This window comes from Aethalodelphis obliquidens, unplaced genomic scaffold (assembly GCF_003676395.1).
Source record: "Aethalodelphis obliquidens isolate GAN/ISIS:26980383/991018 unplaced genomic scaffold, ASM367639v1 scaffold90, whole genome shotgun sequence".
NCBI classification, from domain to species: Eukaryota; Metazoa; Chordata; class Mammalia; order Artiodactyla; family Delphinidae; genus Aethalodelphis; species Aethalodelphis obliquidens.
In genome coordinates this window covers 2,913,073-2,981,958 of record NW_020838034.1, presented here as the reverse complement: position 1 = coordinate 2,981,958, position 68,886 = coordinate 2,913,073, and the positions used below count along the sequence as shown (strand labels likewise).

At 50.4% G+C, this 68,886-nt stretch overlaps 3 protein-coding genes across 7 annotated transcripts in view; 2 read left to right on the top strand and 1 right to left on the bottom strand.

Moving 5' to 3' along the window:
• INSRR (insulin receptor related receptor) overlaps positions 1-5,100 on the top strand; it is a 16,409-nt gene extending 11,309 nt beyond the window's left edge. Inside the window, exons 13-22 of the mRNA XM_027095265.1 lie at positions 150-286; positions 371-533; positions 781-886; positions 1,580-1,632; positions 1,816-2,045; positions 2,521-2,631; positions 2,763-2,922; positions 3,203-3,332; positions 3,465-3,599; positions 3,859-5,100. Coding sequence (XP_026951066.1) covers positions 150-286; positions 371-533; positions 781-886; positions 1,580-1,632; positions 1,816-2,045; positions 2,521-2,631; positions 2,763-2,922; positions 3,203-3,332; positions 3,465-3,599; positions 3,859-4,102 — 1,469 coding nt within the window. The 3' untranslated portion in view covers positions 4,103-5,100. The remainder of the gene's footprint in view (positions 1-149; positions 287-370; positions 534-780; positions 887-1,579; positions 1,633-1,815; positions 2,046-2,520; positions 2,632-2,762; positions 2,923-3,202; positions 3,333-3,464; positions 3,600-3,858) is intronic.
• Positions 5,101-25,947: 20,847 nt separating this feature from the next.
• On the top strand, positions 25,948-38,777 carry SH2D2A (SH2 domain containing 2A). 3 transcript variants are annotated; one of them, XM_027095020.1, is made up of 8 exons: positions 25,948-26,095; positions 26,698-26,858; positions 27,506-27,687; positions 28,418-28,507; positions 28,762-28,930; positions 32,200-32,349; positions 32,559-32,867; positions 38,299-38,777. In XM_027095020.1, the coding sequence occupies exons 1-8, from the start codon at positions 26,062-26,064 to the stop codon at positions 38,452-38,454; spliced, it is 1,251 nt and encodes a 416-aa protein (XP_026950821.1). In that variant the 5' UTR covers positions 25,948-26,061; the 3' UTR covers positions 38,455-38,777. The 3 variants fall into 3 exon arrangements, with proteins under 3 accessions (XP_026950821.1, XP_026950822.1, XP_026950820.1); XM_027095019.1 differs by lacking the exon at positions 38,299-38,777 and adding an exon at positions 34,606-35,725 and having other exon boundaries at positions 25,954-26,095; XM_027095021.1 differs by lacking the exons at positions 32,200-32,349; positions 38,299-38,777 and adding an exon at positions 34,606-35,725 and having other exon boundaries at positions 25,953-26,095.
• Positions 38,778-40,607: 1,830 nt separating this feature from the next.
• On the bottom strand, positions 40,608-64,288 carry PRCC (proline rich mitotic checkpoint control factor). 3 transcript variants are annotated; one of them, XM_027095414.1, is made up of 7 exons: positions 63,533-64,288; positions 52,982-53,029; positions 49,785-50,351; positions 47,461-47,556; positions 45,404-45,547; positions 43,320-43,385; positions 40,608-41,080 (listed from the first exon to the last, which is right to left on the bottom strand). In XM_027095414.1, exons 1-7 carry the CDS (start codon positions 64,001-64,003, stop codon positions 40,994-40,996), a joined length of 1,479 nt encoding a protein of 492 aa, XP_026951215.1. In that variant the 5' UTR covers positions 64,004-64,288; the 3' UTR covers positions 40,608-40,993. The 3 variants fall into 3 exon arrangements, 2 of the variants coding, with proteins under 2 accessions (XP_026951215.1, XP_026951216.1); XR_003430450.1 differs by lacking the exons at positions 40,608-41,080; positions 43,320-43,385 and having other exon boundaries at positions 45,529-45,547; positions 48,742-50,351; positions 63,533-64,256; XM_027095415.1 differs by lacking the exons at positions 40,608-41,080; positions 43,320-43,385; positions 45,404-45,547 and adding an exon at positions 45,554-46,415 and having other exon boundaries at positions 63,533-64,256.
• Between the last annotated feature and the right edge of the window lie 4,598 nt (positions 64,289-68,886).

Genomic DNA, 68,886 nt, shown 5'->3' with positions numbered 1-68,886 from the left:
CGCCAACCTCAGGGCCGCAGTTTGCTCAACCTTTCCAGTCCCCATAATCCCAGCGTTCCCTCAAACCTCCCAGTTTAGCGCCCTTGGGTTTGAACATGAAGGTGAGAGGAAATACTTGTGGCCGGGCTGCCTGATGCCCTCTCCCGCAGGAGAGGCTGATGGCATCCCAGGGAAGGTGGCCTGGGAGGCAGCCAGTAAGAGCAGTGTTCTCCTACGCTGGCTCGAGCCACCAGACCCCAACGGACTCATTCTCAAGTACGAAATCAAGTACCGCCGCTTGGGAGAGGTAGGTACCCCAGGAGACACCCTAACCTAGCCCCAGTTTGTGCCTCCATCCTCTTCCCAGCCAGCTCTTCTGTGTTGCCCTCAGGAGGCCACAGTGCTGTGTGTGTCCCGCCTGCGATATGCCAAGTTTGGGGGCGTCCACCTGGCCCTGCTGCCTCCTGGAAACTACTCGGCCAGAGTTCGGGCAACCTCACTGGCTGGCAATGGCTCCTGGACAGACGGTGTCGCTTTTTACATCCCTGGCCCAGGTGTGCAGAGCCGCTGTCCCAGACCTGTACTCCCAAACGGCCCCCACCTGGGTCCCCGGCCACATCTCCCACTGTGGAAACCACAGGCCCCTCCACCCCCGCCCTCCCCCATCCTCACCACCCACTGTGGAAAGAGAAGTGTCCTCTACCCTCTGACTTCTCCACCTTTTTTTATTATTATTGTTTTTTGCTTTTTTTCTGACTTCTCCATCTTTGACCCAAACCTCTGCCACCTTCTGGCCACCAGAGGAGGAAGACTCCGGGGGGCTGCACGTCCTTCTCACTGTCACCCCCGTGGGCCTCATGCTGCTCAGCATTCTTGCTGCCCTCGGTTTCTTCTACAGCAAGAAGAGGTGATGACGAGTCCCATATTGGTTCCCAACCCCCTTCTTCCCTGAGCCCTCATCGTAAGGTCAGTGCAATCAGAGGGTAGCAGATGAGACAGCAGAAAGGAATTCCTTAGAAGCAGTAACTCTTCCCCTGGGGGCGGCATGGAGGAAAGAGACACACCTTTCAGTTAGGGGGACCAACTTGTCCACGTTTGCCTGGGACTTTCCTGATTTTGGTAGTGAAAGTCCCAAATCCTGGGAAACCCCTCAGTCTGGGCATACTGGGTCTGTTGGTCACCATACTCTTAGCCTGAGAACTAATGAAACTGGTCCTATCATAGCAGGGGGAGAAGCAGGAGACCTCAGGATGTGTCCTGGGATCCTGGGATTCTTGAGGTCAGATCCCCCTAGGGCTGGATATGAGAGGGAACTGAGGGCAGGACTTTGATTAGCTGGGTTCTGAGGACTAGCTGAGCACACAGCAGCTTCTCTACTCTGTCCTCCCTTTTCCCAGCCTGTCAGATCCCAGATCCCAGGACTAGGACCAAGACTAGCTTGGAAAGTGCTTGGTGTTCCCCAGGGGTCACCCTGATCAGAGCTAGGGGTTATGATCAGTAACTTCCTTCCTCCTTGTAATGTCCCTCTTCCTTGTCCTCTGACATTGCTTCTTCCTTCCCGAGGACCCTTCCAGCCTGACCCTCTCACCTCCCATTGCAGAAACAGCACGCTGTATACCTCTGTGAATCCGGAGTACTTCAGTGCCTCTCATAGTAGGTCTGGGGGTGGCTGGACGGGTGGTGTGGGAAAGGGAGACAGGAGGGGAGAAGAGGCAGACTTCCAGACCATCTTGGAGAAGGCAGCCTTGGGACCCGAGCCCTTCAGAAGAGAAGAGAAGTGGGTGGAGGTGTGGCAGAGAGCAGTACCCTCGCCTGGTGACTCCCACTTCCTCTCAGTGTACATCCCTGATGAGTGGGAGGTGCCTCGGGAGCAGATCTCCATAATCCGGGAACTGGGCCAGGGCTCTTTTGGGATGGTATACGAGGGGCTGGCACAAGGACTTGAGGTTGGAGAGGAGCTCACGCCCGTGGCCCTGAAGACGGTGAATGAGCTGGCCAGCCCACGAGAACGCATTGAGTTCCTCAAGGAAGCCTCTGTCATGAAGGCATTCAAGTGTCACCATGTGGTAAGGGAGGGTCAAGGGCATTGTCAGGGTCAAAATTAGGGTGAAGTTCACGTGGTAAGAGGGCAAAGATCAGAGATGATTTCAGGGCACCATCAAGTTCAGGGTTGGGCCTGTGGTTAGGATCCTAATTGGGGTAAAGCTCATGGCTGGGGTTAGAGTCGAAACAGGGTCATCATAGGGCCATGGTAGGATCACGGCTAGGGCTGAAATCAGTCCTGGTGGAAGTCAATACTGAGTGTTCACATCATTATTAGGATCATGGACAGAGTTGGTTCAATCATGAAGATTAGGATGATAGATCGATTAAGGTCATGGGTTAGCGTCAGGGTCATTGTTAGGTCAAGATTAGGGTTATGGTCATGGTTGGGGTTAGGAGGGTTGGTGTCTGGGTCAGCTGTGAGAGCAGAACAAGGTTTTGGCCAGGGAGATCAAGGGAGCTGGGTAGACCTGCAACCAGGCTCTTTATCCATCCCAGGTACGTCTCCTGGGTGTGGTGTCTCAGGGCCAGCCAACTCTGGTCATCATGGAGTTAATGACGCGAGGGGACCTCAAGAGCCATCTTCGATCTTTGCGGCCTGAGGCAGAGGTAGGGACCAGGAAGATCCTGGGTGAGGGGCTGGGGAGTTAGAGAGGACTTGGGCACAGTGGTAGGGGTAATCATGGGGCAGGAGTCCAGCCTCAAGTTCCTACTTCACTAGCCCCCTCTCTTGGCTCTAGAACAACCCTGGGCTCCCTCGGCCGGCACTGGGAGATATGATCCAGATGGCTGGCGAGATCGCGGATGGCATGGCCTACCTCGCTGCCAACAAGTTTGTGCACCGAGACCTGGCGGCCCGCAACTGCATGGTGTCCCAGGACTTCACCGTCAAGATCGGGGGTACAGAGGGGGCCAGGCAGGTGGGGGCAGCCTGGGTAGAGTGACTCCCCCTAAGTGAGACTTGAGGAGACCCAGGCCTGTCCCACAGCTCTGTCCCTGATAGCCCCCCACCCTGGATCTCAGTGTCCTCGTCCGAGGGCAGCAGGATTTGGATGGGATGATCTCTGAACCCTCACATTCCAGGATTCTTGGAGGCGGAGAGGGTTGGGAGAGGTATTCCTGGGGCAGGAGCTGGTGAATGGCTCTGCTGCCCCACACCCCGTCTACCTTCACTTTCCAGACTTCGGGATGACTCGAGATGTGTATGAGACAGACTATTACCGCAAGGGCGGGAAGGGGCTGCTGCCTGTGCGCTGGATGGCCCCTGAGTCCCTCAAAGATGGAATCTTCACCACCCACTCGGATGTCTGGTGGGGCCTGGCTGGAGCAGAGGGCTCAGGGGGTGTGGAGGCAGGGCCTTGGGAGAGGCCTGGGTGCACTCCTTAGGGTGCGCTGAGCTGCATTAAGGGTGCTGGGCTCAGGCCCTCCTCCGCGTCCTCCAGGTCATTTGGCGTGGTGCTCTGGGAGATTGTGACCCTGGCTGAACAACCCTACCAGGGCCTATCCAATGAGCAGGTGCTCAAGTTCGTCATGGATGGCGGGGTCCTAGAGGAGCTGGAGAGCTGTCCCGTTCAGCTGTGAGTCACCCCAGTCTGCCCTGCCTATACCTGTCCCACCCCCGTGAGTCTGGCCCACCTCCTCTGATGCTTTTACTTGCACTGATCCCCAGCTCTGAGCCCTCCAACTCAACATCCCCACTACAACCCCCATTTACTCCCCTGTGACCCTCTCAGACATAATCCCCCATGACCCCCCCTACAATCACACCGATTGACCCTCTCAGTGCAGGAGGCAGGACGTGTGCACCCCTCTGACACTGCCCCCCACCTCCACCAGGCAGGAGCTGATGCACCGCTGCTGGCAGCAGAACCCGCGCCTGCGCCCAACTTTTACCCACATCCTGGACAGCATACAGGAAGAGCTGCGGCCCTCATTCCGCCTCCTTTCCTTCTATTACAGCCCAGAGTGCCGGGGGGCCCGGGCCTCGCTGCTGCCCACAGATGCAGAGCCCGACTCCCCGCCAACCCCTAAAGGGGCTTCCTCAGACTTCAGCCCCCAAAATGGGGGTCCAGGGCACTGAGGGGCACCCCATTCCCTGGCTGGTTGGCCTCCCATGGGCAGAGAGGAAGGGACCTGACCTTTGCAGCTGTGAGATGCTGAGACAGGGCAGGGGGTGGCCGAGGGGGGCACAGAGAGCAGGAGCAGGACAGATCGGGGGTGACGGGGAGAGCAGAGCAGAGTCATGGCAGGACAGATTTTCTCAGGAATCCGATCCTCCATGAGGAAGTAATCAAGGCCACAACAGAAGTGGAGGTTAGACCAAGGACAAGACATCCTGCCCTCTGAGTGAGAGAGCCTACTCAGACTAGGAAGAGAGGCCTGCCCGCCCCAGAGGCAGCGTCTGGGGAGCCCCACCCTCGGCTTTGGAGCTCCTGTGGGGATCTGGGGCCATCAGTGCGTTTGAAACCAGATGAGCAACCAGAATCGGGGCTGGAACCCCCTCTGTCTGTGTTTGGGAGGCTGGGTTTGGGCATCCACGTGACTGCTCCTCTCACCTCCTCCCCTCTGCCCCGTTCCGCAGGGGTTGTGAGGAGAACCCAGGGATCCGGGCAAGTGGGTTCCTAGCCTGGCCTGGAGGCCTGCCCTCACCCCCCTTCCTCTCCTTTGCCATACCCAAAGACCCCAAGCTTGGTGCTCCCCCTTCCTCTTCTCCAGGGTGTTCCCTTGGGGCAGATTCACCCTTCTCCCAGTCCTTTCCCCCTCAATCCCCCTCCTACCCTTGGATTATTAAGGCTTTAATAGCCTTGCTTCCTCCCTGCCCTCACTTCTGCCCCCCACCCCTGCCTCTCATGGGAAGACTGGAGAAGGCACAATAAAGGCCGAGGTCTGTTTATACCCTCGTCCTGGGCAGCCCATTATCTCTCCATCTATATGGTGTTAACACTGGATGAACTTCCTCCCTCCCTCCTTGGGGACTTGAGGTGGTGACCCTGAGGCAGTGATATAGGATAAATACACTGCTGTCAAACACCACCTCCATGAGGACTGAGCAGCCAGGGTTGCCATGGCAGTGAAGCAGGACCATCCTGCTATTATCTGCGGCTCAGGTGGCCAGAAGTGGTTGAGCCCGGCAGGGGAACCTTCGTATCCGGCCTCCCAGCCTCACCAACCCGTCCCCTACACCTCATCCCTCCGTATTTCCACTGGGCAGACATTTCCTGGGGTATCACAGGACAGACTTGAAGTGGGCAGAACTTGGGGTGGGGGAGGGGTACTGATGACATCACCAGTCCGTGCTGGATGCCCCCCAGGCAAGGCAGGGGACACACGTCAGAGCAGAGTCTGTGTCTGGCTCCCTACTGTTATTCCATCCCAGGAGCAGAGATGCCCCGGAGGCAGGTTAAAGGAGCACATGGGAGTCTGTTTCCAGGCTCTTATGCCAGTGCCATCAGGGCATTCGAAGGGGAGGAGCTACAGATGAACGACCTAAAACCTTGGTGAAGGGGGTGGTAGCAGAAGGGGCTGGGCCTGGCTCAAGGCTTTTTCGCATCCTGTATCAGCGTTTCCTGCATCCAGGTCCTCGGGGCCAGAGCTCCCATGCTGCCACACACTGGGGTTCTGCGGAGGTTTATACTTCTAAGCGTGCTTGCTCACTCCAGCACCTGTCCTGAAAACCACAGCTCCTTAAGGCATGAGCGGAGTGTGCATGAGTCTGTGCGAGGCCGTCTCTATGCTAACCACAACTCAGACACTATCCTGTTAGGGTCCAGGTGGGCAGCAAGGACCACGTGTCCCACCGCACGCGCCCCTGCCCTTCCCTGTCCCTGCCTGTCATTGCTGGCTAAGGCAACAGTGACCCCTAATGGTTGCTGGAGGAACCACAGCTTAGGGAAAAAAGTGGGGAAGGTTGTTCTCTCCTCCCTCCCTGAGTTGCTGGTGTCAGGCCACCAGCGACTACAAGGGAGGAGAGACTCCACACATAAGCCCTCGATCTGAGACCCACACACTCGCACAGCAGACAGTCACACCTGCACTTGCACAGGCCCAGAGGGCAGCACTGGGGTCAAGTCCTCTCCCCACCACCCATGTCCCCTAACCTCCACAGGATGGGACATTGCGTGCTCAGGAAGCGCTGGGCACGTGGATGTGGACGGTCTTAAAGAAGGGATTGGGAGTTGAAGAAAAGAGGGCTTCAGAAAAACACTGCCTGTGCTTCACCTCCAAAGATGAGCCGGTGGTGGCTGGCCCAAAAGAACGTTTTGGAGAAAGATGTAGGGATGCTGGAAGACAAACTCTACTGCCATCTATGTCCTAGAAAAAAAGTGGATGTACATTGTAAATCAATTATACTCCAATAAAATTAAAGAAAAAAAAGTTGATGTAATAAGGTAGCAAGAAAGATGGTGGTTAGACTTCAGAAGGGACTTCCCAACTATACAGAGAAGCTTTGTGGAGGGAAGAAGTGTCCTCTCTCAGAGACAGCTAAATACAGACAATAGGTTGGCCCGGGGAAGGAGAGTGATGGACACCTACCACAGAGGCAGAAGGATGAGGGCAGTGCCTAAAATAGTCCAGAAACAACTTTCTTGATTTCCTCCTCCCCCACCACCACCCCGATTCAGACAGAAGTCCAGAAAAAAATAACCTGCAGCTGGCTAGGAAGAGTAGGAAATGGTGTGGAGACAGATTAGCATAAAAGAATTACATGTTTACCATCTACCCCCTTGGAATTGTTCTTGTGCCTTCTCGTCAAGTCCCCCACCTGGGCAAAGGGATGCTGGAGGCTCCAGGTCTCATGTCCCACCCCCTCCCAGCTCAGGAGCAACTGATGCATCTTTGTGGGGAAGAGATTGGAGTCCTCCATAGTGAGAGGCCCAAAGGCCTGGGGCAGGAGGCTTCGAGGTCAAGTGGTCCGGGGTCAGGTGAGCTGTGCCACTGGACCAGGCCTTGGTTGAGGCAGGACAAATAGGGGTGTTCACAGTTCCTCTTCCTCTAGGCTCTGGGTACAGAACAGAAGGCTGCAGCCAGGGTGGTTCCTGGCTATCATCACGTAGGAGGAAGAGCCAGGTACGAAGACAGGAGAGGTCAGCGTGCTGCTCCTGGGTCAGCCCCACAGCCTCATACTCCCTCCGAGTCCCAGGGAGCTTGGATGGCAGGGCACCAGGTCTTAGATGCCCAGGCAGGGGGCAAACCTGGAGTAGAAACTTGGACCTTCCCCTTGGCCTAGTGTCAACAATGCTGTGGAAGCCCCTCCCCTGGTCCAGGAGTTGTTTGTCATCTTCTCCAACCTTAGCTGAGGTGAAGGACAAGGGAGATGTTAGTCACAGCCATTACCCCACAGCAAGGGTCTTCCTCCTTCCAGCAAGAGGCTTCAATGCCCAACTCCTCAGGCCACCAGTGCCCGCCCCCAGGGGCACAAAGGAGAGTTTGGGGGTCCTCTCATCCCTGTGAGGCCGATGGGCAGTGTGCTGGCCCCTCCTACCCTCTCCTGACCTTTGCCCAGGAGTCAGAGGGCCTGAACACCTGGGGCTTCTTCCGGCTGCTTTCCATGAACAGGAGCTCCTCTGGGTCGCTCATCTAAAGGCACGACTAGTGAGTGGACACTAGGGTGACACTATCTGTCCCTGGAGAGAGTGAGGGAAGTGACACTGAATGTGCCAACTCAGGAATCCAGCCTGTTGGGGTTGGGTTGGAGCCAGAAGGGAGGGCATTTGGTGAGCCCCTGGGCACGTAATCAGGAGCTTGAGATCAAGTGCTCAGATACCCCTGATGCCTGGCTGAAGGAAGGGTCTCAAAGGGGCCACACAGCTAAGAGTTTTGATGTCCTCGCTGTGGAAAGGAGGCCTAAGGGCCATGGGGCAGGCGTTCAGGGTGGGTGTGGTGAGGGGTGGAGTGCCCCCTGGGCCCGAATATCTGGATTACCCAAACTCAGGGGCACTTGCCCTTCTCCAAAGCCAGGAGAGGTAGCCCCCTGCCCAGGATGGTAGCTGGCTGAGTAGATACTCCAGCCCAGCTTCCTCATCTGGTCCCTGGGAAGGCAGAACATCTGAAGAGTTTGGCATCTTGGACTGAGCAGGCCAGGAGCTCCTCTTCCCATCTTCCCTTCCACCACAGAGGGGAGATAGGAGAGATGGGGCCGCCGGTCAGGGTGGGGGTGGGCAGAGGGAGGCACTCCCAGGGTAAAGATGTCAACTGAAATCCTAGGACAAAGAAGGAGGGGCACAAGATATTCCCTCCTGTCTCTCTCTCCGGCCCCAGTGGCTGCAGCTCTCAAGCACCAGGGACATTGTCCGATGTCAGGCAGAGGGAAGACAGGAAAGGATGGGGATGCTGGGGAGGTAGTGAGGAGGGAGAAACAGGCAGAGGAAGGGGGTGTGGGAGAGGAGACCCAGAGAGGCAGGGAGACAGGAGTTCAGAACCCCTCTTCACACATGCACTGGAGGCTCTGAGGACACCCCAGCCTGCCCCTTGGCTCTCTGTGGGTCTGGCCCCCACCCATCCCCACTCATGAGCAACAACAGGGAAACTCTGTGCTTGATTGTATCTGGAGATGAAGAGGGGTCACATCCTGAGGGAGCAGAGGGTCACGCAGGTTCCCACCCTCTCAGGTTGTGTCAAGCTGGTCCTCAAGCAGAATTGGACAGGAGAGGGGAAGTGGGCAGAGGTGCAGGGGGAGAGAGGGGAAGGATGGCTAGGGTGGCAGTTGGGACAACATTCTGAGACTATGCAGAAGGATTTTTAAGCAAATGAGACAGAGGCCCCTTCCTCTCTAGGAGGCAGAGAAAGGAGAGCATGTGGACAAAAGGACAGAGGTTGACAGCTGGGTCAGGCAGGAAGAAGTAGAGATGAAGGAGAGGGGTCTAGCCAGCATGCATCTCTCCAAACGGCAATTGGAGTAGAAACTGCTGCTGAAGCAAGAAGAATGGAGGTGGAGCTATATAAAGACTTCCGGGGGGCCTTCCTGGTGGCGCAGTGGTTGAGAGTCCGCCTGCCGATGCAGGGGACACGGGTTCGTGCCCCGGTCCGGGAGGATCCCACATGCTGCGGAGCGGCTGGGCCCGTGAGCTACGGCCGCCGAGCCTGCGCGTCCGGAGCCTGTGCTCCGCGACGGGAAAGGCCACAGCAGTGAGAGGCTCGTGTACCGCAAAAAAAAAAATTGTTTAAGACTTCCGGGGAACAGGGTCGAGGGTCGGGGGTCGGGGGGCAGGCGGCAAAGGAGGCAGGCGCGGCCTCTTTTGGCAGCAGAATTACCTAAGGGAGAGACCTCCATGAGAGAAGGCCAAGGGCTGAAATAAGATAATGGACACCAAGTGCTTGGTAAGCTATAGAGCACTACACAAATTATAGTTGTTGTTATCTAATTGTGATATCATTTAAAAAGATGCTGCAGAAGTACATTTAGTGCCATGGAAAGATGGCCATGATGACCTGCAGAGTGAAAAGAGCAGGTTGCAAATAATATAAATGCCATTTTTTGCATTTACATGTACAAACCCAGAGAAGTTATCTGAAAGTGTAAATATACATCTGGGAGATGGGGTTGTGGAGGATTTATATCTTCTTTTTGCTTATCTGTATTTTCTCTTTATGTTTTTAAAGAACATACATTATTTATGTTGTGAAAAACAAGCAGTTTGCTTTGAAAGGAATGAGACTTCCTCCCAGTTGGTCGAGGTTCTGGGCTCAGAAAGGGTGAGGTCAGAGTCGGCCGGGGCTCTGGCTCTGCCCTCTCTCTGCCTGGTGGGTTACCTTGGGGTCTGACAAATACATATCCTCCATGAACATTTTTTTCCTCTGTGCTCTAGGCTGGGCCAAAGTTGATTTGCGTGAATTTAGAATTGGCAGCATATTTTTGTAACCCCACGATGTTTCTGGCTGGGAAGATATAAAACAGGAGGGAGGTAGAGAAAAGCAGACAGAGATTCCCCAGCAACTCTGAGACCACCCACAGGGAGGCCCACAGCCCTCTGCTTGCAGTGTCCTTGGGACCACCTTCCCCAACCAGCCCTGCAGGATCAGCCTCCACCTATAGTGGCTTCCAGGGCCTGTGGCAACCTAGGTTCCCACCCCTGCTCATTCCTCAGCCTTACCCACGTACCACGCCAACACTCAAACGTGGCTTCCTTTTTTATCCCTTCCCCCACCCTCTGCCTCCCAATCTGAGTGTGGACCACCACACCCTTGGAGGCCACCCCCAACATTCTTCCCCACTGGGCTCCCACCTTGTCTCTTTCCCAGCCTGAAAACACCCTCCTCCCTCCTATGAGCCCCTCCCCCAGAGCTACTTAGAATAGTACCTAATATCGATAATTCCTTATGCTGACAAAGAGCTGTTTCCAAAGTGTATGGCAAATCCACTTAGAGAGGATGGCATCAGTGATCTGAGAGGCCAGATGACTTGCCTACGGTCCCATAGCCAGTTCCTGGAGGTCCAGCCCCTTCTACCACGAACCCAGCCTCAAGGGCTGAGAGTAAACTGATTTGTCCTCTCTGTCCTTCAGTCCCTCCTTTATCTCTAAATTGCATCTTCCCTGGCATGTAAGCCTTCCACTTCTAGCTGCAACTTGCCTTTCCAGCATCATGATCTGCCCCACTCTAAAACAAACCTCATGTTCTAATCAGTCTAGGCTCTTCCCTATCCACCAGCTTGCACCATGCTGCCCATCACATGACCTGTGCTCAATGGGAATTGCCTCCACATCTGCCCCACCCCCTGCCCCATCTTTGGTCTCTGAGGCTGTTTCTGAACTCTGCACCATCACAGGGCACTGAGTACCTGCTGCCTTATATAGCCATGATGTTAGTGTCAGGACCCCCCTTAGGAAAATAGAAACCACGCTAGGTATTTCCACAGAGAGTATTGAATAGAAGGGGTTGGCTTTACTGGTGTGGGAGGGCTGAAAAGCAAAGAGGGAACACTAAGTACCACAGAGAAAACCACAAGAGGAAGCTCCCACCCCTAGGCTGGGAGAACAAGCAGGTAAGGTTGAGGTTGTCAGAGTATAGAACCTCAGGGAAGGGATACCCCAGAGGTGGGATCCAGATCTTGGAGGAGGTAGTGCTGCCCAGCTGGTGCTGGAGCAACGTTGAAAGGAAGCAACCGGAAGAAGCAAGTCCTCCCCTCTCTCCCTGTAGGCAACCTCCCTGTTGGCAGAACTTAATAAGAGCCCACTGGCAAAATACTCTCTGCAAAATATGGTTTGCAGAGTCAGCCCCAGCCTCACAGAGCAGAGTATAGAAGGGAGGGGTTAGAGCTGAGAGACAATAGGTAAGTGACCAGCACCCATGAGGGTCATTATTTATTATGATTATTAGACCTAAAATGTACTGAGCACCTTCTACATATCTACACTTGACATACACTCGAACATAAAGAATAAAGTGGGGACTTCCCTGGTGGTCCAGTGAGTAAGACTCCTCGCTCCCAGTGCAGGGGGCTGGGTTCAATCCCTGGTCCGGGAGCTAGATCCCGCATGCATGCCACAACTAAGAGTCTGCATGTCGCAACGGAGATGTCCGAATGCCGCAACGAAGACGTCCGAATGCCACAACTAAGACCTGGCACAGCCTAAATAAATTTTTTTTTTTTAAAGAATAATCTGGGGCTTCTCTGGTGGTGCAGTGGTTGAGAGTCCACCTGCCGATGCAGGGGACACAGGTTCGTGCCCTGGTCCGGGAAGATCCCACATGCAGCGGAGCGGCTGGGCCCGTGAGCCATGGCCGCTGAGCCTGTGCGTCCGGAGCCTGTGCTCCGCAACGGGAGAGGCCACAACAGTGAGAGGCCCACGTACCGCAAAAAAAAAAAAAAAAGAATAATCTGGTGAGCTTCATTATATCACTGACATTGTACAGATGAGGGAACCGTGCCTTCAGGAAGTGAAATAACTTGCCCAAAGTCCTGCAACTAATATATGGCAAAACTGGGATTGAAAGTCCACGATTTTTCCACTCTATCCTGTTGTCTACGAGGTGCCCCACACCGGGCTAAGAGGGCTCCGGAGAGGGGTGGGCATAAGTCCTTAGGGGCAGGGATGGCAGACTGTACAATGGTCTGGCTGCAGCGCCAAACCTCCTTGAGCATGTTGTATGTGCTAAACCCCTGCTTACAGTAGTTCCTGCCATGGGTGAAGGAGCCACAAGGATGGACAAAAGCCAGGCCCTACCCTTGCAGAGCGCACTGTCTCCTGGGCAAGAAGGCATGCAGACAGATCACTGCAGTGCACCATGGAGCAGTGCAAGAACCAGGGCTCTGAGAGCACTGTAACTGAAACTCAGGTCTCATCACTTCCCTGCTGAAAGCCCCTCAATAGCTCCCCGGTGCCAACCAGCAAAGGCAGAGCTCCCAAGCAGGCTGACCTCAAGCTCTCTGCCCCTCACACCCATGCCACCCCCAGATGGCACTGCAGCTCTAAGCCTCCGCACCTTCACTCATTTTGCTCCTTCAACCCAGAACGTCCTCCACTCTCTCCACCCTCCCCTTCCCGTGCATCCCGAGGATCGTCTGCTCACCCTTTAAACCAGCTCTCTCCACTACCACCTCCTCTCGGAAGACTTCACTGCCCCTTCACAACATTATCCTGGGCAGCATGGACCACTCCTTCCTACACGCCCCCTGAACCACAGGCTTCTAGTTTAGCTCCTGTCACTCTGAATTATCTGGGTTTGTTTACCTATGTATCTTCCCTGCCCTCGAGTCTTATTTATCTTTGTAGCCCTCGAAACTATCACACGCTCCAGTACATAATAGGTTTTTAATAGATGCTCCATGAATTCATGATAACAAACCAGCCAAGGGCAGGGAGTGCAGAGAGGAAAAAAATACTGCCTTTGGAGCCAGACCTGAACTGAATCTTAGTTAAACATACTTACTAGTTTGCTTGAGCAAGTTGTTGGTAATTTAGTGCTCCCGGCCTCTGTCAAACGGAAAGTCCACTGCACTCCTCACAGCACAATGCCTGAGCCCAGACATCTGCAGGGCTACCTGCGTTCTCCTTCAGGTGGTCGTGGGTGAGGGCCAGGCCACATATGAGGGCCTCAGCCCCAAGGGCTGCACCAGGGAGTCTGCAGGCCTGACTGCCATGACTCCTTCCCAGCCACAAAGTCTACACGCTGGACATGCTAGAGGAGAGAGAGTGGGAATCCTAAATCTCCCCAGCCGCCCTACACCTCAAGTTCCACCCCCCAGAGTCTACGAGATCCCAAACTCCCTTGAACATCTTCCTGTGCTGACCCACAATGCCCTTGGTGCCTTTGGTGCCCCCAGCTTCACAGGCACCTCAGCACATCTGGAGCTTCCTCTGGTAGTCTGGAGTCCCTAGAGATCACCAGGATCCTCTACACTTCTCCACCTCTCTCCCTTCCCCAGTACCTCCAAGCAGTCCTGGAACCTGACTCTCAGTCACCAAGAACCCTCTCCGCAGTCTCTCCAGACTCCCAGGGTCCCGCGGTCCTTGCAATCCCTCTCCGCCCCCTCCAGGCGCTGCCAGCTCTAACCCTGCACCATCTGGACGAGCGGCCAGCCAGCTGGCGCAGGGGCTCAAGCTGCTGCAGGATTCCTTCCGCTGCACTCCTGTCACTGCCGCCCAGCCAGCCCTTTCCTTTGCCATGTTGCAATTCACTCTAACAGCAAATTCAGCCTGAGGAAACTTCTGGCAGCACACACATTCCCAAAGTACCCACAGCAGGGGAGAGAGGCAGAAGAGAAGTGGGAACGGCAAACTGATCTGACCCGGCGTGCTCTTCACGTGGCCCCAAGTATTTGCCCAGACTTCCCCTGGGCCTGGGACTACCCCTCTGCCCACAACTTCTTATCAAGGCCCAGCCCAGATGCCCCTACATTGCACTCTCCTCTGAGACTCCTTCTTCCATCACCCCAGCCAGAAGAGAGCTCTCTCCTCTCAAGTCCTGGAGGATGCACATGGCTCTGGGCATGACCGCTTCTCCACTGTGGTCCTAGCTACCTTAGAACTTGAACTCCTTGAGGGAAGAGGACAGGATTGACATTTGGTGTTTGGACTGAATTGTGCCCCCTCAAAATTCATATGTTGAAGCCCTATCCCCAATGTGACTATATTTGAAGATAGGGCCATGAAAGAAGTCATTAAGGTCAAAAGAGGTCGTTAGGGTGAGGCCCTAATCCAATAGGACTAGTGTCCTTATAAGAAGAGGAAGACACACCAGAGATATCCCCCTCTTCCCGACGTAAGCACAGAGGAGAGGCCATGTGAGGACACGGTGAGAAGGCAGCCGCCTGCAAGCCAGGAAGAGAGGCCCCACCAGAAACCAACCCTGCTGGCACCTTGATCTTGGACTTCCAGCCTCCAGAACTATGAGATAATAAATTTCTGTAGTTTATGCCACCCAATCTGTGGGTTTTGTTATGGCAGCTTGAGCATACTAATACATTCAGGAACTCAGGGAAAGCGTTCTGGGAAGGGAACACCAGCAAACAAGCCATCTCACGTGTGCTCTTGAGCCCTTCCCGTTATCAGCCCGGCAGCTCACAGGACAGAGGGGAGGGACCAGACCCAGCTGCTACAAGCCCAGCCAGAGGGAAGACCTGAGGTCTAACCCTCTGCCCCGGCCCTGAGGAGACAGTGGTTAAATGTTCCCATCACATTGCTAGGAACTTATAGGAAAGAAGGGAAAAAAATTCCTGAGCTCCTCCTGCAGATCAGACAGACCCTCTGCTGGACTCAGCACCCATTTGCTGATGGAATCCCACAACTGCCATTCCAGAGAGGTGTTCTCCCACGTTCCAGACCAGGCAACCAAAGCTTGGAGAGATCAAGCAACTTGCCCAGGTTGACCTTGGCACAAGGGTGGAGGGGGATGAAAATACAAATAAGGGTGAGAGATAGTCACAGCCTCAAGGTGCTAGAGCTCTTCCAAGCGCACCTACCTGACAACATGCTGAGGCACACGCAAGATTTCGGCAGCAGGCCCGGAACCCGGTCTGCATTTATGGACGGGATCCGCTGTACCTGGGTCTAAGAGAGTTCATTCCTTGCCAGGGCTGCTGGCCTGGGCCCAGGCCTCCAGACAAAGAGAGTGAGTAATTCCATTTTAAAGGTGAAAAGTACTTCCGTTGTAATTATCACACAGTGTATCAAAGCAGTGGGCATGGTTTCCAGAAGCAGGGGGGTGGTGTGGGGGGAGGTGGGGTGTGGTGGTTGCTGTGCACACAGAGCAGCCAGAGCAGAGTCGTGGCATTTGGTTGAGCTGCACCAAGCCTGCCACCTCCCCGCCCACACCCCCAACTTGGTGATCAATTAAACGGCACGTTTGGAGAAGATGGCAATCAGGTGTTTGACTACTGATAATCAGACTTGAGGCTCTCCTGTTCGATTCTTCTGTCTCTTGAAAAGGAGACAACGGGGCTTCCCTGGTGGCGCAGTGGTTGAGAGTCCTCCTGCCGATGCAGGGGACGCGGTTTCATGCCCCGGCCCGGGAGGATCCCACATGCCGCGGAGCGGCTGGGCCCGTGAGCCATGGCTGCTGAGCCTGCGCGTCCGGAGCCTGTGCTCCGCAACGGGAGAGGCCACGGCAGTGAGAGGCTTGCGTACCGCAAAAAAAAAAAAAAAAGAAAAGAAAAGGAGACAATTGATGGGAGGGGAGGGTGGCGGGTAGATACTTAATACCAAGCAGTTCTCATCCTCATGGTGTCCTCCTACTCAGTGGGGTGGAGAGAGAGAGTCTATCCCCAGGGTCCTCCCTGTCCAAAAGGCAGAATCCCAAGATGGGGGTGACCAGGATTCTGGAATTCTCTGCAGAATCTGGGATGGGTAGACAGACTTCTGGGCTGGAGAGACCATTGCAGCACCTCCACACCCCTCCTTTCTGCCTCCTTTCTTTGTTTCCATCTTCCCCAACACCTTTCAGGCCCGCTCTGCCCTGCCCCAGGCCTGGGCCAGCCCTCCCTACTTCCCAAGGAAAGACTATTACGGGAGGTTGTAACTGAGCCAGTGCTGGCGTGGCTGCTGTGGCTGGCGTGGCTGGCGTGGGAAAGGCCTGCGAGGGAGACACACTGGCCCCAGCTGCGGGCGGCTCTCAGGAAAGGTCAGCAGCCCACAGGCAGGCAGCTGCTTTGGGTGCCTGGCCCTGTGACTGTCACAGTGCTCTGGGTCTTTGTACCCTTGTTCCCCCTGTTTGGGACACTTTCCCCAGACCTTGAAGGGCTGGCTCCTTCTCACCTGGTCAGTGGCTTACAGCGTCTGTCACCTCCTCAGGAGCGGCTTCCCAAAGCAGCATCTACTCTACGTCTAACATCCTGCAGGATCATCTTATTACTCGTATCACGATCTGAAATTATCTTTCTGATTTGTTACCCGCTTCTTTTCCTCTCCCCTCACCAGAAGGCAGGCTCCCAGAGGGCAAGGGCCATGCACATCTTTGCTGCTGCATTCCCAATGCCTAGGCTGCCTGACACATCCTGGGAGGGTTCAACTCTGTTGAACTGGCCAACTGGATGGATCTCCATTTCTATTTTTCTTTTTTGCGGTACGTGGGCCTCTCACTGTTGTGGCCTCTCCCGTTGCGGAGCACAGGCTCCGGACGCGCAGGCTCAGCGGCCATGGCTCACGGGCCCAGCTGCTCCGCGGCATGTGGGATCCTCCCGGACCGGGGCACGAACCCACGTCCCCTGCATCGGCAGGCCGACTCTCAACCACTGTGCCACCAGGGAAGCCCCAACTTGAGGTTTCTTAATGAACATGAGTTTAAGTTTCCAGAATAACTTAGTCAATTGTCTCAAAAACTAAAAGCCACCTCTGAGGTCTAACCAGTCAACTAACCAACCAAACATATCCCCTTAACTTTTTTTTTAAGCAAATGTCTTTTATTAAAAATTTTTTTAGAGGTAACAAATTTTATCTCTCTATATAATATGTATGTGTGAATAATTTTTTTTTTTTTTTTTTTTTTTTTTCGCAGGGCTCTCACTTTTTTGGCCTCTCCCGTTGTGAAGCACAGGCTCCGGACACGCAGGCTCAGCGGCCATGGCTCACGGGCCCAGCCGCTCCGCGGCACGTGGGATCCTCCCGGACCAGGGCATGAACCCGTGTCCCCTGCATCGGCAGGCGGACTCTCAACCACTGCGCCACCAAGGAAGCCCCTCCATTTCTTATTATTGCTCTATTGATATAATAAGTAAAATAATGATACAGAAACACAGCAGACTTTTCCAGTTGACGAAGCATTGCATGAGTCACAGCATATTTTCTACATACAACAGCTTAGTCTGGGTTATCCCCATTTTACATGTGAGGCAACTGAGGCTCCGGGGGTCTGCAGGATTTGCCCCAGGTCACAGGGCCGGTAGGCGGTAGAGCAGGAGCTCAAACAGACCCAACTTCTATTCTCTTTCCACAGCCCTAGAGTCTTCTCTTCCTCTGACATTCTCATCCATGCAGGTGCCCACAGCAGGCACAAGTGTGCATAGGGAAGAAGAAGTCTGCACCGTGACAGAGGCTGTCCTGCAACTGTGTACAAGGAGACATATGGAACCGCAGGACAGTGGCCTGTGGAGGGGACTGTTGCACAGCATAAGGAGATGAGGAGGCGCCAACATGGAGCCACCTCTGCCTGTAGGGGCTTTTTTTTAAATTGAAGTAGAGTTGATTTACAATGTTGTGTTAGCTTCTGGTGTACAGCAAAGTGATTCATTAATATATATATATATATATATACACATATATATTCATTATATATATACACATATATACACATATATATTCATTATACATATATACACATATATATTCATTATATATACACACATATTCATTATACATATATATACACATATATATTCATTATACATATATATACATAAATATATGCACATATATATTCATTATACATATATATACACATGTATGGTCATTATACATATATATACACATATATATTCATAAGAATATATATACACATATATATTCTTTTTCATATTATTTTCCATTATAGTTTATTACAGTATATTGAATACAGTTCTCTGTGCTATATTGTAGGACCTTGTTATTTATCTATTTTATATATAGTAGTGTGTATATGTTAATCCTAAACCCCTAATTTATCCCTCCCCCACCCTTTCCCCTTTGGTAACCATAAGTTTGTTTTCTATGTCTATGAGTCTGTTTCTGTATTGTCAATATGTTCATTTGTATAATATTTTATTTTATTTTTTATAAATTTATTTATTTTTGGCTGCATTGGGTCTTCGTTGTAGTGCGCGGACTTTCTCTAGTTGCAGCGAGCAGGGGCTACCCTTCATTGTGGTGCGCGGGCTTCTCATTGCTGTGGCTTCTCTTATTGCGGCACGTGGGCTCTAGGCGCCCGGGCTTCGGTAATTGTGGCATGTGGGCTCAGTAGTTGTGACACACAGGCTTAGTTGCTACGTGGCATGTGGGATCTTCCCAGACCAGGGCTTGAACCTGTGTCCCCTGCATTGGCAGGTGGATTCTTAACCACTACGCCACCAGGGAAGCCCCTGTATCATATTTTAGATTTCACATATAAGTGATATCATATGGTATTTGTCTTTGTCTTTCTGACTTACTTCAATTAGTATCTCTAGGTCCATCCATGTTGCTGCAAATGGCATTCTTTCATTCTTTTTATGGCTGAGTAATATTCCATTGTATATAGGGCATTCTTTCATTCTTTTTATGGCTATTATTCCATTGTATATATGTACCACATCTTTATCTATTCATCCGTCAATGGACATTTAGGTTGCTTCCATGTCTTGGCTATTGTAAATAATGCTACCATGAACATTGGGGTGCATGTATCTTTTCACATTCTTCAGGTATATACCCAGGAGTGGAATTGCTGGATCATATGGTAACTCAATTTTTAGTTTTTTAAGGAACCTCCATACTGTTTTCCATAGTGGCTGCACCAATATACATTCCCACCAACAGTATAGGACGCTTCTCTTTCCTCCACACCTCTTCCAGCATTTGTTATTTGTAGACTTTTTTTTAAATTTTATTTATTTTATTTATTTATTCTTGGCTGTGTTGGGTGTTCGTTGCTGCACGCGGGCTTTCTCTAGTTGTGGAGAGCGGGGGCTACTCTTTGTTGCAGTGCGCAGGCTTCTCATTGCAGTAGCTTCTCTTGTTGTGGAGCACGGGCTGTAGGCGCGTGGGCTTCCATAGTTGCAGCACATGGGCTCAGCAGTTGTGGCGCACGGGCTTAGTTGCTCCGTGGCATGTGGGATCTTCCCAGACCAGGGCTCGAACCCGTGTCCCCTGCATTGGCAGGCGAATTCTCAACCACTGCGCCACCAGGGAAGTCCATTTGTAGACTTTTTAATGATGGCCATTCTGAGCGGTGTAAGGTGGTACCTCACTGAAGTTTTGATTTGTATTTCTCTAATAATTAGCAATGTTGAGCATCTTTTCATGTGCAGAAGGGCTGTTTTTAATTCTCTAAAAGCTTTATTTTCTCCGTTTAAAAATGTTCTCAACATGTTAATATATGTTGACTATCTCTGACATGCCAGCATTTTTCCAGGCACTGGGAATTCAACATAAATAAAAGATTTTCACCTTGGAGTGGAAAAGAATGAAAAGAAACTCAGAAACCTATCTCTTCTGCCATTGATTCATTGCTTCCTTTTTTTATTTTTTTTTCCCCCTTTCCTCCTACTCAGTTACATGGCGATCTTTCTTGTGGCTCTAGTTGTATAAGAGATCTTCTGCCAGCTTTCAGCTGGTATTCTGTTCCACATGAAGATGTAGTTTGGATGTGTTTGTAGGGGGAGGTGAGTTCCATGTCCTCTACTTGACCGTCTTGATCTTCTCTATCTGATTCATTGTTGACTCGAGGAAATCGGATGCTCTTTGAGCTCTTTTACTATTAAAAAGTAAGAAATTGATCTAATTTATCAGTGTTAATACTAATATTACATTTGCAAAAGGCCTTATAATTTTCCAAAAAATTGTAAATATAGTTATTATGTATATTACTTTATAGAGGAAGTTTTTTTCATACCTTCATAAGAACAAGGAACAACTTTACTAGGCCTGGCTCATTAAAAATTCATGTACTAATTCTATAACAAAGCTATGATCTAGGGCTTCCCTAGTGGCGCAGTGGTTGAGAGTCCGCCTGCCGATGAAGGGGATACGGGTTTGTGCCCCAGTCCGGGAAGATCCCGCATGCTGTGGAGCCGCTAGGACCGTGAGCCATGGCCGCTGAGCCTGCACATCCGGAGCCTGTGCTCCGCAAAGGGACAGGCCACAACAGTGAGAGGCCCGCGTACCGCGAAAAAAAAAAAAAAAAGCTATGATTTAGAAACGCAGCCAGACACATGCAGACCCACGGGGAAAAGGGTCTGTTGAGGGGAGGGCTAAGGGTGAACATTTCAGTTCACAGTCCCTCACTTATAGCGTGCTTCTTTTGTTACCTACTGGTTTTCAATAAGAAGTAAGAGGCACTAAAAGGTTAACATGCCGTGGGCACTTCTCTTCACCCAGATGTGAACTCTAAAGGAACAGGTTGTTGAGTTTTTATTTACTTTTGCATGCCTAGCCCCTAGCATGTTTGGTATTCTGTAGGCAGAGAATACTTGTTGACTAAATAGATAGAGCAAGAGTAACTATAAAGTAATGCCTTTGGTCCTGTAAATGCCTAGAGCTGTTCAGAGAAAAGGCATTATGTGAAATCTGAAATATCACTGCTCCTTTCCATAGCGTTGTGGGAGTGTGTCATGATCGCTTGTGATATCAGCAAAGCACATTCTGCTGGATGAAAATCTACATTCAAAGATACTATGGCTTTGCAAATGAGTCCATGTTGTGAGTTGAAATTGCAGCAAAGCACAGGTTACCAAAAGGGTACAGTTATGACCTGTGGTTAGAAAAGTTTCCTGGACTCTGATTTTTTACAGTTTGAACATTTTGGTCTTCACAGGCAAATTCCTTAGAGGGCTTTTTGTTCTAGTGATAGTTAAAGTCTTGGAAAGTCTGCACCTTTTCTGCTCTTCTCAGGTATCTTTAACATGAAATCATTCAGTGGGAAAGCAGTGAAGCAGGGCCCACCCATCCGTATGGGGTTATGTCCCTAACTTCTTGCCATCTGTATTGGCTAGTAGTTAATCAGATCTGAAGCCAGACCACCTGGTTCTAATGCCCACTTCCTGACCGTGTGACCTTGGGCAAGTCCCTTGACCTTCTTAAGTCTAGATTCCCCGTCTGTGAAGTGGGGATGATAATCAGAGCATCTCCTTCATGGGTCTGTATAAGGGTATAAGAGTCCATGCCTGTAATGCACTTAGCACGGTGCTTGCTAATGGCAAACACTCAAGACTTGGTGGCTCTAATCTCCCTCCCCACCCCCATACCTAGAGGTCCCAAGTTGGAAGCCCCAGGTTAAGACTAATGTTCTCATTGTGTGACTGAAGCTAAGTCTCTTGACCTTGATCTCAGCTTTCTCACCTGTAAAATGATGCCAGGTAGCCCTCAAATAAGGCAAAGCCTGCCCTTGACAGTTATTTATCAAGTAATAACTGATTATACAAGGTAATGGTGGGCCGTTGGTAAAGTCTGAACACAGGGTAGGATGGTACACACACACACACACACACACACACACACACACACACACACACACCAGTTTTGTTCCCTGAATGCAAATGGTAGGAACGAAAAAGTAAAGAAAGATATTTGTGTATATTATCCTTGTTATGCTAGACACAGATCTCCTCAGATTCCCTCCATTGCCGCCTCCTTTCCAAAAGCCCTGGTCTGGAACTTGCTATAAAGGACAAGAGGTTGCTCCTTATACTTTCCAGCACTAAGACAGAGACACAGCATTTATTTGGACTCTAGATTTGGAGGCTAGGTGTGCTGCACTTGAGAATATCACCTCAAGCTAGTTGTGAGGTGATTCAGAAGGCTGGCAGTTTTAAGTGAGTCCCAGAGCAAGACAGTCCCTGCAGCAGGTCCAGGCTGCAAACAAGCTGCCCCGCCTCTCGGGCCTTGTGAGCCAGCACGTTCAGTGGTGCTGGAAATCCCTGTTGTGACGGATAAGGATGCTGTGTGGAGTCTGGCAAGCTCTGATGGGGAACTGCAGCACATACCCTGGGATTCTGGAACAAGGTTATGCCCCCTCTGACAAAGAATTACATCTGAAAAACAGCTCCTGGTTCGATAGTGGGCCCTAATAGAGACTAAGTGCCTGACCAATGGGCGCCAAGTGACCATTCAACATGAGCTGCCCATCATAAAACTGAATGTTATCTGATCCACGAGTCCTAAAGTTGGACAGGCAAAGCAAGTAATTTCATTCTGTGGTGGGCGTGATACATCTGTACCAGTCTTGAACTGATGCAGAATTCAAAAGTAAATTGCATGAGCAGGTGGCCCAGACTGCCAGTCTCCTGCCTCTATTGCTACTGCTTCTTCTTCAACCACATTTGTAACCTCATAGGGATTCCCTATAACCAACTGATAGATGTGCCAGGATGACATGTTGGCACTAGCAGCAGTATGGTCTCACTCAGAGTGTCCCTGAAAGACAGTGCTAAAGGGAAATCCTCCCAGAGCTGCAGCATACGTCCGTCATCCTCTTTGCACATAGGGAAAGATGGTCCAGAGTAAGGATGGGCATGGACTACTAGGGAGTGGCAAACAGCTTGGCCAGTTGGTCAGAGAATGTCTGGGACATCTCTTAGTACTTCCTTGCCTGGCGATGACTGTTAATGGGTAGCTACAACCACCAACAGGGGCAGGGCAACTAGGGGTCTATACCTTGGGGGAATGAAGTTCTGGATCGCCCCACCAGAAAAACAACCCAGACCAGATGAAATGCTGACTAAAGGTGGGGGCATCTAGAATGAGTGGCGGAGGAGGGGGATGATGACTATCAATCAGAGCCTCTGGATCAGTTACAACTACAAGGATTGTAGCTTTTCTCACTTATCCTCTCACCTCAGTCTTTGAGAAAGACACCCTTGACCTCCACCTTGAAGGGGGTTGTGTGACTGAGTGTAGCTCCCTTCTTGGAGAGTAAGGATGTTTCTGTTTGGACAGAACAAATGTAAGCCCTGTCTTGTAGTATAAGATCTGTGTATGATGGGAAGGCACAAGGGGTAGACTGTGTTGGACACAAAACTTGTACACCTCCTTACATTCTTTTCATTGACTCCTTGGCTGGCTGCCTCCCAAACCACTTCCACTTTTTTCAGAGCCCTTTTTCGGGACCTGAGCTGGCTAGAGTCCACGCTGAATCCTAGGAATGCACAGTCTTCACACCTCACCTGTTGAACCTATCTCTCTGAGTCACCTCTCCATTTCTGATTAATATCAGACACCACACCAAGGACCATGAGCTCTGGCTTCCTGAGCGGATACCAAGGTACAGGGGATGCAATCTCTAAGTCGGTTCCTGTGGGACCATCTTGATCAATGGGAAGTGGGAAGTACGAGGGAGCTGGGAAGATAAGTTCTTCCTCCTTTCTCCCCTCTGTGGGTTATTCCAAGTTGTGGTTTCAGCTTGCACCCTGTCTGGAGAAAGTCCTCAAGTGAAAATGCCTGTCAAGAAACTGGATGTTTCTCTTTTCAGCTCATTTTGAAGTGATAACCAATGCAGTAATATTATTCTACTTTTTTTTTTGCTTCACTTCTCTTCTCCTTATCCTCACCACCCTGAGCTTGTACCTCCCAAATAAAGTGTCAAACTTTGAGTCTTGCATTGAGCTCTACTAAGAGACTTGCTAAGCTTGTTTGTCCTCAAGACTAAATCCTGAGCTGGGATGCTTCCTCACTACAGGAGACATGATTGGGTTCATCAGCGTAGCCGTTGCTCCTCCCCATCTGGGCATGTGGAAGAATACGCATCCCTGGGAGTTCGCTGGTGGCCTAGTGATTAGGATTCTTGGCTTTCACTGCTGCGGCTTGGGTTCAATCCCTGGTCAGGGAACTGAGATCCTGCAAGCCACCTGCTTTGGCTAATAATGTGTTAGCGGAAGGAGCATGTTTCACTCCCAGAGATGGGGAGAGCATTTAGGAAAGAGTGGCTAACTCTCCATACTCCTCTTCCCGTGCCACAGTGACTGTGGGAGGGTGTGTAGCTATGGAAGCACCGTAATGTTTAGGCAACCTGGGAGGCTGAGCCACCACCTGGGCAACAGCTGCCCTGAAGAGATGCCCAGCTCTTCAGTGTAACTTGCATAGGTAAGAAACGAACTTTTGTTGTGTTAAGCTGCTGAGATTTTGGTGTTCTTTGTCACCTCAGCATAACCTAGCCTATACTAACTGATGTTCCACTTCCAAACCATATGAAGGAGAGGTGTTCAAGAGAATCACACACCATCATGGGAGGAGGGCTTCAAGAAGAGGACAGGGGCATCTTGCTCCCTAGTTGACGTCTGCTGAGTCCACTCTGCTTTCGGTGCAGAGTGTAGTGAGGGAGATCATTCATCATGCCTTAGTCTCGATCCCATCCCTGGGGGCTGGGATCAAGGCTAAGGCAACAGTTTTTAAGGAAGGGAAGAGGGCTCAGGCAGCTCAGGGGGAGGCAAGGCTTTGGGGTATGGGTGTGGCTGGGCCAGCCGTGACTCCTGGGGGAAGTCTTTCCCTCTCAGAGCTGCTGGGGAAGTAGCTCTCCAGGCTGTCGGGACTCCAAAGTCCTTCCTGGGTGCAAGGCAGTGTGTACTCTGGCCCTGGCCCCTCCAGCTGCATAATTCACTGCTGGCAGCCCCCAAGCCAGCTTCCGCTCCAGTCATTTCCTTTTTCCATGCAGTTGCACACGCTCATTCCTCTTCTGGAAACACCTTTCCCCACCTTCCTCAACCCTGCTCATCCTCCACAGCTCAGCTCAATCCCCTCTTCTGACATCCCAACCCCCTGTACACGCAGGCATGCACCACACACATGGCTAGATTAGGAGCCTCTGAGGTGGGCTCCCGTAGCACCAGCCCACACCACTAACTCACCACAACCTTCTATAAGTACCTGTTGGCAAGTCGTTTCCCCCTCTTGACATCTTGAGACAAGATCCTTTTTCTCTCTGGGCTCTCAGCACCAAGAACAGTGCCTGGCACATAGCCATGGACTGTTGGCCTAAATCACAGTGAAATTTGTAAAAGAAGATCTAGTTTCTAGTCCCAGCTCTGCCGTGAACATCTGAGACACTGACAGACCTGGACCAAGGCACTCAACTTCTCTAAGCTTCAGTTTACCCGTCTGGAAAATGGGGATAATGTTCCCTGACTCCTTCTCATTTGTGAGGATCACACAAGAGAGAAATGGGATTGGTCCTCTAGGGTGGCAGCAGATGTAAGCACACTGCAGGTTTAGGACATCAGCTCTGAAGTTATTAATAACAGCTGCTAATAACGACCTGCTTACTTGAAGGAAATTTCCCCTCCCTTTCTGTGGGATGGCCTGGTTTTGTCCTAACCCAGCTGCATTCTCTGCTTGACGATGAAGCCAGGTTCCCTCTTCCCTATCCCCCTTGTCTCACAGGTTTCATATGACCTCAGAAAATCCTTCAAAAGTCTGACCCACATTCTTTCTGTTGCAGCTCTGCCCCCCCTCCTCGTGTGTCCTAAGAGCACAGTCCTGTCTGTGAATCTCCGATGACCCCGAAGCCCCATCACCTTATAAGGCTTATCCTTCTGAGGTTGATGTCCCCACTGCCACTGCTCAGACAGAGGGAGAGAGATGGAGAGAGAGACAAAGAGAGAGGGAGAGAAAGGGAAGCCCCAGTCTGGAGTGAGGGCGTGGAGAGAGAATCACCGGAGAGATGGAGATAAGACAGCACCAAGGACTCCCCAACACCCAGACACACAATGACACAAATACTCACCACACCACCACCACCTTCAGCTGCCTGGCTTCCGGGGGAGGGACAATTGTCTTACGGCTTTCCATGACGTGAGTCCTCCGCGAGGGCTAGGGCTGTGGGTGAGGCGACATTTCCTGCCCCCGGGGGCTGGGGTGAAAGGAGAGATGAGTCGCTGAGTGTGCACACCTTTTGAGAGCCCAGACACACACCCTGCTCCAGGGGCTCCTTTCCTAGGCTGCCCCCATGGAGTTCCCCCTGGCCCAGATATGCCCTCAAGGTAAGTGTGAAGTTGGGGAATGTGGGTGGGAGGGAACATCAAGACCCCCATGATGCCTGCTCTCCTCCCTCTGGGCCTGAGCTCCCACTTCAGGGGTGACGGGCCTCACCTCAAGCCAGAGCTGGCGGGCAGGCGGCCCACAACCCCTGCTCCCCTTCGGGGGCTCCAGGTCCACGCATCCCTGAGGATAAGGGTGAAAGGGTCTTCTGAGGGCTTCTTCGAGTGGAGAGAGGAGGCAGCAGGAGGATGAAGGGGGCTGGGAGGTCGAGGATCCTGGGCCAGCAGAGGGACCTGCCCTGAAGAGATCTGCCTCCTTTCCCGGATTTCAGGACTTCCGGACCAGCCGAAGGCCAGCTGGCTTACCAGCGCTCCTTCCTGGGGCCAAGTTTCCCTGAGAAGCCCCTCTGCGCCTCCTTGGCCCCTTACTCCTCCTCCCTGAGAAATCGTGTCTGCCATCCCTCCTGCATTTCTCCTGCTGTCACAACTGTCCCTGTCCTCCAGGTCCCCAGGGAGAGGCCTATGGGGCGCCTCTGAGCCTGGGGGAGGGGTAGGCGGCAGAGGGAGAGGCAGGCCCTCACTGAGAAACTTCTCTGTGCTAACAGGGAGTCAAGAAGCCCCCACCATAACCTTCAGCACCTTCCAGCCCATAGACTTGAACCGCAGGAGCTGCCAGAGCCTGGGCTTGCTGCCGGGACCCAGACTCCAGGCCCTGAAGGCCCAGGAAGCCCAGCCCAGCCCCAGGGCCTCCGCTGTGCACCCTGCGGTGAGTGGGAACCTGGGGGGTGTTGCTCCCTCCTCTGCTCCCACCGTCCCACGGGTGAGGGCTTGCAGGGGGACAGAGGCCAAGGCAGGAATGAGCTGGAGGCTGCCGACAAAGCCAGCGGCCCAGAGGGAGGGTCTGCATCTCTGTCCGTGGCCTTCATTTGCCCAGTGCATCCTCATCTCAGGCCTTCTCACTCACCCAGTCATTAGGAAATCCTCCCTGTGAACCAGCTCAGTCCCTCTTACTGTAGGGTGAGCCCTCCCTCATTCTGGCCTCTGGCGTTCCCTTCATCCCTCAGGCCAGGGAATGCCTTTCTGTCCATCTGGAAGGCCTCACTCCCATTTAAGCACAGTTTAACAGTTCACTGCTACTGGATCAAAGGCCCACGGACCCAGACGGAAGTGGAAGGAAATTCCCTGGAAACAAAAACAGTTTGACCTAAAGAAGAGATTTAAGTTACACTTTGGGAGGGACTTTCTGAGCAATTATACCCTAAAACAGGCAACAGGGATGGGGGACGGGGAGCTTCCTCCACATGTCCAGGAGGGGCTAGGTATGAGGATGAGAAGGGAGTAGCTGGCTTGAAGTCAGAAGAAGGACCACTAATCATGGCTACTTCCCCCTCCTTGAACTCTTCCCCTATCCAGGCACCTCCCCAGGCCCCAGGGGCTGTCTGCAGCCCAAAGGATATTGGGAAGGAAGAGGTGCCTAGGGAAGGAGGCATGTCCCTGCAGGCTGAGACTCAGGCTTGGTTCCAGAACACCCAGGCCCATGAGCTCCTGCAGCATGGGGCAGCCCCTGCTTGGTTCCACGGCTTCATCACCCGGAGGTGAGTCACAGAGGAAGAAATAGGCCCAGAGAAGGGCAGGAGCCAGTCCCGGGTCCTGCGGTCAGTCAGGAGTAGATTGAGGCTACAGGCCAGGCTATGACACCTGGAGGTTCCAAGGCTCCTCGTTAAGGCAGCTCTCCTGGGGGAGATCATTGGAGAGGCTCTAGCCCAAACCCCCTACTCCGTGCCTCAGTTTCTCCCTTCTAGGCTCAACTTTCCTCCTGTCTCTAAGGCTTCTAGTGCTCAAGTTTCCACCTCTGCCTCAGTCTCTCTCCCTCCATCTTTATTTACCTCTGGCTCTCTCCAGCCCTCTCCTCTTTCTTCCCTCCCTTGCAGTTCCTCCCTCTTCCTCCACTTCTCAGCTTCACTTCTCCCGTATCTCTCTGTTCACATCCTCTGTTCAGCTTGTGACTTCTGAAGTCCAGGAGTCTATTACCATCCCTCTTGCTGCGGCCACTGTACTGACCCCCTTAGTCCCCCACCCCAGGCTGCTTTTCCAGCCAGGATGAGGCCAGGAGGAGGATGCAGGGCTGGGAGGTCTCCTGACCATCTACGCCCAGTCCCTGCAGCAGGAGCGCAGTGCCCACATCCTCTCTCTCCCACCTCCACCCTTCTCTAGCCACTTAAGCCCTCTTGGTAGGGGGTAGGGGTCCCCCCATGAGAGCCAGGGAGACAGGGGGTGAAGCTGGAAGAGTCTGAGCATCTTCCGTGTCTTCTCCATCACCCACAGAGAGGCTGAGAGGCTGCTAGAGAGCAAGCCTCAGGGATGCTACTTGGTGCGTTTCAGTGAGAGCGCCGTGACCTTTGTGCTGACTTACAGGTGAGGGGCGGAGCGCTGCGCTGGGCGACAGGGAGGCGGGGCTTCGGGCTAATCAGAGGGAGGGGCTTGATACTGACGGACGTGTGAGGGGAAGAACTTCATGCTGACTCCCAGCAGGGGTGGAGGAGGTCTATGCTCAGCCCCCAGCCTACTAAGGGTGGGAGACCCGGGCGCGGGGCGGGTAGGGGTCACTCCTCGTGCTGGTGCCCTGGCCAGGAAGAGGGAGCAGGTCTGATCCTGACTAGTGCCTCCAGGAGCCGGACTTGCTGCCGCCACTTCCTGCTGGCCCAACTCGGGGACGGGCGCCACGTGGTGCTGGGCGAGGACAGCGCCCACGCGCGGCTGCAGGACCTGCTGCGGCACTACCAAGCGTGCCCGCTGAGCCCCTACGGGGAGACGCTCACCGAGCCCCTCGCCCGCCAGGTACGCAGCCCCCATCCCCGGCCCTGACACTGACCCTGACCCTGGGAACCCAGGCCAGCGCCCCTCCCCACGCAGAGCCCAGGCCGCAGGACCTCGACATCAGGCACTTTCCCATTCCCACCGACGACCCAGCCAAACCTCCCTTGCCCACACATCTCCACGCAGATGCCCTTCCAGAAAGATGCGTGTGCTGGAGGAGGGGTCCTTGAGAGACCAGCCCAGCCACACAAAGGCTGGGAGTGGCCAGCTAGGCAGACGGGTCATTTGGTGGTGGTGGGGGGGGGGGGTTGTTTTTTGTTTTTTTGTTTTTTGCCTCGAAGCTTGTGGGATCTTAGTTCCCTGATCAGGCATTGAACTCGGCAGTGAAAGTGCCCAGTTCTAACCACTGGACGTCCAGGGAATTACTGGGTCATTTGTTCTTTAAATTAAGAGATATTTACTGAGACAAGACATATGGGTGTCAAACCCACAAAGCTACTTACCAGCGGCAAAGACATATAATAGGAATCAAGTGTGAGGGTGTGATGAGAGAGGAAATACAGAGTGGGGTGCCATTGAGCTCACGTGGTGGGGAGCCGTGTCAGAGAGTGCCTCCCTGAGGAAGTTCAGGCAGTTCTGAGGGACCGCTCTGTGCCAGGCATTGGTCCGGGCACTGGAAAAATTGCAGTAAACAAAACTGACCCAAATACCCCTACCTCCATGGAGCTTCCATTCTAGTGACAGGAGACAGACAAGAATGCGTAATACAGATAACAAACAGAGAATACAGAAACAAGGAGTGACAGGGTTGGGGCTATTTTACATAGGAACATCAGGGAAGGCTATTCTGGTAAGGGGACATTTGAACAAAGGTCTGAATAAAGTAAGGGAGAAAGTCATGCAGATAACTAGAGGAAAAACATTCTAGGTGGATAGCACAGCAGGTGCAAAGGCCCTGAGGCAGAAGGATCCTTGATGTGTGTGAATAAGAATAAGAGCAGTAAGGAAGCTAGCATGGGTAGAGAGGTAGGAAATGAGACCACAGGGGTGAAGGAAAGGGGCCCAGTAAATTCTTGTATGATTTGGAATTTTATTCTGAGTGAGATGGGATGGCACTGGACAGTTACAAGCTAAAGAGTGACATGACCTGGCAAGTTTGAGAGGGACATGGGTGACCAGATGGAGACCACTACAATACGTCAGGAGAGAAGACGGCAGCCTGGACCCGGTTGGTAGAGGTGAAGGGGTGAGGAGGTGGAACACTGGGTCTGTTTGGAAAGTGGAGCTGACAGGGTTTTTGCAGGATTGGGTGAGGAGTGTGAAAAGATGGAGTTGTCATTGACTGAGATGAGGAAGGCTACAGGAGGAGCAAGTCTGCGGGAGGCAGGGGAGATGGCGAGTTCAGTTTTGACACTTGCGGTCTGAGACATCCATTCAATATGCAAATGGAGATGTCAAGTACGCAGTTGGAATACAGGGATCTGGAGTTTAGGACAGAAGTCTAGGTTGGAGATCAACATTTGGGAGCCATCAGCATGTAGACGGATTGATTCTAAAAGCTTCAGGAGGGATGAAATCTCAGGAATGAGTGTAGATGGAAAAGAATACCAAGTCTCCAGCATTGAGAGCTTGCAGAAATAAGGGGGAAACTACAAAGAAAACTGAGAAGGAGCAGTCAGAGAGAGAGGGGAGAAGAACCAGGAGTGTGATGCTCTAGACGCGAAGCAAAGAAAACGCATCAGGGAAGAGCAGGTCCCAGTGCATCCAGAATTAACCACTGGATTTGGCCAACAGAAGGTCACTGGTGACCTGGGCAAGAATAGTTTCCTGGAGCTTGATTGGAGTCAGTTCAAAGAACTTGCCTTGGGCTTCCCTGGTGGCTCAGTGGTTGAGAGTCCGCCTGCCGATGCAGGGGACACGGGTTCGTGCCCCAGTCCAGGAAGATCCCACATGCCGCGGAGCAGCTGGGCCCGTGAGCCATGGCCGCTGAGCCTGCGCATCCGGAGCCTGTGCTCCGCAACGGGAGAGGCCACAACAGTGAGAGGCCCGCGTACTGCAAAAAAAAAAAAAAAGAATTTGCCTTGAGGGACTGTGCCTAGGGGTAACTCTTGTGCAGAATTTTGTGAGGAATAAGTGGAGACCTGAAGATTCCCAAGCAGTTGGAACAGGGTGTAGGGAAGTCTGGTGGGGAGGGGAGCCAGCTGGAGCTGCGAGAGCCAAAGGCAGAGCTGTCAGAGACCAAGCTCCATGACCGGCCCTCAGAGGGTCTTGTCACTCACATTTTCTGGAGTTTGGGCTTTATCCTGGAGCAACAGGCAGCCATGGAAGGATTGCTAGGGGAACTTCTGCAGGCTTACTCTGCTCACGGAGTGGAGAATGGGTTAGCAGGGCAAGATGATGCAGGAGGAGGACTTAGGAGGCCTGAACTGGAGTGGTAGCTGTGGGCGTGGAGAAGGTGTGCAGATGTAAAGATATTTAGGCAGTGGAAGGAGCAGGGTTTGTGCTCCGTTAGATGTGGGGAGGAAGGGAGGGAAGTGTCCAGGTTGACTCCTAAGGTGCTGCTGTTTCGGCAACAGGGTAGAGGTGCTATTTTTTATTCATAAAGGGAATGCTAAGAACTCTTAGGGGGTTGAGGCAAGGAAAAAGAATTCTGACTTGAATCCATGAACTGCCTATACACCTTCAGATGGAGACATACACTTGGTGGATTGCAAGCATAAGAAAAGGCCTATGGCCTGAGCCTTCCAAAAGTAGTGGGCATGTGGAGAACATTCAAGAACCCAGGGATAAATGCTGAGCAAAAAGCCTACCTAACATGGGAAGGAACCCTATAAGGCTCATCTCCTCATCCCTGAGGCAGTGTCTCTGTCCCGAGAATGTCTAGCTTAGAGCTCCATAAAGTAGAGTCGCCTGGCACCTGCAGAAATAAACACAGGCACAGAAGTCTTGGAGATCTATCCCCATGCCGAAAAATTTTAGGGTAAAGACTTCTAAAGCCTTGTTGCAGTTTTACAACCACAGGTACAAATGGCGACTGGCCTGGCCCTATGTTCCAGATGAAGTTAAGTTTAATGCTAAATATGGCCTGTGACCAGAGCGACTGTCCCGCCTCCTGGTCTCCTTGCCGCCTCTTCCTCACCCAGAAACCCAGCGCCACCCGAATTTCTGTGTCGCACCTCCACCCCCGACATTATCCGTATGGACGAGATTATTTTGCGCCCCCCTGCATCACTTGCCAACTCCCATCCGCCCCTCGTGCACCAAGTCCCTGAGGCCTTCTTTCCCCGCAGACTCCTGAGCCCGCAGGACTGTCCCTAAGGACTGAAGAATCAGACTCTGGAAGCAAAAGCCAGGTCTCACAACCTCAGTATACCTCAATCCTCAAAAAGGAGCAAAGCGCAGCCCCCATGCAGAAAGATGGGGCGGCGGGGCCAAAGCAGGTACTGGGCGGGAGGGGCTGAGAGAGGTGGTGGGGCCTGAGGGAGTGGAGGAGCCAGGAGACGAAAAGAGGGAAGGCCCTGCGGTCAGGGGCGGGGCCAGCGGGGAGGGGGCGGGGCCTGCAGGGAGCGGAGGCTCGGGCTGAGCTGCAGCTTTGGCCCTGCCTGTGTTGCTCTGACCCACTCTCCTCCCCGCCTGCCTTCTCTCTTAGACGTCCCAGCCGCCCAAGCCCAAGCCTCCCACCCCCGCCAAGCCTCAGCTGCCTCCCGAAGTCTACACAAGCCCCGCTCCGAGACCCCGCCCAACCCCGCCCCCCAAGCCCTCCAACCCCATCTACCACGAACCTGATGAACCCATAGACTTCTATGCCATGGGCCGTGGCAGCCCCGGGGAAGGCCCCAGCAACATTTATGCCGAGGTGGAGGTGAAGGTGCCTGATTCAGGGTGTGAGGGCCCGCCGTGCATCCTCAGGCACGAAGTCCTACGGAAGTGCCAGTCCAGGCCTGTCCCAGGAAGCCAGGTAAATAATGGGGGTGCAAGGAGGATTTCCTGAAAGCAGATTGCGGAGGGTGGAGAAGGTGTTCAGACAGGATGCCTGGGTCAGGGTGAATGCAGGTCAGAGGTCTGAGGTGAGATGGGAAGGACAGAGGGTCCAGGCTGCCAGCAACCCTCTTCCAGGCCCAGAGTTGCTCCCTCTCCTCTGCCTGGAGTTACTGGGACCTGTCTCCCCTTTGTCAAGTCCCCACTCCCTCCACTTCTCAGAGAAAATAGAGGCCCCGTCAGCCTTCCCCCAACTGAGCCTGTGTCCCTCTCACCTGGCTTGTCCTCTTCAGACCCACCTGAGATTGACCCCACCCTGGGCTGGCAATCTCCTCCCAAGTCTGAACTTGGGCCTCTCACTCTGGCTGCCTCCCCTCAGCCTTCAGGGACCTCCTAAAGAAGAGCACCTGGAGTCCCTTGTGTCACCTCAGATGAGCTCAGGGGAGGGGGTACCTGCACGTCCCCTCCTTCTGCACACTCCTCCTCTCCTCCATCCTCCCACCTGCCCAGTCTTCTCACTGATCAGTTCAAGTCAGTATCTTGTTTCGTGGGATGTGTTAGACCCACCAGCTGCTCCCACGCAATCCCTCTGCCTCTGCCCGCCTCCTCAGGCCCTTCCCCACCCTCCCCCCCACTTCTGGCACCTCAGGCTCCTGCTCAGCCCTTGTGCCTGCTCACACTTATCCACACCCCTGCCACCTGCTACCATCCTAGAGCTGAGGTCACCAGTCCATGTCTCTACGCAAACTTCTCTCCGGGCTTCTGCTCAGCTCCCCAGCATCCCACAGCTTCTTGGACTCAGCACAGCCCACACTGTTCTTACCCTACTCCCTGGATTGCTCCCTCCATTGTTCCCTCTCTGATCGGGTACCTCTCCAGTCACCCAACTATTCAAGATCGTAGGGCTCCCTTGACGTCTCCCCTCTCTTCACCCTCACTCCCCTATAAGCCACTGATTCCTGCTGAGTCTCTTCCTAAATATATTTTTCCTTTCCCCAGTTTCAGCCCCCATCATCTCTCATCAGGACTTATCCAAGGGCTTCTTAACTGGCCTCCTAACCACCAGTCTTGACACTTCTGACCCACTCTGCCCCAAGAAAGTCAGAATGGTCTTTCTAAAACAGCTACCTGGCCCATGAGGCCCTCTATACTTGTGTGGGCTGGGGAACCACCTCCTCAGTCTTACCATCAGCTGCTCCCACCCTCCCAGAACTGGTCACATTCCTCCAAACACACCAAGTGGTTTCAAACCTCCCAAGGTTTTGCACATGCCAGTCCCTCTGCCTATAGCTACTTCCTGCAAGTGCACCCTCCGGCTGCCCAGCAACCTTCTAATCATCCTTCAAGATCAGCTTGCCCTTCTCCTCCTCTGCAAAGACTTCCCTGACCTCACCGCAGAGGCCGTCCACACAGAGGCTTTATACACACCTGCCATGCCACTGATCATTGACACCCATCTCCCCTCTCCCCCAGCAGAGTGTGAGCTCCCTGAGGGCAGGGGCTGGGACTTGTTCATCTCTGTTTCCAGAGCACCCAGCACAGTGCCTGGCAAAGAGCAAGTGCTCAGGAAATGTTTGTTGAATGAATGAGAGAGGTTTAGACCTCCTCTCTGCAGGCCAATGTCTGTTAAGATCAGACATCTTGGCCCTTGAGGCTGCAGGTAAGCCTAGGAGGCAGAAGGAAGAGGGTGTGACCTGGGACCATCCTTCTCTCTACAGAATCCAGGTGGCCAACAACTGCATTCTGAGAACTCTGTGGCTGAACAAGGCCCTGCTGTGCCCCACAAGCCCCTACCCCGCTGGGGGCACACCCTCCCCCACAACCTTTCTAGACAGGTGCTTCAGAACAGAGGTCAGGCGTGGCTCCCCCTGGGGCCTCCTCAGTAGCTGCTGAGTCTGAGCTGGGGTGGGGCGGGGGTGGGGGATAACTTGGAACAGCGGGTCCAGAGACCTTCACACACACCCAGGCGCCCTTCTCACAAAATGTGGATGGAACAAACTGTAGATGATCAAAGCTGGAAAGGACCTCAGCCATCATCCATTGCAAAGATGGCAAAAAGGTGTCACCTCGCATGCCAACTCCAATCCATTCATTGTGGCTGCCTAGAGCGCTGCAATGGAAAGGATGTTGAGGTCATATCTGAACTCAGCAGAAAAGAACTCTGTGATTGATTAGTGATGTCTGCCACGGGTGAGAGAAGGAAGAGGAGCAGCATCTCCTTTGCTCTTACTGATCAAGTTCGACTCCCTCACTGTGCAGATAAGGAAACAAAACCAGAGCGGGATAGTGGCTTAGTCAAGGTCAAGGACTAGAACCCCAGCTTCCTGTTTAGTGCTCTGTTCCATACCCCACATCCACTAACTCTTTACCACGGGAAATGTCAAGAGATTTCCTCAGGAAATCTGGCTGCTTTCCAGAGTTCTGCCTCATGGGGGCCCGGGTGCTTGTTCCCCTCCTCCAGATCCCAGCTTACCCCTGTTCCCCTAACTGGTCTGAGGCCCCACAAAGAAGCCTGGAGGTCAGAGGAGCAAATGTGGAGTCGGCTTCCTTTTAGGGACACACTCACTGGTTCCCTCCCAAGAGTCTCTAAGAACCCAATGGCTCAGTGCTTGCCTCTAAGGAAGTGGGCTAGGAGGGCCCTGCTGCAGCCCGCTGCCCTGGTTTCTCCTCCTGGAGTCTGATTTCCTTGGCCCTCTGAGCCTTTGATTCTGGGCCCTGGTCCAATGCTGCTGTTGTCTGAGGAACAGTTTGGCGAGAACAGATGTTAGAACTTGTTTGTTGATTCTTGTCTGGCTAATAAATCATCACCAACCACCTCCCCCAACAGGGATTCAAGTACTCCAGGCTCCTTCTGTCTCTCCTTCTGACTCTCTCTCTCATATTGTGGAAGGCAAGTGGTTGAACGACCATTGCAATGGTGGGAGAAGGGTCGGGGGTTGAGAGACTCCTGGGCAAGGGTCACAGATCTATGGGCTGGGGGCAGGGAGACAGCAAAGCAAGGGACACAGACCTCTCTCTGAAAAGTATTCTCTCCCTAACTGGGGTGAGCTGGGCAGCTAGCCAGGGGCAGAGGAGTGGCTACATCACCTGCGGGTTGCCAGGAAAGAAAGGGGCAGGGAGGGGAGTGGTTGAAAGGTAGCCCCTGCACCTCCTTCCCCAACCCCCTGCCAAACACAGGACTGGGAGGGAGAGGGGGCATTGTTAGCCTATGTGTGTGAGCCCCTTAGGAGGATGGGGAGCCCCCCTGCAGCAGCTCCCAGCCTCTTGGGCTTAGGCCTCCCCTGTTCCTCTTATGAGGCTTCCTCCTGTCTGCCCAGACCCACTTCAGGGCCATCCTCCTGCCTCTGTGGCCAAGCTCTGCATTCTAAGCTTCAACCACCTAGAAGAATCTGCCTTGGCTCTTATTTTTTTATCAGACTGGAGGCTCCCTGAGGCAGGGCTGTGTCTGCGCCTGGATGGTCCTGAGGGCTCAGAATAGACTGCCCCCAGGAGCCACTCAGGGGGCTTCTGGGTACTCCTGTGGTCCCAGCCTGTTCTATGAGAGTTCAGTCAAGACAATCAGAGCCCATCGAGGTCTCTCTTCCTGCCAAGGGGCTCTGGGTACTTGCCTGAATCACAGAAGCCCCCCAGACCCCCTCCCTGAAGACATATTCCCTAGGCCTAGATGCTGCCACCACCATGCCACCCCCAGCCTGGTGCAGGGCCAGCTCCAGTGACTAGTGAATTCCCCTCCTTTCCACTCAGTGCTAATCAGCTCAAGGAGAAATATGGTTGCTGAGTCAACAGAGTGGGGTTCCACTTCCTTCTGTCTGTAGGTCTAAACTCCCTCCTGAGCAAGAGACGGGGGAGGGGAGGGGAGCAGATGGCTTTGGGAGGGGAGGCTGAAAGCGCAAGAAAGGTCTTAGATTAGACTCAGGGAGTCACCTCATGGCTGGTTCCTCGTGGCAGGGGAGGAGGCAGGAAAAGGAGAGGCTTGCTGTATAGCAAGGGCTGGAAATCAGAGTCAGAAGATGGGATTTCCTTAGACTTCGGGATAGAACAGGATGGCGGGTTCGGGGAGGGGACAGAAATGCCTAGGGACCCACTTGGTGTTTCTGAAGGAGCAAAGCCTGCTAGAAAGGGGTGAGCAGGACCCAGGGAATCTCCCCCTCCCTCTTCAGCTCCTCACAGCTAGGGGTGGACTCCCCAAAGTGGGTGGGAGGATCCAGATGATGGCATTGTCAGGAGCCCTGGGTTCCTGTCACGGCTGTTTGCTAACAAGCTGCCCAGCCTTTAACAGGGGAACTTGTTTCTGCACCACTGTTCCCTACACTGCTTTGAAATGGAGAGAATGCCTTATTTGCCCACAGGGCTGCTGTCCAGAGCAGATGAGACCAGGCAGCGAGGGGCTTGGCCGAGCAGGACTGGGAAAGGAAGGGACTTCCAGACCCCTTGTGACTGACTTCTTGGTTCAACCAAATCGGAAACTGAGGTCTAGAGAGGGGAGGTGACAGGGTACTGGAGATAGGACCAGATCTTGTCATCCCAGTCCAATGTTCCCCCTTATACTGTGAGGTCCCTCCCAGGCCAAAGGATAAGGCCCCGGTCCTCCTGAGGGCTCCAGCTGCAGGCCCAGCCCTGACGACCAAGGTAGTGGAACCTCCCTTCTCCCCACCATAGCCATAGGCACCCCTGCACCATCCTGCTGATTTCACTCCCACGGGGGCCTGGGGCTGCAGTGAGACCTCAGGATAGAGAAGTTGAGTAACTAGTACAGGAAAGGGAGCCTGGCGATTGTGCTGAGCAGGTTCCTCAGCCCCAGCAGAGACCCCTCGGGCGGGGAGGGGGAGGGCATTTCCCAGCTGACTCAATCTCCCATGGTTATTCCATCCCTCCAGCTTCCTCTAGGGAGGGCTCTCTCTGGCTCAGCCCCCTGTCAGAAAGAAAAGTCTCCTACCCCGAGCCCCAGATCCCCTTCAGAGCCTGCAGCAGGCCTTGCTGCAAGTGGAGGTTCCAGCTTTTTCCTCCAGTTCCAGCCCCTTTAGCACCATGGCCGACCCTGAAGTCTTTTTTTTCCTGCTCCTGTCTCCCTTAAGCTGTCCCCTTTATCCTATCAGCTCCCTCAGCTAATGCAGTAGACAGTCTCAGTAAAGTACCCTGTAACTCTGGCTCAGGGGACCAGGGCAGGGGCAGGGGGCTGAGAAGCTATTAAACCCCAACCTCAGCTGTCCCGAGTCTATAGCACATCATTCCCCATGGACCCACTTAAGGAGGACTGGGGGCCAGTCATCACTGAGGCCCCATCCCCAACTACCTCTACTGGCCTTAGAACATGTGTCCCCACCGGAAACAAAGCTGAGCAGAGGGAGAGGGGGCAAAAGAAGGTTGGGAGCAGACAGCAAAGCCTTCCAGCACCCTTGCCACCTCCCCAGGCCCCACAGAACTTCAACCATCCCCTCAACAGACTGCGGCTTCTTGGACAGCAAGCTCGGCACCCAGCTGGGGCGAAGACCTGGCCAGGTCCCTGCCCAAGGGTCAGAGCTGAAACCCCCTTTGTGACAGCTGTGCCATCTCTGGGCAGTTCCTAAGTCTGCGTCCTAAGCCTGTTCCTGTGGACCTCACCTTCCTCAGCTCCTCTGCCCTGGGCAATGCAGCACTGAACACTTGGGCTTTGCCCCAGCACCTCCAACACCTTCTAGGGCCATTGGGAGCCACTTCTGACCAAGGCCTTCACCTCCCGCCCCCACCAACCCCGCCCCTTGGCTGCTACTGCCATGCCAATTTGAGCCAAGTTATCATTCCTTATTCCTCCTTCCCTCTCCCTCATCCCTGTCTTCTCTTTCCTGTTTATTTATCAGAACTTGAGGTTATTACCTCAGGAAGCCCTCCCAAATAAAGTCTGTCCATTTTCTAACTTGTATTTCTCTTGGTAACCAAGAAATTCTAACCACCAAATAATAATGTCATCTTTAGTAGGAGTAAAAAGTGGCTTTAAAAAAATGGCTTAGGGCTTCCCTGGTGGCGCAATGGTTGAGTCCGCCTGTCGATGCAGGGGACACGGGTTCGTGCCCCGGTCCGGGCAGATCCCACATGCCGTGGAGTGGCTGGGCCCGTGAGCCATGGCCGCTGAGCCTGTGCATCGGAGCCTGTGCTCCGCAACGGGAGAGGCCACGACAGTGAGGCCCGCATACTGCAAAAAAAATAAAAAGGCTTAATACTACCTCCAGAGAACCAAAGGAGGTGGCAGGCAAGAGGAAGCTGAAAGATATCTGGCTTAACTATCCGTTCCCAGAAGACACCAGGACAACCCCTGACCACCACGCCTTGCCTCCCAACCCAAAGCACTTCCAGCTCCAACATGATGCAGCCCCTAAAATGAGAAAGTTGAACTGCTGAATCCCAGGAGTGTGGCAACTCAGGAGGGCAGGGCTGCGTCTATAGCGTACTGAATACAGAAACAGCACTTGACGCCATGGGACCTCAGACTTTGGGGCCCTGCTGAGCCTACCTCACCACCTCACTTCACTATGACACCCCAGAGGGGCGACCTCAGCCCTCAGTGCCTCTGTGGATGGTGGGAGTGGTGGTACGGGCTAATGCTCCTTGCTGAAGGCTGGCTGGATGCACTGACTTGGACAACTACAGCCCAAGTGTCCCTGTGGGATGCAGGAGCCCTGTCTGGCTCCAACCTGAAGTAGGTCAGATTTCAGATAAGCGGGTGGTTTTCCTGTAAGTGATGAAACCCTCCTCTGTACTTAATGAGAAACAGACTCCTCAAGTTACCCCAGCCGACAAGAGCAGAAGCATGATGAGATTCCTCACTTCTTCTAGTCTCCAAGTCCCCACCACACACTTCTTCAAACTGCCCCTCTGGCCTTAGCCTTCCTGTCACCAGGACTGTCAAACACCAATTCCCCCTAGTGTTTTCCCCATTCAGAACCTGCAACGACTAGAGTCAGGCATCTTTGTCCAGTTAACACTGCTCTGCCTAGCACCTAAGGCTTTTCTTCTTGCAGGAGTTTAACAGTCCCTTCCTGCAGGAAGCCACTGCAGTCTAGCCCTACTGGAGTCCCAGTATCCTCAGCAACAGGTTTCAGTAGTGTCTACAGTAGGATTTGCATGCTGCTTGGTGAACGATACCCGGTATCTTCCATCTCTACTTGAACCTTGCTCCGAGGAGGAATCATGCCACCTATCTTGTGGCTCCTGGGCACCACAGTGCCCTACAGCTAACTCAAGTCACAGACCCTGCCACCTCCCTTTCCCATCCATCCACCCACCCAACCTGCCCCTCCCTCTCAAGCAAAAAGCTAGGAGTCCAGAAATCTCCAAGATCTATCTAGCCCCCAAGCTCTATGCAAAGCTTCCAAACCAGCCCAGGTCGATGACAACCAGTATAAATCTGACTCATCTTGAGGGACAGGCATTTCACCACTTTTTCATGTCCAACAACTCTTTCATGTCACAGAAACAATCTCCTTGACTTCCCCCAGTCTTCAGGGATACCCGAGATCAGCAACACTTTCCATATTTGGGATCACAGGCCCCTGTCCCATACAAAATTGTTGGTACAATTCCTAGAGTCTTCAATGGCCATGACCCCAGTTTAGATGGTGAGTACTCAGAAAAGATGCAAAGTAATCATAAGGCAGCTCACGATAGTTTGGAGGTTGCTTTACACAAAGTAAATATTGAGCTCCAAAGACAGGATAACAAATGAGAAGGGAAAAAGAGACCTCACTTAAAAGTAGGAAAGGGTCAGGGCAGGCAGCATCTGTCAGACTGAATGTTTTATTTCAACAGACATCCCTGGTTTAAAAAAAAAAAAAAAAGATGGAGGGGTTCAACATTTCGTCACACCCAACAGAGAGCAAAACTCCCATCCAAGAACTCAGAACCCCTTCTGAGGCATCACTTGAGTCTCTGCTAGCTCCAAGACAGAAAGGAGCTGAATTTTCTAACTTTTGTTAAGAAAAATCTATCAAATATGTTCATTCTCGCAGAGGCGAGGGCTGGGTCCTCAGGGAAGGAGATCCTGGGCTTGGAACAGCTGGGGTCCCAGAGACGAAGCTGGGGGCCCGGCCAGCTGGGCAGCAGGAGATCCAGGGGGCAGTCAGGTCCACAGCCCTAGAATCCATATTTGGCTTGGGTCTGCCGGCGGCTGAGCTTGTTCTCCGACCAGGTGTTCTTCAGTTCCAGCTCCCGCTCCTTAGCCTATGCGAGGAAGAAGGGGCAGGGGAGAGTCACACTAAGGTTCTGAGAAATATTTTTCTTTTGCCTCTGTGCACTTCCCAATTTAAGTCTTTCTCCCGGGCTTCCCTGGTGGCGCAGTGGTTGAGAATCTTCCTGCTAATGCAGGGGACACAGGTTCAAGCCCTGGTCTGCGAGGATCCCACATGCCGCGGAGCAACTAGGCCCATGAGCCACAACTACTGAGGCTGCGCGTCTGGAGCCTGTGCTCTGCAACAAGAGAGGCCGCAATAGTGAGAGGCCCACACACCGCGATGAAGAGTGGCCCCCGCTTGCCACAACTAGAGAAAGCCCTCGCAAAGAAACGAAGACCCAACACAGCCAAAATAAATTAAAAAAAAAAAATTAATAAACTCCTACCCCCAACATCTTTTTTTTCACTTATTTCATTTAATAATATTGGTATGTATATTTAGAATAGTGTTACATAAAATATTTTAAAAAATAAAAAATAGAGCCTTTCTCCCATCAAAACAATTAGGTGGAAAAAGCAAATCCCTTGAAAGATTTAATTTTCCCTTATTCAAGCAGAAGGGGAAGACCCTGAGAAAGCAAAGAAAAACCATCTCTTTGGGGAGCTAATAGGGTTTAAGCAGAATAAAGACTCAAGAATCCTGGTCCTTCATCAGCTAGAATTAAAACTGAGATGCTCAAGTGGGAAATGGACAAATGAGAAACTGAATCTGGCATCTGAAAGAAAGACAACTGGCTACCTTGGATACCTAACTAGCCAAGTGGGAGAGGACAGCCTCAAAGACTTGGACAGGTCAAAACAGGACACCAACCAATAATAACTTAGTCTGGAGCCACAGTTTGCTGTTGTGTTGAATACAGTGTATATGGTACCCCAGAAATTCACACCACTTTCAAGTATAAACTGAAGCTGTGAAAAATTGACTGGAAGGAACTAGAATTAATGCTTTCTCCTTCTGACTACAACAACTCCTGGCTCTACATTGCATTCTGGGAAGGTACAAGCGCCACCCTAGAAATGGGGCTCCTCAACCCCACTCCCACAAGCTAGCTGATACCTGCTCATTTCCCCTGGAATGGGGTGGGGTGCTAAGGGTTTGGGTTTAAAAAAAGACCCTACAGGGGAGCAGCTAGCAAAAACAAATAATTAAAAAATAAATTTAAAACAATTTTGAAAGACCCTACCCTCAAATTCTTTCCCTACAAACAATAAGACAGGGTAAGGGTACAAAGGAGTCTCTGAAAAGGAATGTGAAAATATGATAAGAACAACGAAAGCAAGTTTTGCCACGGAAATCACCAACCAGCATATACACTCCCCAGGGAAATGGCCAGGAAAGAGTCTTATTCCTGTCTGTACCCTTGACAGCATTTAGTACAGTAGGTCTCGAAAAGATATTCAGTGATTCAGTGAATATTTGAAAGCTGCCAGGTCCTATCAAATAAATACCAAGACATATTCTAATTCCAGAAGATATTCTGGATTATCTGTAATTTTGAATTATTTGCACTGATGTTTCCTGCCACAGAAATGGAGAACATAAATAAAACCAACTTCCTCACGAGGTGGATGTTTTGCTAAATGTTGGTGAACCAATTTTTCTTTAAAGTTTTTTTTTAATTTTTAAAATTTATTTATTGGCTGCATTGGGTTTTCATTGCGGTGGGCGGGCTTCTCACTGCAGTGGCTTCTCTTGTTGCAGAGTGCGGGCTCTAGGCGCACGGGCTTCGGTAGCTGTGGCATGTTGGCTCAGAAGTTGTGGCTCGCGGGCTCTAGAGTGCAGGCTCAGTAGTTGTGGCGCACGGGCTTAGTTGCTCCGCAGCATGTGGGATCTTCCCAGACCAGGGCTCGAACCCGTGTCCCCTGCATTGGCAGGTGGATTCTTAACCGCTGCACAACCAGGTAAGTCCCTAAAGTTTTTAAAATTATCAGATAAACTTGCTATTTGAAAGAACCCTGTGATAAACCATTTCACTCCCCTCTTACCTTTATGCTCTGAATATCTGAATTTTCACTTACAGAGTTTATTCCAAGCACCTGTACTTGAGTCTTATCTAAAGTGAGACTGATGCAGAGTAGGAGAATTCTGAAGGACACATCCCCACCTAGTGGCCATATGGAGAACTGGGGAGGGTGCCTGCTGGAAGCTTCTTAGCCTAGATCTCAGCCTTCAAATCCCCAGGTTTACAGGGATCCTGCCTAGCAGGCCAGGGCCCTCAGCCCTCTCACCTGATGAATCAGATACGTGATCTGGTGTTTCCGCCGCTGCTGGCCTGTTGGCTGCTCACCTTTCTTCTGCAAGGGAAGAAAACAATCATTAACCCACTGAAAGAAAAGTGGAACTTTCTCACGTGCCCCAATGAGGCAAGGTTGGGCATTAAGAAACCAACTATACACAGCCCAAATCCTAGGGGGAAAAAGTCAGCTTGGAGCTGTTTTTATGTCTGTATACTTACAGTTATTTTTATTAAAGCCATTATGCAAAACTCCCAAGCTCAGACTACTTGCCTAAAATAGCCAGCTAACATCCCCATTAGACTGGAAATCCTATGGGGTCAGGACTGTCTACTACACGTCTTTGGTAAGTAACCCCACCCCGCCCCCAGCACCAAGCATGGTGTTCTGCCCACAGTGGGCACTTGATACCAGCTTTACTGCCTGCAGTCAGTCTAAAACAGCTGAAGTGCCAGGGTCCAGGAGACCTTCCTCCCTCCTTTCCTCCTGCCCTCCAGACTCTCTCACCACCCACTCTGCCCATCTCCCCTTTAGGCCCTCTTCATCTCTGTTCACCTCTCCCCAGTCAGGCCAGATGTCTAGCCTATCTCCTACCTACTGCTTACCAAGCTCTCTCCCATCAATCACCTCTGGCTGAAACCCCAGTCCCTCATTCTAGTAACTGCCAACAAACAACTTCCCTGGAATTAGATTTTCGCCATCACCCCACCTCTCTCCAGTCTTCCAGCCTCCACCCGTAACTGCACTGAACCCCTAACCAAACTTTGATGCAAATGATTTACTGTCAGAGTCTATATTGGTCTGGGCTTTCATTCTGCGGTTTTTCTGTCCTCTGCCAGTCTTGTCTCAGACTAGAAGCTTCCTAATCAGCCCCACCCAACTCCCAAAACTCCTCTCTGGAGTCTCCTCAGCACTTATGTAATCAATTTGCACCATAATCATTTACACTCAAGTGTCCTTAAATCTCTTTTTCTCAACTACACTGTAAACCCCTCAAGGACAGGAACTGTATCTTTCCTTTTTTTTCAATCTGGCTCAATACAATGAGATGATGGAAAAAAACCTTAGACCTGGGAAAACAGCAAACTCCAATTCCTTGATGCTATTTAATATCATTTAATATGACAGTTAAAGATGACAAACATAAAACATCCAGCTCCATTCCTGGCCCACAGTGAGCACTGACAACAGTAGCTATTACTATGTGATGATGCTTCTCGACCCACAGTTAGTAGAGCATGCTCTCCTAAGTGGTTTTTCCAGTAAACAATGATGGATCTATGCTGATCTAACCACAATCCTTTGCTCTGTCCTGTATGGCCGCCAACATTCAGTTGAAACAAATGGCTGGGGCTCAGATGGCCATCTGTGGCCACAGAACAAAGCAAAGAAAATGGATAGAGAAGGGAATAAAATGCCCGACCTTGGCCTTACTGGTGCTCGGCTAGAATCCAGGGTTCCCCACATTTTCCCCCCTGTGGCAGGCTCATAAATGTCCACATTTGCTGTACTCAGCTACTAGGTGAAGAGATGTTCATCATACTGACTGAAGAAAACTAGCAGAGAGAAGGTAGGAGTGTGGTGTGGGAAATGTGAGGAATAAAGCATCTGAAAAGACTACAGCTGGCTACAATAAATAATGGAAAGAAAGGAGAGAGAAGGACATGTACACTCAGCACCTAGGACCCCAGGGCTTCTGAGGCTCTGCTGTGCCCACACCTCACAGATGTCTGTGCCGGGTCCCAACTTAACAGAATGGAGAGAGGGATATGACTGCAGAGAGAAGGAAGAGCAGCTATGGATCCCGTCCAGCCAGGGAAGGAGCCACACATATCAGAGATCTTCCCAACTGCAGGTTAGGAAACTGTTTCAACCATCCAATCTCAGTAACCAGACTCCACCACCCAGATGGAGAGCAAAGTGCTGCAAATTCTGAAAGGCGGGAGCTCTATCTGGGAGGCTTGGTGTACACTCCAGTACCAAGGGGAACAGGTGTTTGCTAAAGGTGCTGGGACAGTAACAATGGGGTTTGGGGGTCAGATTTTGCTTTGGCCACCCACTAGACCTTTCCCACTTACTTTGCTGAATGACTTCATGGTTTTCTCTTCTGTCAATGACTTGGTCATCCACTGCTGGGCCCCACTGAGCTGGTCATCACCTTTGATCTCCACAAAGTTGATCTCCTCCCTCCCTCGGTTCCTTTTGCCCTGCAGCCGCTTAAACTGGAAAAGGGGGAAAAAATTCAGGAGTGGGGGGTCTGGGTAGGGGGTCAGGAGATGTCACCAAGGATCCAGAGTTTATGGAATGGTTTTGGGCCTCCCCAATTCCATTGCACCCTTAATTCTCTCTATGCAGTATGTCCTTTCACTGTGCCACCTACCAAGTGGCCTTGAAGCCAGGTGAAAGGCTACTTCTCAGAGGTTCTCCTGGCCTCAGGGAAAGGAAGGCCAAAATGTATTCCCAAACATAAGTGAGTGCAGAGAATCACTGATATGAATTTGTATTCAAATTATTTATAAATTGTATCTGCCTAAAAGGACTGCATACTATTTTCAAATTAAGGGTACAAAAAAAAAATTTTAGGATTTCTCTTCTAAAAATTGGTTCTTTTAACATGTCTGTTCCTTTGCATTGGTTCAGTATCACCAAATCAGCAGACCGCACAACAGACCAGACATGAGAGAAGGAGAACATAGAGATGGGGAGAGAGGAAGCCTCAAAAAAAGACCTGGCAAATTTTCTAGGAGACAGCTACTCCTTCCTCCTCAAAAAAAAAAAAACAAAAAAACATCACACCACAAGTCACCAGGAGATATGCCTAGAAGGAGTGTGAGCAAAGGGGAATTAAATTCAATAACACTCGGAAACCTGCAATGAAACCCAGGTTGTGGTCTGAGCATTAGCAAGGCCTCCTGGGGTCACTCTACCCATAAGAAGCTGACTTTTGCCACTGGATGAGCTCTCTGCTGCCTCCTAGGCTTAAAACAAAAAGGGCCTAACTACTGAACTTGTCAAGGAGGATATACACAGGGAGGTGGATGAACACAGTATTAACCACAGGCAGAAGTTTGCAAAGGGATGCACATCTTTCTGTGAAAAGGTGAGAAGAAAATTATTTTTATAAGAACTTGCATGCAAAGAGGTAGAATCCCCAATTTCTCCAACCCACTCCTAATAGGCTGTGACCTCCCTACAGATGGAATACTTTATCTCCTGAACATGACCAGATGGCCGCAGGACATGGGGTTTTCATCTTCCCTTGTGCTGAGTTGGGGAAAAGCTCAGCAGCAGGGAACACAGTGATGTGAAACACAGGGTTATTTACTGTGGCTGCCGTTCCCTCCCCAAATCCACTCGCCTTGTCTCCGTTAGTATGAATGAACCCAACACTTCGGCTAGGCACATTACCACCCAGCGAAAAGACTCCATTTCCTTGCAACTAGATATGGCCATGTGACCAGGTTCTAGGCAGACAGAAGGGGAAGTGTTCTTAGGAACTTTCAGGAAGTCTCCTAAAAGGGGAGGTGACTTTCTTTCTCCACTCTGCTGCCTGGTATGCAGTAATGATGGCAGTGGACTTAGCTACATTCTTAATTTTTTTTTTTTTTTTTTTTTGCGGTACGCGGGCCTCTCACTGCTGTGGCCTCTTCCCGTTGCGGAGCACAGGCTCCGGACACACAGGCTCAGCGGCCATGGCTCACGGGCCTAGCCTCTCCACGGCATGTGGGATCCTCCTGGACCGGGGCACGAACCCGTGTCCCCTGCATCGGCAGGCGGACTCCCAATCACGGCGCCACCCGGGAAGCCCCATTCTTATTCTTATCACTAACCCTAAGAATAAAGGCCACAACCTAGGGATGGGCAAAGTAATGATCAGAAGGGGACTGGACCCCTGACAGCTTTGTGGAGCTGCCATACCAGCCTTCGCCTGCCTACCTCTAGCCTTCTTTTATGAAGAAAAAAGTTAACTTCCCTTACATAAGCCAGTATTACTTGAAGTTTCTCAATTATATGTTGCCAAACCTAATCCTAAGTGAATGTAGTTTAAAAAAAAAAGAAAGAATTTCCTTTAGCTTCAGATTTGAAACCTGGTGACCAGGGGTTAAAGATGGTCACTTGTGCTTTGTTAACTTACTGCTTCGTCATCGATGAAGGAGGCATCTGGGGCAATTTCCTGTGGGGGGACCAGAGTTGGGTCCTGTGCGGGATAGTAGCCACCACTGTAATAATCCTGCAGTCAAGGAGGGAAAAAAACACACCAACTGAGGGCACAGTGGAGAGGGGACAAAGAAAACCCTCATCAAAGAGGCAGTGGTGACACCCACACCCACACTACAGACCCTCAAATGGACCAGTAAAAGCACAGATCCTAAGGACCTACCCTATAACTCAAGAACCAGACTTTCTTCTCATCGGCACCATTCAGACGGATATTTTTTAGAGAAGAGAGGTAAGAAATAAAGACGTTCTCTCTGGCTTCAATTTACCCCCTGCTCCCCTGGCCACTTCCCAAGAGTGGTTCCCACTCCTGACCTCTACTGCGCCTCAGCCCTGCTCCTGCTCGTGAGACCCCAGCAGAATCTGGTGTGAGCAGAGGTGAGAGGTGTGAGGCATGCCATTCATGCTCCTCGTCCTATCTAGCACCCTGGACACAGGAGATCACCTGTAACAGGCAGGGAGGTTGCAGATCTCGGATAAAAATCAACCCCTACAAGGGTGGTATGGAATTTACAAAGCTGGGAACAAACCAGGTTTGCATTACCAGATTTTTAGTTCAGGAATTGATGATTTCCCTTTAGAGGTGAGCTGTCCAGATGTTGTTATGGACCCTAGAGGAAGAGGGGTGAAGGCAAAGGCAAGGCCCCTACTGTGGCCGAGTCAGGCAGCCACAGGGCTGAGAAACTGTTTCCTCCCTGCCTGCACATTTTCCTAATTCTTCCACCTTTGCCCAGAACTCCAAGAAATGCTCCTCTAAAAACATTCACTTTATAGTGAGCTATAACGGTTTAATTCTGAATAAAAATAATACATAAAAACCCAGAGTAATTAATTTTCATTAAAAGTATTGATAATAACATACACTTAAATTGCAGGGCCCCCTAGTGTATTTAAAGTGCTTTAATTTGCACAGATTACCTCAATACTGTTCGTAACTGCATACAGAATTCCAACTGATACTCATTTGCTGGATGTAAACTAGTGGTTTCTTAAGATTTTTTTTTTCTTTTCTCCTGCTAAAGAGATCAAAACACTCATGTTCCTCCTTCCTTCTAACAACCTTGAGGGGAGATGCATTGTCCCTGATCAGCCTACAGGATACAACAAGGTTTAACGGCAAATAGTTCTCAAGGTCTTTGATCAGAACAGAGTGCCTTCAAAGCCCACTGCCTAGACTGTAGATAAGATTAACACCGACCATTCAGAGAATCACAGTGGCTGAAGAAGACTGAAGTCTTGAAACCATCGCATGCTGGCAGGAAAACTTCCTACAGCTGCCCAGCCACAGGACCGGCCAGAGGCCTCTGTTCCACCTCCACCACTGCCGTGAGTCCCCGAACTCCTGGGAGCTCTCTCCATCTCAGGAAGCTCTGACCACTGGAAAAGTCTTTCTTAAACCTATTTACAACCTGGCCTCATATATTCTCACTCTCTGAGGCCACATAGAACAATTTAAACAGCTCTTCCAAATAACATTTGAATAAAAAGTTATCATAACCATTTACTGAGCATTTGCTATGTTCCAGGCAGCACGCTAAACCAATGTAATTCTACCTAACAACCCTGAAGTTGCTAGTATTCTTCCCATTTTAGAGCTGAGAAATCTGAGACTCAGAGAGGCAGTTAAGTAATAGACTCACATAGTTTGAGATTCAAACTCCAAACCACCCTCAAACCCCATTCTCTATCTCTGCCCAAACTATGGTCCTCCAGCATCTTCTTTCCAGGGACTTGCCTCAGTCCCTTCAACTTCCTGTGACTCAGTCGAGGCCTCTCACCATTCTCCTTATTCCCTTTTGCATTCGACTCTCCAGATTCCCTCCTGTCCTCCACAGTCCCTCCTCTCCCTTGCAGTCCTCAGCACTCCCCGCCTCCAGAACTCTTCTTGGACTCACTGCTGTTCACTTATCCTCCTCACCCACATCTGCAGAAGCTACCTGGGATCTCTAAGACTAGAGATTGCTCCTCTTCCACTTTCTCCCTATACCTTTCATCAGCTCCTACAATGACATTTTGTTTTCAGAATAAACGGGTCAATTATGTGTTTCGACCTATCAGACTACAAGACTTAGCATAAAGGTAGTATGTTTTGAGGCCTGACAGGTACAGGAAAACCAAGGCACCAGAAGATTCATTAATTCAGCCAAAGTGATGCCACAGAGGCCGTATCACTGGCTCAAAGCTCTCCCTGACGGCCGTACTCCAACATTCCCTGGCCTGCCCTCCATGCCTCTTACCCACCTGATAGTAAGCACCAGCGGCATTGGCATCGCCATACGTGGAAAACTGATTGTAGCTGTAGTCATCCCCAGGCTTAGGCATCCAAGGGGCCCCACTTGAGCCTGCTGCCATCTTGAACTCTAAGGGGGCATTGGCTGCATCGTCCTGGAAGGCCGGCTCTGGTTCCGTGCCTGGAGGCAACTCTTCAGGGACAGTGGGAATGGGGTAAGGGTATGGCTCAACTCCAGGCGGCTCGGCCTTCTCAGGGAGGGAGAAAAAGTTCTCAGGGGCTACTTCCTCATCACTATCGTCCTCTTCCTGCGTGATCTGCTTCGTCACCTGCAGGGCAGCACTCTTGGCAGCAGCCTTGATAGCAGAGGGCGATGGAGTGGTGGTTGTGGTGCCCACAACAGGGGCGAGAGAAGAGGGCTTGGTCTTAGAAGCTTGTCTGGAGGGCTTAGTGTCAGAGGAGCCATCCGAGGGTTTCCGGGAGAAGGCATGGGGCAGGAGCAACCTGTTAGTCTCTTTCACAGTCAGGTTTTTAGGTTGGGGAAGCAAGGCGGACAAACCAGTCCCCTCACTGGATCCCTGGTGAGCCCAGGTTTGGGTAAGGAGGGAAGAAAGATGACAAGTGAGATGTTATGATACATACTACTGACATTAAGAACAAGCATTACAGATATGTGCTCTAGCCTAAAATCTTACCAGCCCTGTTTCCGTCTAACCTCGGACCACTAACGTCATCCAAACTGGACTTGACTCCTCCTACCTCAGGCCATTCTGCTGTCCGCTTCTCCCAAGGTAAGATGTCACCCCTGTTTTCCTCATCCATCTCAACCCAGCTCCACTTCCCTCTGCCACAAAGCCTTCCCTGACTCTGATTTTTTTGCAAATATGATAAATACATTTGGCAAATACATCATCCCTCTTCGCAAAAAGCCCAGGGCTCTCTCCAGCTGATCACTGAACCTCTATGTCCTAACGGTTCCTCTTAACATGGGACTACTCCCTGCTTCCTTTGGATTGCCACTCAAAGTCAAGAGCGAGCCTATGTCCAAAAAAGATATTCATACATACCGCCAGAAGTTCCCTCCCCGACCCAAGAAAAGCCCTACAGACAGGGTATATTCAGCTTGCTTACGCCAGAGTCATGCATTTAACTTATCAATTTGTAAGCTAATTGGCTCAGCCTATCCAGTGTTCCTCAGCCCAACCAGAGTTGCTATTATTCATAAGAATCTCTGGGATTCTGCTTTCCATGTGCTACAGGTCCAGCTTGGCCTAACTGCAGGGCTGAGGGAGGTGTCAGTCTGAAAAAGGAGAATGGAACAAGGTCATTGTGTCACCGTCCTGGAGTACCCATCTACCTCAGCTCTCTCAGCCAAGAAATGCCCAGAATGAGTAAAATAAGACTTCTGAGTCAAGCAGGCCAGGCAGAACTGTTCATCCAGAAAATGGGCTCTTCTCCCTGCTGTCTGTGTTCACAGATTTGGGTCATTTCAGCCTGGTAGACCCCAGAGGCTCAGGTTCATAAAAAGCAGACTGAGGTGGCAGGTGGAGCACATCCTCAGGCTACCTTCAAAGTATCTGACTTCTCAGATACATCTGGGATCATGGCTACATCCCTGGGCAGTGCTGGGTCCATACTCTGCCTTAATAGCTCAGAGTTTCTCTATGCACTCATCTCTTCCTACCATCTGGAAGACTGCTTTTTACTCCTGGGGTGCCTTCTGAGCCAGTGTCCTCTCATCTCTTCAGTTGCCAGTCCACGTCCTCCAGGAAGCCATTCTGATAACAGAGAACAACTGGCTTCATTCAGTCTCAGCAAGTCAGTATCTTCCATGATTCCTCCTCCATCACCCACTACAAATATGGACACAACATCACTCTCACTAGTTATCTTTCTAACTTTCACATGACTTTGTCCTTCTAACACCTCCCAGCCACGGAAGTGACACCTTAACAGAGTCAGGGGAAGGAGCAACTTCAGCATCATATACCTAAATCATGAGACAGCAACCTTATAAAGGCAGAACTGTTTTTGTTTTTTTAGCTGTTTTGGGTCTTCGTTGCTGCACGCCGGCTTTCTCTAGTTGCGACAAACAGGGGCTACTCTTCGTTGTGGTGCACAGGTTTCTCATTGCGGTGGCTTCTCTTGTTGCGGAGCACGGGCTCTAGGCGCGCAGGCCTCAGTAGTTGTGGCTCACAGGCCCCAGGAGTTGTGGCTCTCAGGCCCCAGGAGTTGTGGCTCACAGGCCCTAGAGTGCAGGCTCAGTAGTTGCGGTGCACGGGCTTAGCTGCTCCGCGGCATGTGGGATCTTCCAGGACCAGGGATCGAACCCGTGTCCCCTGCACTGGCAGGCAGATTCTTAACCACTACACCGCCCCCAGGGAAGTCTCAAGGCAGAACTGCTTTTGCTCTTCCTGAGGCATATAATCAACATGAGGTCAGAGAGTGTATAAATCACCGAGTGTGGAGCTGAACAGGAAGAAACTTCTGGGAGCCAGAATAAAGGCACGGGGACAAGGGGAAACAGGAAACAGCAGCAAGATCATCTCCCGACACTGTCTGGTTAAGGACTTCTGGTCTTGATGACAGAGCAGCAGCCAAATGCAGCAGGTAAGAGCTTGGACTCTACAGTCAGACTGCCTCAGTCTGAACCCCAGCTCTGTCCCCACTAGTTGTCTGACCTCGGGCAAGTTCCTTAAGCTCTCGTTTTCCTTGTATGTAACACGGGGATGATAATAACGCTATGACTTAGGCACTATTAGGAGGATTAAATCAGTTAAACACTGGTACGGCACTTAGTGCCTGGTAAGTGCTATTTAAGTGTTTCTTTTCCAGGTTAAAAATGAGACAGGGAGAAGATGGATAATTTTAAAGTTCAGATGTTCCATAACAACATTTTGACCAATCCATTTACTCTACCGTTCCTAAATAATCCTTTTACCTGAAATGTAATGAATCAAATTGAGTTCCAATTCATCTCCCTACCACGCCTGTCCTCTAGGAGAGACGCCAGTGCGCTGAAGCCAGGGAACAGCCAGGAGAGGGTAGAGAAGCACGAGGTCTGATGTTATCAGGAAAACAAAACTACACCCAAACAGGCAGTCGTCCAATACTTGCATTTGCTCTACGCCTGACCTGGAAATTTCCCATCTTTCAGGAAGCAATATGGGAAGAGAAGAAATGGCTTCTATTACATCACAAAGCTTACCTGAAGGACAGTTTTCTTCTTTGTGGGTTCATCTTCCTCGGAATCTGACTAAGAGAAAAAGAAATGGAATAAGGCCTCACTGTTTAAGGACAGTGGAGAAGCACCCACATTAAATGAAGCACAAATAAAGGACTGGACAACAGGGGTCATCATCCTGTCCGAGCCCCTCCTCTGTAAGCGAGATGCACCCCCCAGAACCAGCCAAAAAGCAGAGCTTCCTTCCTGCTCTCAAACGGCTTCAGAAAACAAGGTATGCGTTGACCACCCCTGGTTACTCATTCCCATACCTCCAGACCTGTTGCACAGCCTTCTTAGCATCCATTTCTAGTCCTTTAAATTAAGACTACTTCCTCCCATTCAGTCTTTGGTGGAAAGAAAAAGCTACACCCATTCTTCTTCCTATAAAACTGTCCACTAGAAGATGAATGGGATTTGGCCCACAATCTCACCCAATCTCAGTTTCACTTCTAAAACCACTTATATAGACTACATAACCACAGGGCTGGGGAACTCCAGTGGGATTAAGTGGTATGTTAACTACTCTTCTATGAGGTATTAAAGGTCAAAGCCATTGGAGAAATCCATTCCCTCTCGAAGTATGATCTATTGTCTGCCAGACAGAGTTGTTTGTGTCCAGGAAGAAGGCGAGCAAATGATGACTGTGAGAATTTGGAGCAAGAAGGGAGCTCATCTGTGTTACTCCTCTGACTCATCAGGATTGTTTCTAATACAAGCTCTCACACTAAAAATGTCTAAACTTTTAGCTCAATACCAGTTCCTCAGCATCTCCAACTATCAGAAAGATGCAAGGCATATGAAGAGCAAGCTTTCACATTTTATTTTAAAAAATTAATATCCAAACTGAGAACCTTAAAAGTTTTCCATTTGTTCTTAGCACCTTGGTTTGGGGCATCTGTAAACAAAGGTGATTAGGCAAGAATCTAAGATCCTATTCATCTCCAAGATTCTAAAGAACTCAAATCCTCTGCCTGTCTTTCTCAACTGACCCTCATATCTCACAAGTTCCTTTTGGGGTTTTTTGGGGGGGTTTTTTTGTTTTTTTATATTTTATTTTTATTTATTTATTTTTTTGGCCACACCGCATGGCATGCGGGATCTTAGTTTCCCCACCAGGGATCGAACCTACGCCCTCTGCAGTGGAAGCACAGAGTCTTAACCACTGGACCGCAGGGAAGTCCACAGGTTCCTTTTTGGATTTGTGTGCTACAAGGACTTTTTGATCATCATTACTCAGAACCTACTGTATGCAAGACACTGTGCCAGGCACCGTAGACAGAGTTTCCCAGCTGGTGTCCTATGGCTGGGTTATAGGTACTATGATGATACTGACCCACTCAGCCCACAGGGCATCAGGCAGGGCTTGGAGCAGGTAGAGTCCTGGCCCACTGCTTTCCAGAGGCACAGCCTGTACCACTTCCCCCACTGTGCTTCAAAGATTTTCTTGTGTGCCATGACATGAAAAAAGTCCCTGCCCTCAAGAAACTTACAGTCCAGTTAAGAAGAATGACAAGTACCCAAATAACTGTAATAAAGGCAGTAAAAAGATAAGGGCATCAAGTGTGGTTCCAACATCCCCTCAAAGAATTGGCTGATCCTCCATTTGTGCTTTCTTTCACGTAAGTCCCCCACCTTATTACTCCCTCTCCCTTACCTGAGTCACTGACACCTCTCACTCTCCTGTCAGTCTGCACTCTGTACTTCCTGACTCGAAACTCCTGAAGTCTTTCTGAAGAAGCTCACCCTGCTCTTTTTCACTCTGTGTCCCTAAGTTATTCATTTGTCTGAGGTGGCATCATGCTAACAATGATTCATTTGTGCTTGCTGTGTAAATGTTACATTTTTCACGTGCGTATTCTTCCCTTTACTCTGACAGCCAAGGCCCTATCTTACAGTTCGATATTACCTCACAGTAGTCAGTACACAATGATTTTAATTACTAACTGCTGCCAATTGTAGTATTAAAAAAACCTGTTAAGAGAAATCTGTCTTAGACTTCCCTGGTGGCACAATGGTTAAGAGTCTGCCTGCCAATGCAAGGGACATGGGTTCGAGCCCTGGTCCAGGAAGATCCCACATGCCGCAGAGCAACTAAACGCGTGCACCACAACTACTGAGCCTGCGCTCTACAGCCCGCAAGCCACAACTACTGAGCCCGTGTGCCACAACTACTGAAGCTCACGCACCTAGAGACCATGCTCCTCAACAAAGAGAAGCCACCGCAATGAGAAGCCCACGCACCGCAACGAAGAGTAGCTCCCACTCGCCGCAACTAGAGAAAGCCCGTGTGCAGCAATGAAGACCCAACACAGCCAAAGACAAATAAACAAAACAGGGCTTCCCTGGTGGCGCAGCGGTTGAGAGTCCGCCTGCCAATGCAGGGGACACAGGTTTGTGCCCTGGCCTGAGAAGATCCCACATGCCGCGGAGCGGCTGGGCCCGTGAGCCATGGCCACTGAGCCTGCGCGTCCAGAGCCTGTGCTCCGCAACGGGAGAGGCCACAGCAGTGAGAGGCCCGCGTACCACACACACAAAAAATAATTAATTAAATAATAATAATAAACAAAATAAATAAATATATATTTTTTAAAAAAAGAGAAATCTGTCTTAGTGCTTAAATATGGGGGTAAGAGAAAGGGCAGTAAAGGGCAGGACAGTCATTTGCTGAGTAGCTACTATGTGGCAGGCAATTTATTCACAAGTTTTTATTCAATCCTGAATAAAATTTCAAGGTAGGCATTATTATCTCAACTTTACAGGTAAAGAAAATAAGGCTCAGAGAGGTTAAATAATTGCCAGTACACGGCAGAACCGGGACCTGAATCAGTTTAGGCTCCCATGCTTTTGCAGCAACACCTGTCACGTTTTTGCAGCTGAGCTGTGCGTGTCCAGACCTGAGATCCACACTGATCAGATCCCACATGATACAGCCGAGAGCACAAGGCACAACATCAGAAATACAGGTTTATAGCTAGTGGGAAGCAGCCACATGGCACAGGGATATCGGCTCGTTGCTCTGTGACCGCCTGGAGGGGTGGGATAGGGAGGGTGGGAGGGAGGGAGACCAAGAGGCAAGAGATATGGGAACATATGTATATGTATAACTGATTCACTTTGTTATAAAGCAAAAAGTAACACACCATTGTAAAGCAATTATAGCCCAATAAAGATGTTAAAAAAAAAAAAAGAAATACAGGTTTGAATCTCAGCTTTGCCACTCATTGGCTGGGAGGATCCCCAAAGAGCCATTTAACTCCCCAAGCCTCAGTTAGCAATAATACTTATCCATGTCACAACATTGTTCTAAAGACTGCATGAGCTACTATCCATGAAAATGTATATAAACTAAAATTCTTAACAGAGTTCAAGGATTACTATTCTCTCTGGTCTGCCAAGATGTCAAACACAACCGAAGAATAAGGCTTAAGCCCCAAACACCCAAGCATTTCTGACCTTTTCTCTCTGTTCCAAACTCCCACTGCCTCAGGGGCTACTGACCATTTCCCTTGTCTTCTGACCGTGAAGACTTTTCTCCTTTCCAGCAGACCACACAGAGCCACCTCACTATGGGGTATACAAGGTTTTCATGAAGTCCCCAGGCACATTTAAACTTTAACATCTAAGGCAATACGTCCGATGGAAACAATCTGAAAATAAAATTTTATCAAGTTTAAGATGATTACGTTTATAAAATTGTACAAGCATACTTTTATTTTTCAGATCCTGTGACAAACAGAAAGTGGCTACTTTGAAAGTGTAGGCAAACTGTCCCACGGCTAATAGAACTGAAGGCCAGATCAGCTGTGGGAAGAAAATTCAATTTTTCCTTAAATGTCAGATTGTTTCCATTACACTGTCAACCTAAGTTGTTTTATTTTTTCCAACCTAAGTTTAAAAGCACGTGTGCGCACACACGCACACGCACACATACACACACAAACTGTACAAAGACTTTAGGAACACCTTATTAATTCTGGATTTAGAGAACTGCTATGGCTACTCACAATCATCCTTCTTTGAACGTTTTGTACTAACCTAATGAACTCCATTATAAACCATCTCAAGACGGGCACAAAATATGACAGACTCCCTAAAACAGAACACTAAGACCCTCAAAAACATGTGCTGAGCCCCTAAACACTTCTTAAGTCATGACTATTCATCTTTGAGCGAGGGGTAGAAATAAATCTTTACCTCTTAAAGCTGGCAAACAGGACTCCGAGACATTCAGTAATCTACCCAGGGCCACAGAGGAAGTCCAGGGCCATTGGGAGGGTGAGGAAATAGAATGAGAACCACCTCTTGCCCCCTGAACTAACTTTAGTCAACTAAAGAGGTTGGAAACACAGGACTCACTGGTTCACTATGAAAAGAGGCCTAGATGCCACTCAAAATACTTCTGGGCATGTGGGGGCCTGAATGAAAACTAACAGGAAGCGAAAGGAAAGCTCAGCAAGGAATTATCCAAATACCTCAAACAAAAAAATAAACTTCAGTTCAGAGTACCGAAAAGGAGGAGATAAATAAGCCAAAAGCTAAGAGATGTGCCACATATCCTCCAGTCACAGGGTAGGGGTTGGAGTCGGGGGGATACAGCTGTCTTGGAGCAGTTAAAAGAAAAATTAATTCAGCTTCTATCAGGAACCAGCTAGAAGCAATGGGCTTAGCCTAAATACAGTATTTAACTAAGACACAAGAACTTCCTTGATGGTGAGAGGCACATGAGTATACTGGGTTTTTCCCCCTTATCATGGTAAAACATATATAACATAAAATTTATCATTTTAACCATTTGTAAATGTACAATTCAGTGGCAGTAAGTACATTCACAATATTGTATAACCATCACCACTATTTCCAGAGCTTTTTCATCATCCCAAATAGAAACTCTGTACCTACTGAACAATAATTCCCTATTGCCCAGCCCCCAGTAACCTCTACTCTACTTTCTATCTCTGGATTTGCCTACTCTAGGTACCTCATATAAATGGAATCATACAATAGGTGTCCTTCTGTGTCCAGCTTATTTTACTTAGCATGATGTCTGCAAAGTCCATCCATGTTGTAGCATGTACCAGACTGCATTCCTTTTTAAGGCTGAATAATATTCCATTGCATGTATATACCACACTTTTGTTTATCCACTCATCTGTTGATAAGTTGGGCTGTTGCGCTGTTGCCACCTTTTGGCTACTGGCTACTGTGAGTAGTGCTGCTGTGAACACTGGCATACAAGTATCTGTGTGAGTCCGTTTTCAATTCTTTTCACCTAGGAGTGAAAATGCTGGATCACATGCTAATTCTAATAAACTTTTTGAGGACCTGCCAAACTGTTTTCCACAGGAGTATATTAAATGGAGGCTGTGGAGTCAATTCCTAGAGAATGCTAAAGACCAGCAAATGGTGATCTGAGTGGGTCTGTTTCATTAGACCCAGAAAGAAGGGTGATGCTAGAGATACGGGAGCACCCAGGGCTGGAAGAAGTACGCTGGGCCAGAACAGGCATTCCCGGGTTTTAGAGACACAAACCGGTTGTGTCTCTTAAGAAGAAAGTATTGTATTTCTTCTTGGCCTCATTAGAGCCTGAGCCTCAATGGCCACCACTGTCCTCTCTGTTCCAGCTGCCAAGAGTGACAAGACACACACACCCAGAGACTGCTGAGCAAGAACGGAAACAGACATTTTCCATTAAGCCAGGCCCAGTGGGATCTGCTAATCTATCAGAGCCTCATTCCCTGTGGCAGCCTCCCTCTTATCTTTCCAGGCTCTGGTTCTGACAGACTCCCTCTCCAAAAAAGCAATCACTAGTTGCCAGGGCCAGGAGCCAAGAAGAAAATCAGGGCCCAAGCACAGCCTCTCCTACCCCCAGGCTCCAAACTCTAATCACTTCTACACTCCTCTCTGCTATTATCCCAATTAGCTAGATTCATCAACTTCTCTACCCTTTGGTCTCAAATATGTTCTTACATCTGCCCTTCAGTTAGGACATCATTTTCTCTCCCACTTTTGCACTGCTCATCGTATCACTTTCATAGTTCCGGTTGCTCAAGGTGGTTCTATCTTTTTGGTAGGCACTATGATAGAAAGGAACAGAACACACCCTGGGTACAAATACGACTTCTGCTACTCCCAAACTGTGTGATTTTAGCTCTGCTCTCTAAATTCCTATCTCCTCACCTGTAAATTAGGGGTAACACTTAGCTTACAGAGTCGCTGAAGTGCCCAGCACCGTGTCGGACACTATGCAAGTGCCCCACCGGTGTTAGGGCGCTCCTCCTTCCCTTTCTATCTAGGGCTAAATCTTAGCTAAATCCACCGCAGTCTACTCTTATATTACTTGGCTAACAGAAATGAGCAAAATTAGTGAACTTGCAATCTCACAGCTTCAAATCTTCCACTACCTGGGTAAACAATCTAAAAGGACGGGTAATACTGATCCAGATAACCCTAAAATTTCTATTTGTGTTGTAATGCACACTATATGACAGAAAACTCTTACAGCAAACTTATTCTTCTAATTTTGTTTTTTTTGGTATCCTAATTTTAGAAGTCTGCATCCCCTAAGCCCACAAAATCAACAATAAACCACTGTTCAGAAAAAGAACAGTAAAAAGGGAAAAGGAAAGGATGGTTCTCCATTTTATGGGTCATTCCTAATTCCTCACAGAAGTCAAAAGCTGACTGAATTTGATTTTGCAGTGCACCTGGAGAGAGAAATTTGGTACCACCCTGTCCCCGGACTGCAGCTGACTGATGAGCTCACCCAAACCAATCATATCCTCTCCCCTGGAAAACCAGAACTGGGACTGAGATTGTAGGTCAATCTGAGCCAATCACTAAAAGGAAGAAACTAAAAACCAAGGAGGTATGGGTGGCCATCTTTCACCTGCAACAAAAGTTGAGAAGTGGAAACTGGTCTGCAGACAAGGAAGAATGAAGCAAATGTGCAGAGAAGCTGTGTGGGTCTCCGACAGATCTCCAATTCCTGATTCCAGGCCCTTTCCAAGGTACCTCAGTATACTTATGACGCATTTCCATTTAAGCCAGCTAGGAGCGGTTTCTGATACTTGTAACCAATTAAATCTAATCCCCAATCTGCTCAGCCTCTGTATTCCCTAAATGCACCACTACCCTCCCAGCTGCCTGAGCCAAAAGGCAAGGGATCAGCCGGGAATCCTCTCCTTCACCCATGACACCCAATCAATTCCCTAGTCTTAAAACGTCTACCTCAGAAAAAGACCTGGAGCCTCCAGCTCTCTCCAGCCCCCGCTACTCCCTTATCCAGGCCGCCATCATCTTTCACACTCTCTGCCAGTCTTGCTCCCTCCAGATCTTTCAGCACCCTGCGATCAGAGAATTCCTGCTCAGACTTCAAGGGCTCTTCAGTACCCTAGAATTATGTACAAAGGCCTTGGCATGGTTTCCAAGGCCCATTATCATCTAGCCTCAGCCTCTTTCTCTCTAGCTTCATCTCTCATCACTGCCCCGCCCACCCATGCGCTCCAGCCATGGTGCCTTACAAAAGGTTCCCCCAAAGCGTTTTCATTCTCTCACCTCTGGGCTTTTGTACATTCTGTTCCCCTGCCTGATGTTCTCCTCTCCATCGCCCCTTTCTCTGGCTACCTTCTGCTCATCTGTCTTATCTCTGAAGTTTAGACATCGACTCCTCCTGGAAGCCTCCCCAACCTGTGAACTGGGTTAGTGCCCCAGAGGAGTGCTCCCATGGCACCAGCTCTATCATGGTTCTTCTCTGACTTGACCTAAAATCTATTTCCTTGTCTGTTTCCCCCACATTGACCATAAACTCCTTTTGTGACAGGATCTATCATGTTCACTACTGTACTCTTAGCTCCTGGCACAGAGAAGCAGCTCCATACTGAACGAACAAATGAATGAAAATTCAGAGTAATTATTTCTACTTCAGCACCAAACCCTAAAGGGAAATTATTTAAGGAAACCTAATTCATTCACTCAAATGTTTACTGAGAGCCCAATAAGCACAAGACACAGAGCTTGGAACCACAGGGCCTTAGAACCACAACTATTTCAAAGGCGAAAGTCACCCTCACCTAATCACCTTGGAACTCTCTTAGGCTACACTTCCCAGGAACTATATGTTCAGAAAACAAAAATACTAACTTGAACAGAACAAAAATGGGAAACTGAACCAGCTAAGGGCTAGGATTTGGCTTTATTTTAATTATCCACATCAGGATTCACCTCAGGAATTTAGTAAATTATACTCACAAAGGAGGGACAATTAGAAGTCCTCAGAGTTTTCTGCCACTTCAGCCAGCCTAAATGGAAGATTCTACAGCCTCTACCAGCACCTTTTTTTTTTTTTTTTTTTTTTTTTGCGGTACGCAAGCCTCTCACCGTTGTGGCCTCTGTGGTTGCGGAGCACAGGCTCCGGACGCGCAGGCTCAGCGGCCATGGCTCACGGGCCCAACCGCCCCGCAGTATCTTCCCTGAATGGGGCACGAACCTGTGTCCCCTGCATCGGCAGGCGGACTCTCAACCACTGCGCCACCAGGGAAGCCCCCAGCAACTTTTCTTAATGCTACCTTTGCAGACCTAAAAATGAGCCTTTCCACCGTCACTGTGGAGGGTGGAGGGAGGCAGGTTTAAAGTGCCATCTTCCACCAGATGTAACAATTAGGCTGCGAGAAAAGTTGGTGGGAAAATTGTGAAAAGAAAACACCCCAAACAACAAACCTATTTTCCTCTGTCCTACTCAGGGACTTTCCTTTGTTCCAGGTTAAATCAAGACCAAACTAAGTTTCAGTGGAGCAATACAAGCCTTTCTGGGAACCTAAACTTAGAAATGACAAACTCAGGTGAGAAAGAAGGGGGAAACGATATGGAAAAAAGTTTGGAACAGGGCCTCTCTGGTGGCGCAGTGGTTGAGAGTCCACCTGCCGATGCAGGGGACATGGGTTCGTGCCCCCGTCCGGGAAGATCCCACATGCCGCGGAGCGGCTGGGCCCGTGAGCCATGGCCGCTGAGCCTGTGCGTCCGGAGCCGGTGCTCTGCAACGGGAGAGGCCACAACAGTGAGAGGCCCGCGTACAGAAAGAGAAAAAAAAAAAAAAAGTTTGTAACAAGGTAGTAAAGGAGATTCTGGAAACTCCTTCTATAACGAATCCATATTCATTTGAGTTCATTCACTCAAAATATTTAGGTAGTATTTAGCTTGTGCCAGGCACTGTTTTAACCACCAGGGATATGGCAGCGAATAAAATAAACAATAAGCCTATCTTCATGGAGCTTGTATACAAGCAAAAGGAGAAAGGCAAATAAAATATACAGTATGCTAGACGGTGGTATAGTATTTTAGATGTCAGTGCTACAGAGAAAAATAAAAGAAGTGGGGTGGGGAGGAGCATGTGACAGGAAGTTGCAATTTAAATAGGTCGGCTAGGAAGTCCTCACCGAGAACGTGTCTTTTACGCCAAGATTTGAAAGAGGTGAGGAAAAGAACATTAATACATGGGGGGGGGGGGGGGGGGGGGAGAAATAGCCTCCAGGCAGAGTCTGAAGAAAAGAAAGGGCAAGAATCAGCTTCTCTCAGAGGGTTACCAAAGGTGAGCCAGGGATTGACCTAATTAACCTTTTAGAAGAGAGAGAATGGAAAGAACTCCAAATAACTGTAAAGTATTACCTGCCCCTAGGCTGTCTCCTTTATCCCCCAAAGTGCTCACCCCAGAAAAGGCCTTCAATTTTTCTGATACAACATTCAGAAAACGACAAGAGCTTGGTTGCCTCTCTAGGACCCAAATGTCCTAATTCACCTAGGCTTGAGAAATACCTAAACCGTGAAACTGAGGCACAGGCCTGGAGTTCAGATAAACCCTTAATCTTCACTCTGCCCTTTGCCAGGTAAGATCATGCATACTGGACACCTGTTTCTCATCTGTAAAACTTAGAATGTTATCTCCCAGAGTTCTGTGACAATTGAAGGAAAGGGCCAGTGCCTGGTAAACGATCTATACTAACCAAATACTCAATTTCTTCCCTAACTCCCCTCAAACACAGAATCCAGGATTCCTATCCTTTTCGTTCCGAAGCCTGATGCTTTTAAGTTCAGAGGCAAAGGAAAAGGTTAGTCCTGAATGTTCAGCAAGGGCTCAGGAATCCTGTCTCCTGTTACCTAAGGTACCAGATTTTATGCTGTTCTCAGTATAAGACAGAAAGAGGAAAAAAAAACAAAAACAAAACTGGGCTGCGGTGAAGATGCAACAAGGCGGAGTGGAACCAAGTGTCCCTAGGCCTGGGCCTGTCAGTGCCAGGTGATGGTATATGGCCCTTCTGCAGGCGAATCCAGCTTGAAGAAACCCGCATGGACAAATACCCTAACTCCCCGAAGCCGACAAACTTCAGCTCAATTCATCGCACTGTACCAGGAATCCAGCGGTCCGGAATCAACGGATGCATTTACAGGAGAGAGTCTCGCAATCTCCACAAGTCCCTCCTACAGCTGAGCCCATGCCCAAACCCAATGGGCAGTTTGGGGGTGCCCTCCTCAGATACTCACATCCCCCTTATGCAGCTCTGGCGCCGCAATCTTCACCGGCTCTGTCCTCTTCTTTGGCTTGGGAAGCCCCAGGGGGGGCCCGGCCCCGCCGATATGGGGGGGCAGACTGAGGCCAGGGCCTCTGGGCGAGGGCAGCCCCAATCCCAGCCCCTCCCCAATTCCCGCCGCTTCAGCCGGGCTCACGCCTGGAGGTGGAGGGAAGCCTCCCAAACCGAAGGGCAAGGAGGGAGGAGGCTGGAGCCGGGGGTCTCCGGTGGGTGTGGGCAGCAACAACGGCGGGGGAAAGGCTGGGGCCAGCATCTGGGGGGACGGAGGCAGCAAGGCCGGACCCTTGGGCGCGGGAAGAGAAGCGAACAAGCCCCCTAAAGTGGGCCCAGGTGTAGGGGCTGCCGTCTCCTCCTCCTCCTCCGCCTCCGGCTCAGCCTCATCCGGCTCACTCTCATCGCTGCTGGCGTAAGCAACCAGCGACATGGCGCCTCCCGCCTTTGGGGCGCCCTTGCCGGCAGACGAGGCCTACTTGACACCGGGGATGTCCGGAGGCCTAGTGGGCCCCGCTAGTTAGCGGGGCGGTGAACCAAAAAGCCCGCCTTCTCCGTACTCTAGGGGTAGCCCCGGTAGAGGCCCATGCCCACAGTTGATTTCCACCGAATAAGCCTTCCCTCTCCACTTAGGCTCCTAGTCCCGGGCAACTACACACAGCTAATGGCCGCCGAGTCACTCCACCTCCTCCTCGTCTCACCGATATACGAACTACAACTCCCAGAAAACACTTTGGCCACAGCACCATTCTCCGCCGCAGGGAGCTCAGCGCAAGGCACGGCGGGAGTTGGAGTCCGAGGAAGGATTAAGGGGTGCGGAGAAAGACAGGAGGTAAACCCGCCTCTGACACGAGGACTCCTGGGATGAGTAGTTTTTTTGGTCTCCTGACAATTCCTAGGTAACTACAAGCCCCATCGGTCACCGCGGTAGTCACGGAGACGGATAGGAGAGCATTTCGGTACTTGAAGTTCCCTAAAACAGCTGCCTGGGCGCTAAGATTTATGGGAGACGTAGTGCTCTTAGAAACTGCAAGTGAGGCTGGGAATGAGAGGGAGTCTGGGAAGGTGACGGATTGAGGGAAAATAGCTTAAAGGGAAAGAGGTCTGTAAATGAACTGATGAAGCTTCCGAAGCCACTGAAACCCCTAGTTAGAATAAAACATCCCAAGAAGAGCCAGGGCCCGAGACACCTGTACGGAATTGGGCTGCGAGCCAGAAAGAAGCAAGACTTCAGGCCTAATTAAAAACATCTCAGAGCTGAAATAAATGTGACGTAAGAGGGAGTAAGTGATCTCCCTCGCCTTGACCAAGGTGCATATCCAGGAGCACACCTAGCCCTTCCAGCCTGGGTCCTAACCTCTCTCTGCAGTGAGACTGAAAGATGGGCAGGGCCCTGGAAGGCAGAACCTGGTACTTGAGGTTAATCCCTTCCCCTCAGCACAGTGGGTTAAGGGGGCCAGCTACATCTGATACCTCTTCACAGATCTGAGGCATCATCTGAGTCCATCTCTATCTGCATATGTCCTTTGTATCTGTGTGTCCGTGCTTGGTATTCGTGTGACTTTGTGTGTGACCTTGTTAATCGGTCTCTGTGAGTGCCTCTTATATCCATCCATGTTTGTGTGTCCTTTTCCAGCGCACACATGTCTGCCCGTGATTCTGCAGCTGTCCTTCCTTGTCCGCCTGTAATTTTGTGTCCTTTTCTTTATATTCATCTTTGCCCCTTCCTGTCTGCCTGTGAGTGGGTGCCCTCTACTTGTCAACTCTGTACATGTCCTATATATGCCAAACCACCTCTGTGTGGGCTCTATCTCCCTATTCCCAGAGCAGAAGGCTCTACTGAGCTCAGCCCATAAAGACTGTTGAGGTTTGGGGAGGAGGCTAAAAAGGAAGATGGAAAGGATGACAAGGGGGGCGATGATGATGGCAACAACAGAGAGGGACAGTGAAAGCCCAAGCATGAATTCTCTGTCAGACAGGCCTGCTATGGCCCCCTCCTCCCCACCTTCTCCATGTGTCTAAATCTCACCCTACCTTCACCAACAAACTCATATGCTGCCTTCTCCGTCTGTTTGCTTAAATCTGTTTGCTCCCTGCTCTGGATGCCCAGAGCATTTTTTCTGCCCACCAATTCTTAAACTTTATTGTGCCTAAGATCACTGGGAAAACTTCTTAAAAATGCAAACTTCTGAATTCCAGCCTAAGAGATTCCTCTTCAGTAAGTGTGGGGTGGGGCCCAGAAGTCTAAATTTTTATTTTTATTTATTTTTTTTTTTTCCAGTACGCGGGCCTCTCACTGTTGTGGCCTCTCCTGTTGCGGAGCACAGGCTCCGGACACACAGGCTCAGCCGCCATGGCTCACGGGCCCAGCCACTCCGTGGCACGTGGAATCTTCCCGGACCGGGGCACGAACCCGTGTCCTCTGCATCGGCAGGCGGACTCTCAACCACTGCGCCACCAGGGAAGTCCAGAAGTCTGACTTTTTAAGAAACTCCTCAGTTGATTGCAAAGCAGGTGCACTGAGGACCGCGTTGAGAAACTAGACCTTCCAGTCCTACCTCGCAGCTGGTATGCTTTGCACAGTACTGACTTCTAATACCACCTTTTTGAATCTAGGTTCCCCAACCTACTTTCTGGTGACTTTGGACAGTCACTTCTCTTCTCTGAGTCTCACTTTCCTCCTTTGAAAAATGGGTAGAGTATGAAGGAACCCTACCCTACTTCTGTGAGAGACGTCTGATATTAACACACAGTGAAATGATTCAGAACCGTAAGAGAATGGGAAACTTTCAAAGGGAAATGACTATCCTTGTTCCTGGTCAACATATCTTGCTGCCCTGCAGTGAAGAGACACCCCAAAAGGGCAGAGATCTTTTTGACAAACATTTTCTAAGCAGGGTCCTCTTACTGTAAAGATTAATGATTTACCTTAATAGGTAGATACCCTGCCCTTGAAAGGTTGTTTTCGTGCAAGAAATTGATAATAGAAACTTGAGGACAGGGATGGGAAGGGGATTTATTTCTTACTGCTTACTCCTTTATACCTTTAGAAATTTGTAACTTGTGCATGTATTACCTATTCCAAAGTAGTAATAACAGTTATAAAGTCTTCCATTAAAGATAGTGAATAGCATAGACATATCTAATTTGGTTCCTTCCTGAAATTCTACTAAAACTTCAATTAAAGGAATTTTTTTTAAGGCATTAAAGATCATTTTGAAAAGATTTAAACCCACAAAGATGGGGACATGAGAAAAGGAGATCACAGTAAGAACATTTGGAAGGTGGAGAGCAAGATGCATCAATGGTACTGACTTGGCATATCCAAGAGAGCCGAGAAGCAAGCTGGCCTTGGGGAATGGTGAGAATGAATCTGAAGTATCTGTGGAAACCTCAAAGGGCTCAGGAGTGGTGGTATCAAGTACCTCCGGAAGTGAATGAGAAGGGAAGGGAGCAAAAGTGAGGGCTGGTTACAAGATGGTTAACAAACAGTTAGATCCCTGAATCCCCTCCCCCACTTCATGCTAGTGGAAGACTGCCTCTCCCCAATCCCAGAAAAAATAAAGGGTTTTTTTTTTTTCCAGAGGGAACAAAACAAGAGGGTTTCTGCTATGGGGAAAACCAGGCACAGTCAAGGGCAGAGGTATTTTACAGAAATCAAAGGAATTAAAGCAATACGCACATGGAATACTGAGACCCCAGACCTAATTCTCCAGAAGACTGGCCACGGCCTTTACCCTAAAGCCTAGATGCTGGGAAAAATCTCCACGGGAAAATGTGTTCAGCCCAAGAAGAAAGATCTATGGAATCCCACATCAGAGATTCCCCCTACAAATTTCCCAGCCAGATAACCCTCACATCAAGTTCTCAGTTGAGAAGCCCCAACCACATGCCCATAGGTACAAGATGTCTTTTTAGTCCTTCACTCTTTTTTTTAAGTCCCTCACTCTTAAACATGAGCAGGCACTCTGACATGAATGATAGAGACAAAACAAACAAGTAAAAAGAGAGAAAGTGCAGGGAGAAGAAAACTTCCAAAACCTAACAATTTTCTCAAATAAGTAAGGGAAAATACTATATACATGAAACAAGAACAGAATGCCATAAAAAAGTAACAAGCAGAAAATAAAATAGAGCTCTTGAGAAATCAAAATATAAGCACAGAAATAAAATTCTCACTAGAAGAGTTGGAAGAGAAAAGTTCAGAAAATCAGAGAACCAGCCCAGAAAGTCTAATATCTGAATAATAAGAGTCCCAAAAAAAAGAGAGACAACAGAAAAAACACAGAGGGAAGGAAATCGTCAAAGGAATAATTACAGAAAACTTCCCAGAACTGAAGGACGAGCGTTTGTTTTCAGATTGAAAGGGCCTACCCACTGCTCAGCATAATGGGTAAAAATGGATCCACACCAATATGAAATTTCAGAACACTGAAGACAAAGAGAAGATCCTGAAAGTTCCCAAAGAAAAGAAACAGATATCTTAAAATGGATCAGGACAGGGACTTCCCTGGTGGTGCAGTGGTTAAGAATCTGCCTGCCAATGCAGGGCACACGGGTTCGAGCCCTGGTCCAGGAAGATCCCACATGCCACGGAGCAACTAAGCCTGTGCACTGCAACTACTGAGCCTGTGCTCTAGAGCCCATGAGCCACAACTACTGAGCCCACATGCCACAACTACTGAAGCCTGCGCACCTAGAGCCTGTGCTCCGCAACAAGAGAAGCCACTGCAATGAGAGGCCCGCGCACCACAACGGAGAGTAGTTCCTGTTCACCACAACTAGAGAAAGCCCGCACACAGCAGTGAGGACCCAACACAGCCAAAAATAATAAATAAATAAATATGCTGCCAAAAAAACACAAAACAACAACAACAACAAAAATGGGTCAGGACAGAATGTGCAAGGCCTTCAAAAATGCAGAGGAAAAATATTTCCAACCTAGAATTCAACTCCAAGCCAAGCCATCAATCAAGTGGGAGGGTAGAATAAAGACATTTTCAGACATAGAAGTTCTCCAAACTGTTCCATTCTAAGCACCTTTACTCAGGGAGCTACCAGAGGATGTGCTCTATCCAAAAAAAAGGGGGGGAGGGGAGATTAACCATGAAAAAGAAACACCTAGGATTTAGAAAATACAGGAGAGGGATGAAGGGAATCCCCAGGAGGCTTGGGAAGGGAGATTCCAGGAGGAAAGCTGTAGACCAGACTACTCACTGCCAGCCACCTATTCACCTTCAGACCTACGCCTTGCCCCCAACACTCCCTCAGGGCCTGGCACAGCACCTACCAATGTGCTGTGAATATATGTGGGGG

Excerpts from the sequence above, each read along its gene's own strand:
- SH2D2A (XM_027095019.1), top strand. The coding sequence starts at position 26,062 with ATGGAGTTCCCCCTGGCCCAGATATGCCCTCAAG. Across the intron at positions 26,859-27,505 it reads CCTCCGCTGTGCACCCTGCG|GCACCTCCCCAGGCCCCAGG; the intron begins GTGAGTGGGAAC and ends TCCCCTATCCAG. Across the intron at positions 28,508-28,761 it reads ACCTTTGTGCTGACTTACAG|GAGCCGGACTTGCTGCCGCC; the intron begins GTGAGGGGCGGA and ends TAGTGCCTCCAG.
- PRCC (XM_027095414.1), bottom strand. The coding sequence starts at position 64,003 with ATGTCGCTGGTTGCTTACGCCAGCAGCGATGAGAGTGAGCCGGATGAG. Across the intron at positions 50,352-52,981 it reads AGAAGAAAACTGTCCTTCAG|GGATCCAGTGAGGGGACTGG; the intron begins GTAAGCTTTGTG and ends TGGGCTCACCAG. Across the intron at positions 41,081-43,319 it reads TCACGTATCTGATTCATCAG|GCTAAGGAGCGGGAGCTGGA; the intron begins GTGAGAGGGCTG and ends TTCCTCGCATAG.